The 62175-nt window shown below is 41.9% G+C and overlaps 4 protein-coding genes across 6 annotated transcripts in view; all 4 read left to right on the top strand.

Annotated features, from left to right (window-relative positions):
* The window catches only part of LOC147318105 (phospholipase A and acyltransferase 3-like), a 3685-nt gene extending 1709 nt beyond the window's left edge, over positions 1-1976 (top strand). Inside the window, exons 5-6 of one of the 2 annotated variants that reach the window (XM_086257782.1) lie at positions 83-336; positions 897-1976. In XM_086257782.1, coding sequence (XP_086113908.1) covers positions 83-336; positions 897-977 — 335 coding nt within the window. In that variant the 3' untranslated portion in view covers positions 978-1976. Of the gene's footprint in view, positions 1-82; positions 346-896 lie in introns of those variants that run through there. The other variant, XM_086257783.1, reaches the window with a different exon arrangement.
* An 8274-nt stretch (positions 1977-10250) lies between these two features.
* Positions 10251-24277, top strand: LOC147318104 (GTPase IMAP family member 8-like). The gene is made up of 4 exons (XM_086257777.1): positions 10251-10330; positions 14515-14550; positions 17055-17687; positions 23415-24277. Exons 2-4 carry the CDS (start codon positions 14532-14534, stop codon positions 24275-24277), a joined length of 1515 nt encoding a protein of 504 aa, XP_086113903.1. The 5' UTR covers positions 10251-10330; positions 14515-14531.
* Positions 24268-32911, top strand: LOC147318103 (uncharacterized). The gene is made up of 2 exons (XM_086257753.1): positions 24268-24605; positions 29450-32911. Exons 1-2 carry the CDS (start codon positions 24293-24295, stop codon positions 31063-31065), a joined length of 1929 nt encoding a protein of 642 aa, XP_086113879.1. The 5' UTR covers positions 24268-24292; the 3' UTR covers positions 31066-32911.
* A 27411-nt stretch (positions 32912-60322) lies between these two features.
* Positions 60323-62175, top strand: part of LOC147318102 (uncharacterized) — a 16853-nt gene continuing 15000 nt past the window's right edge. Inside the window, exon 1 of one of the 2 annotated variants that reach the window (XM_086257751.1) lies at positions 60323-60542. The gene's annotated coding sequence lies outside the window, so the exon portion shown is untranslated. Of the gene's footprint in view, positions 60543-60756; positions 60776-62175 lie in introns of those variants that run through there. The other variant, XM_086257752.1, reaches the window with a different exon arrangement.

The raw sequence follows: 62175 nt of genomic DNA, 5'->3' as shown, positions 1-62175 counted from the left end.
CTTACCAGAAATGAATAGGTTTGCATTCAGTGTAGAAACTCTTTATGAGCCGTTTTTATTTTCCTCTGTTTCGCCCTGAAAGCTGGAGCTCCCAGCGGCGCTTATGTCCAAGCTGCAAACGGCATTGTGCGGAAGGAGAAGATATGGAATGTGGTGAGAAAAGACAAGTGGAAAATCAACAACAGCATGGACAGGCAATACAAGCCACGCCCAGCTAATGCTATTGTGGAGGATGCTAAAGCGTTGGTGGGCAAAGAACTGCGATACGACCTTGTCTCATTTAACTGTGAGCACTTTGTCACAAAGCTGCGGTACGGTGTGGCCGAATCATGGCAGGTGGGTTAAACCGTGTTGCTGCTTTCAGGAAACAGTCTTTATGGAGCTGCTGTGAAAAAAATGACATAAAAAGGCACCGATGTTAGTCTGCTGCTCATGGAAGAAGCAGCTTTACATTATTATTTCATTATTAGGACAAGTAACAAAACCAATAACAATCATTGCGGTGTGTGATATTCTGTCAACTAAAACCCGATCATACATGACACTGACGGCAATTAGTTATAATATTTAGACACACGAGGGTGAAGCACACAGAGAAATGGATTTACTGCAGCTGATAACCAGCAGAGCTGTGAGGGGCTGCTGCTCAGATTTCAGCTGAGATTTTGAATTAAAACGTTTCTGACTGCTGACCAGAATTATTGATGCCATAATAATTTAAAGAAATAAAAATTCCCATAATCATAGTAATGACCAACAGCTGACAATGCTCGTGTACGTGTTCGTGTGTTTTTACTGATATCTCAGAGTTGTTGAAACTTTCAGTGGTGACTGACGACAATAATCTGCTCATAATGTTCCTGCAGAAAAACTAAACGACGTTTTTCCTCCTGCAGGTGGAAGAAGCAGCAGTCGGAGTCGTGGTTGGTGCAGGCGCCATCGCTCTGGCTGCATGTGCCGCTGTGGCACATAATTGACCTAGCTCATTTTGAATTCACCTGCTGATCCTGATTCCTGCTGTTCATTCATTTTAAACAAATCATTTTGAACAGTCTGGAGCTGCTGTTTTACACAAACACACACACATAGCTGTTAGCTGTTCCCAGGACCGCACTCTTCTGATCTCCGCTGTTGTTCCCGGGATCTTCTGGAGCCACTCGCCTAGCTTGGGAGTCACCACACCGAGTGCTCCGATCAACACGGGGACCACCGTTACCTCCACCCTCCACATCCTCTCGAGCTCTTCTCTGAGCCCTTGTTACTTCTCCAGCTTCTCGTGTTCCTTCTTCCTGATATTGCTGTCATTCAGAACCTCTACATCGATCACTACGGCCGTCTGCTTCTGCTTGTCTACCAAAAGAAGAAGATGACGAATTAAATAGTTGAAGCGTGTAGAGCATAGGTGTCAAACTCTGGCCTGCGGGCCAAATTTGGCCCACAGCCTAATTACATTTGGCCCACGAAGCCAAACCAAATGACTATCAGAGCTGGCCTGCTGGTATTATACAGCTAATATATATATTGTTTAGTATTAAGCTTTGCTTGTTCCATATTCAGTTTTTCAGCAAACTTGTTTGAGTCCATAAGAAAAGATTCATTCTTATATCTGGAGTAAGATTTTTTTTTTCTGTAAATATTAACGTTAGCCCGCGACTTTGTTCCAGTTTTGAATTTTGGCCCACTCTGTATTTGAGTTTGACACCCCTGGTGTAGAATAAAATGCTGTATCGATGTATGATTAAAACATGACTTGTTAGTGTTTTGAGGTCAGTGAGACTAAGTGTCAAAAATCAAGGCTGTAAAAATTTTTTTGAACTTAAATCAAAGAGAAATGAGGCTGAGTGCAGCTGCACCACAATAACTGATGATCAGGTACATGATTCCCCAAATGCTTTATCTTAAATTTAAAAGAACTTGTCATCAAAATGTAATATTGACATGTGTCAGAATAGGATACACCTGTGTATAAAAGCTTTCAGTGATTTATGAATAAATACTGTCTGATAATAATTCACTGTTTTTTGTGTGACTATTGAAATACAGAGAAACCTACAAATGATTAACACAGATTTGTTTTCTTCAGATTTTCTATTTGCATAGAAGACAAAGAAGAGAGAAAACACACAGCCAGAGCTGAAGGTCTGTGAGCATCAATATTTCTGCACAGAACTGAGCCATGAGTCCATTTTCCAACAAAGAAATCCAGCGAGAGAGCGATGGCCAGCTAGCAGATGATCTCTGAGACTGAAGAAAAGACAACAAAGTCCAACTGAGTGTGATATTCTGGATTAGGCTCTTTGAAAAGATCAGGACAGAAGGACGTGGATAGGTGCCTTTATTGAACAGCAGGACATCACACACTAACTTGTTGTTTTCTTAGTGTGCAGAAACTACCCTTTTTCGTTGTTATATATTGGTCAACCAAGAACTAGCCCTGTAACAGGCACTTCTGTATTTTACCACTGGGGGCCAACAATCCACTCTATTACATTCCTCCCCTTTTAGATTTGTAATTGAAATAAGCAACCCTTTAAAGAATGTATTTCACTGCCCCCACCAAAAGAAATATTCTGTGGCCCTTACGAACAAAGAACAAATGTAGCCATTACTTTTATTATTAAACTGTTCACTTCTAAAATAACTGGCAGTAAATAGCTAAAACATAACTCTACATTTTCAAAGATTCAGTCTCTTTGGGGGAACTCTGCGTCTCTCTGGGTATCTGCGTTCCACAGATGGGCTTTGGGTGGTTTCTGGGGTGGATACTGGTGGTTCATCGGTTGTCTGTTTAGGTGGTTCAGGAGGTAAGGGGTGTGATGTTAAAATCCCAGGTGGAGTTGGTGGTATCTCTGGAAAAACACCGTCCATAATCACTTCTGGCCGTCCCTCCGAAACCGGTGAAAATATAACTGGGGGTTTTTCCACAGTTTGTCTCCATGGTAACAGGTGGTCCACATGTATTGTGCGTGTTCTCTGTCCCTCTTGTATCAGGTAAGTAACACTTCCCATTTTCTTCAGAACCGTTCCCTGAGTCCATTTTGTTTCCCCCCCCTGAAGTTTCGGATACGCACAGCGTCTCCCTCCGAAAAAACACGAACAGGTTGGGTTTTGTAATCATGGTGTCGCTTCTGCTCAGACTGTTTCTGTTCAATGTGTCTGCTTAGTTCAGGTTTCAGCAGGCTGAAGCAAGTCCGGATCTGACGTTTCAGGAACAACTCTGCTGGTGTACGACCCGTCACAGTGTGCGGTGTACTGCGATACATGATAAGGAAGTTTGCCAAACGATGACTGAGTGGCAATGTGGCCTTACCATCTGCTTCCAGCACATTTTTCATCAGGGATCGTTTCAGGATTTGTACTGACCTCTCTGCTGCCCCGTTTGATGCAGGATGATAGGCAGGAACAGCTGTGTGTCTGATTCCATTTAACTCCAAAAACTGATTGAATTCCTTTGACACAAGTTGAGGTCCATTGTCTGAAACAAGCTCTTCTGGAAGTCCATATGAAGCAAATAACCCTCTCAAAACCTCAATGGTGTTGTGTGAGGTAATGGATGGCATAGGGAACACTTCCAACCATTTTGAATGACTGTCAATGACAACTAAAAAGTACTGCTTGCCTTTTTCAGCAAAATCAATGTGAATCCGTTTCCAAACTCTCTCAGGCCACTTCCACGGATGGAGTGGTGCAACGGGTGGTGACTTCTGTACAGCCTGACAGACTGAGCAGCTTTGAACCAGTTCTTGTATATCACCATCACAGCCTGGCCACCACAGGTAACTGCGAGCGAGTGCTTTCATACGACAGATACCTGGATGTTCATGATGCAGGTCTTCCAGCACTTTCTGTTGGTAAACCGGTGGAATGATGACCCGTTGTCCCCAAAGAACACATCCTTGTTCTGCTGACAGCTCGTGTCTGCGTGTAAAGTAAGGCTTAAGTGATTCGTCTTGCATATAACTCGGCCACCCATTCATGGTGTAGCTCCAGACCTTGCTGAGGATTGGATCCTTCATGGTTGCTCTCTCAATGTCTTTAGCTACTATTGGTAGCTCTTCCACATGTGAGAAATAGAAGATACTTCCCTCCTCTGCAATGTTGTCTGGCGTATTCCGAGGTAGACGTGACAATGCATCTGCATTAGCATGTTCAGCTGATCTTCTATATTCAATGTCATAGTTGTATGCCATTAGAATAAGAGCCCAGCGTTGCATTCTTAGTGCAGCGAGTGTTGGGACAGCTGACTTTGGCCCTAGTATAGCCAGCAGTGGCTTATGATCTGTTATGAGGGTGAATTTCCTTCCATACAGATATTTATGGAATTTCTTTACTCCAAAAATTATGGCAAGGGCCTCTTTTTCTATCTGGGCATACTTTCGCTCAGCTTCAGTTAATGTTCTTGATGCGAAAGCCACAGGCCTTTCCTCTCCATTTTCCATGACATGAGAGATGACTGCGCCCAATCCATAAGGTGATGCATCGCAGGCTAACTTCAATGGCAGATTTGTGCTGTAGTGGACCAACACTTTGTTCTGCAGCAGTAGACTCTTTGCATCCCTGAATGCTTTTGCACATTCCATGGTCCAAATCCATTTAGCATCTTTCCTCAACAGGTTATGCAAAGGCTGAAGAATGGTGGATGGATTTTCCAAAAATCGACTGTAGTAATTTAGAAGACCAAGAAAGGACTTCAGTTCAGTGACGTTTGTTGGTTCTGGTGCATTTGCTATGGCTGCTACCTTTTCCTCTAAAGGATGCAGACCATCCCTGTCAATACGATGTCCCAGGTACTCCACACTGCTCTGAAGAAAGTGGCACTTGGAAAGCTTCACTCTGACACCATGCTTCTCCAGACGTGTGAGTACTTCCTCCAACCTCTTCAAATGATCCCTTTCAGATGAAGCAGTGATGAGGATGTCATCCAAAAAGCAGGTCACATGCTCCATCCCCTGAAGGATTTGATCCATCACAGACTGGAAAAGAGCCGGAGCACTGGAAACACCATAGCTGAGGCGATTGTACTTATAGAGACCTTTGTGTGTGTTGATGACCAGATACTTCTCTGATTCTTCATCCAACTGTAGCTGCTGATAGGCATGAGAAAGGTCAAGTTTACTGAAGGATGTTCCTCCAGCTAAAGTGGCAAACAAATCTTCCGTATTAGCAAGTGGATATCTTTCCTCTTCAACACACTGGTTGACACTGACTTTGTAGTCACCACATATCCTAATTGTTTTGTCTGCTTTTGGCACAGTAACAATAGGGGATGCCCACTCACTTTTCTCAACCTTTGAAATAACCTTCACCTTTTCCAATCTGTCCAGCTCCTTTTCCACAGCTTCTTTTAGTGCATAAGGAACTGGGCGAGCTTTACAGAAAATTGGTGCAGTGTTTGGTTTAGTGTGGATTCTAGCTTTAAATCCCTTTATGCAGCCTTGGTCATCCGAAAACACTGCCTGATGGCGCTGAATCACTTCTAGTACTCCTGGCTTTGCTTCTTTCTGCACCAGTACCTTGTGTACTGTGAAAATCTGTTTCCAGTTCAGCTGTAGTTTCTTTAACCAGTTTCGTCCAATCAGAGCTGGTCTGTCTCCCTGAACAACGATCAGTGGTAGGGTGATGTTTTGAGTCCCATACTGTACTGGTAACATAATATATCCACGCACAGCAATGTGTTGGCCTGAGTAGGACTTGAGCTTTAGCCCACTGGCTGGTTTTATAGGGAAATGAGTGAGATGCATCTGATAATACTTGTCTGATACTACCGACACTGCTGATCCTGTATCCAGCAGCATGGTGGTGTTCTTGCTCCCAAGCGCAACATCCACTGTGTATCCCTTCTCACTGGAGGTGATGGAGTACATTGAATATACTCCAAAAAGTTCAGCTTCATCATTCCTACTTGAACATTCATCCTCAGTTTCCAAATACTGAGTTTGCTGACTGAATTTTTTATTCCTGCAAGCACGTGCAATGTGTCCTATTTTTGCACAAACATGACACTTTTCACTCTTAAATTTGCACTCGCGTGCTGAATGCTTTCCACCACAACAATAACATGGTTGCTTCATTCCTGTGTCTTTTTTAGGTCCCTTCCAGTTCTTTGGCTTGTTATTACCCTCTTGCCTGTTCTGTCCTTTCCATCCTTTGTTGAAAAAATTTGGAGCATTTGTCAAGGCATTTACGTGGTGAGGGTCCTGGCGTCCTGAGAACTCCATCGTATTTTTCGAAGCGAGTTCCATGGATACGGCAATCTCACATGCACGTGGAAATGTAAGATCTTTTTCCGATAGTAGCTTGCGCTGCACAGCATCAGAACGCAGCCCACTAACAAAACGATCCCTCAGGGCCTCATCCAAATATTGTCCAAAATCACATGTGGCTGACAACTGCCTCAGGGCGACAACATAGTCAGAAACTGCCTCCCCTTCTTTCTGGTTACGTTTCTGAAAACGAAAACGCTCAGCTATTACCACTGGAGTCGGCTTATAATGCGCACTTAACGCTCCAGTCAGCACTGCATATCCCATGGTACTCGGTACCCTCGGAGACACAAGATTCTTTAGCAGCCTGTATGTATCTGCTCCGATCACAGAGAGAAACGTGCACACTTTCTTCTCATCGGAAACATCATTTGCCAACATCCATTGCTCCAGCCGCTCCAAATATGACTCAAAATCTTCCTTCGATTCATTATACTCTTCAACACGACCCACATGCATCGCCATGTTAGCTCACCAAAAGCTGTTCCGCTGCAGCCGTGAAGAAAACGTCTTGGTTTGTCTTTTTTCTTTACATGTGAACACAGCCCTTCTACTGCCTCTGTCACGCTGTGGAAATCTTTAGAATCCTCGTCACCAGTTGTGATATTCTGGATTAGGCTCTTTGAAAAGATCAGGACAGAAGGACGTGGATAGGTGCCTTTAATGAACAGCAGGACATCACACACTAACTTGTTGTTTTCTTAGCATGCAGAAACTACCCTTTTTCGTTGTTATATATTGGTCAACCAAGAACTAGCCCTGTAACAGGCACTTCTGTATTTTACCACTGGGGGGCAACAATCCACTCTATTACATTGAGGGAAGAACATGAGAAACAGAGGCAACAATCAGGCAGCGAGTTGGAGCCAGAGTTTTATTGCTGCATTACTGATTGAAAATGTGGGAAACCACCATCTCCAAAATAAAAATAAACCAGGAGGAAACCAAAACTCACAAAAGTAGACAAACACACACAGACAGGAGGCAAAATATAGAGGTGTTGTTCAGCACTGGAGGGAGGGCGACCACGGCAGATGACATCACACGCTCTGCACTGCATTTTGTTCTTTTGGAGATGAAATAAATATTTTATAACACAGTGGGTTCATTCTGAGGCAGGAAAAAGCTTTTATTTGTGTACAAACCTTCAGTGACCCGTGAATGAAACTGTGAGAATAATAAAGTTTGTTTTATGGATGATTTTAGTTTCAAGTTTACGGAGAGTAAGAGAGCTCAAACCCAGACCACCAGCTGCCGAACGGCTGAGAGCGACCGGTCTGGGTTCGAGTCCAACCCATGGCCGCACGTCTTCCCCGTCTCTCCCCCTGCTCTTGTGTCCTTTCTTCACTTCATCTATCAAATAAAGCTAAAAAAAGGTCAAACAAACTACTATTTAAAAAAACACTACAAAACCGGAGCAACTCCAGGTCACAACCTGATAACTAGGCATGAAGGATGCATCACTTTTCCAGAGTCCAGTGTTTATGCTCCCGATCAAACTGAAACCTTTAATGCAGATTAATTTCACCAATCAGTGCTTTTCTTAGAGTTACACAGATGTTTAGTCCCCTGAGTTTCTTTCTACAGGGAGTGCAGAATTATTAGGCAAATGAGTATTTTGTCCACATCATCCTCTTCATGCATGTTGTCTTACTCCAAGCTGTATAGGCTCGAAAGCCTACTACCAATTAAGCATATTAGGTGATGTGCATCTCTGTAATGAGAAGGGGTGTGGTCTAATGACATCAACACCCTATATCAGGTGTGCATAATTATTAGGCAACGTCCTTTCCTTTGGCAAAATGGGTCAAAAGAAGGACTTGACAGGCTCAGAAAAGTCAAAAATAGTGAGATATCTTGCAGAGGGATGCAGCAGTCTCAAAATTGCAAAGCTTCTGAAGCGTGATCATCGAACAATCAAGCGTTTCATTCAAAATAGTCAACAGGGTCGCAAGAAGCGTGTGGAAAAACCAAGGCGCAAAATAACTGCCCATGAACTGAGAAAAGTCAAGCGTGCAGCTGCCAAGATGCCACTTGCCACCAGTTTGGCCATATTTCAGAGCTGCAACATCACTGGAGTGCCCAAAAGCACAAGGTGTGCAATACTCAGAGACATGGCCAAGGTAAGAAAGGCTGAAAGACGACCACCACTGAACAAGACACACAAGCTGAAACGTCAAGACTGGGCCAAGAAATATCTCAAGACTGGTTTTTCTAAGGTTTTATGGACTGATGACATGAGAGTGAGTCTTGATGGGCCAGATGGATGGGCCCGTGGCTGGATTGGTAAAGGGCAGAGAGCTCCAGTCCCACTCAGACGCCAGCAAGGTGGAGGTGGAGTACTGGTTTGGGCTGGTATCATCAAAGATGAGCTTGTGGGGCCTTTTCGGGTTGAGGATGGAGTCAAGCTCAACTCCCAGTCCTACTGCCAGTTTCTGGAAGACACCTTCTTCAAGCAGTGGTACAGGAAGAAGTCTGCATCCTTCAAGAAAAACATGATTTTCATGCAGGACAATGCTCCATCACACGCGTCCAAGTACTCCACAGCGTGGCTGGCAAGAAAGGGTATAAAAGAAGAAAAACTAATGACATGGCCTCCTTGTTCACCTGATCTGAACCCCATTGAGAACCTGTGGTCCATCATCAAATGTGAGATTTACAAGGAGGGAAAACAGTACACCTCTCTGAACAGTGTCTGGGAGGCTGTGGTTGCTGCTGCACGCAATGTTGATGGTGAACAGATCAAAACACTGACAGAATCCATGGATGGCAGGCTTTTGAGTGTCCTTGCAAAGAAAGGTGGCTATATTGGTCGCTGATTTGTTTTTGTTTTGAATGTCAGAAATGTATATTTGTGAATGTGGAGATGTTATATTGGTTTCACTGGTAAAAATAAATAATTGAAATGGGTATATATTTGTTTTTTGTTAAGTTGCCTAATAATTCTGCACAGTAATAGTCACCTGCACACACAGATATCCCCCTAAAATAGCTAAAACTAAAAACAAACTAAAAACTACTTCCAAAAACATTCAGCTTTGATATTAATGAGTTTTTTGGGTTCATTGAGAACATGGTTGTTGTTCAATAATAACATTATTCCTCAAAAATACAACTTGCCTAATAATTCTGCACTCCCTGTACTGTTTAATGTCAGTTCCGCTAAGCTTTCAGCTGAAACTTGTATTGACACAAATGACTGCTTGGAACAATGTTCAGTTGCCAGAATGTGAGCTCAGCCTGAGACACATCAGTTGTGGAGGGACTGCTGTTTCACTCTCGGCTGTTTCTGACATTAAAGGTCACGAATCAGAATCCTCAGTTAATCCCCGAGGACATTATGTAAATTCATGATGTTAAATAGGGTCAGTTCTATAGAGTCAGATGAACTCCTTCTTTACCTGGTAGGTCTGTTGACCTTTGTTTTGAAAGAAATTTGATGGCTGACTGGGTGACTTCTCTCCATTCACTTCCTCTCTCTTCTTCTTCTTTTTTAATACCATGATTTTTACTTCCTTGGAGAAACACGTGACTTTCAGTTCAGCTCAGCTGTTACCCAGATAGAATAAATGAGCTGTTCTGTAAAGGCTTCTAATGCAGATATAAAATAAACCATCTGGCACAACCGGTGAGCAGTGACAGGGTCAACAGAGAGCGTTTTTGGAATCGTTTTGGAAAGTTCAGTGACTTAACCGATTTAAACAAGCAATTTATTTATTATTAGTTAGAAATATATAAATGCAAGAAGTATCCAACGTCATCAGTTTTGATTGTAAGGAGTGGCGTGAGATTATTGTTTCAGTCTCGAGTGGAAACGAATCAGCTCTTACTTTGTGTACTAAGCCTTAAGGCTCGTCTGCCCATGGCAAAGTTAGGACACACCTTTAAATCTCTTTAAATACTTTCACTTTCACTCGGGTGGATATTTTTCAGGAAAACTGTTTAGTGTTAATGTGGTGGGTAATTCAACCGAAGTACTGCAGATACACTAAACAGCTGATCATTAAACCACGCCAAGCTTCAGTATTGACGTCACTGACTGATAATCGATCACTGATCGTCGTTAGGTGAGTCTGATCACATTTGTTGTTCTCTCGGTAATTTCTTTGACTGAACCATTGTCCTGATCCCTGAGACTGCTCACAGACTCAGCTCAGGTAAAAACTTCACTTCAAACACATCCAGAAAATTAATCAGAATATTTGAGGCGGAAATACAGAAAACAGCCCGAAACTAAAACGTAATTTCTAATGTGGAATTCGATTCTCTGATTATCAGTTTGTTTGGAAAAATGAGACGTTTCCGGTTTCGTTGTAGATTTTTTCATTTATTTTTGAGGCTGAAATCATCAGATCGTGTAATAAATGCATGATTTTAAATCTTTAATACTACCAGGAAGAAAAACGCACATAAGTAAAAGTTGCATATCATCCGTATTTGCCTTGTTATCAGTTAAGCATCAACAAACATGTCTTTGCAAGTTATACTGTTGATGCCTGATAGTTCATAAATTATTTAATCTCTGATTTCTGGGGCCTGTTCTTCGTACCTCGCTAAGTAAGTTAGCTGGATCTGATTGTTGACGATTTCACGTGATCTTGGATCGTTCGGTTCCCCGAAGCTCATCCGGGACTTGCTGTCATAGCAACAGAGCCGTAAGCGTAAACCTGCTCGGGAGCAGGTTTACTTTATGTAAACAGGATTAGATCGCGGCCACGCAGGTATGTCCGCTTCATTTATACGAAAGCAACAGCGATATTTTACCACTGTTTCACCATAAATAAATAACATCAATGTAACTGAAGATAATGCAGCACTTGATCCTTTTATTGATTTCACACAGATACATACAGGTCATTTCCTAAAAAAGGGAAATGTACTATTAACATTCTATTACATGTATGTGATTATTACAGATGTAATTCATATTTCAGAGTAGTAATTGTAAATTACTTCGTGTAATCAAGATGAGAGACCACGGCTATAAAAGCCAAGGTGGATTTGGGAAGCCTGTCGCAGCCATGTCCTGTCCGTATACGCGAGCCACCCATTGTGGAAGGTGCAAGATTGATAAGGAGAGTCCTCAGAATCCAGCGTATATTGCGGGACAGACAGGATCCTTTAGCTCAGCGCGACAGTGTGCTCATAGAGAGATATCGATTTTCCCGTGAGGATATTATTTACTTAACCAACTTGTTGACGAGGGGGTGCAGGACCACCACCTGTCTTTTTTTGCTCTGCCCTTTTCTTGGTTGCTGTTATAAACAAACAAACAGATTATTTCAGGGTCTCTTTTCAAGAGACTAAAGTGATAAATATTACCATTCTATAGAATATTCTTATATTTCACTTTTACTTGTTCCCATGTTCTAGTGGGTCCTGTCGTGGCTCTAATGTGAAAGAGGATATAATGTAATATAATATAATAAATTTACCCTACCACCTACTGGTGTTGGCCAGAGGGGCCGATGGCGCGATATGGCAGCCTCGCTTCTGTCAGTCTGCCCCAGGGCAGCTGTGGCTACAACCGTAGCTGCCTCCACCAGTGTGTGAATGTGAGAGTGAATGAATAGTGGCATTGTAAAGCGCTTTGGGTGCCTTGAAAAGCGCTATATAAATCCAATATATTATTATTATTATTATTATTATTAAATTACTTACGAGTTTAATTTGTCAGCAACTTTCTGCCAGCCCTCTCTCCTTGCTTTTGCAGCCTTTGCAGTGTTCCCTTGCGTTCTGATTAAACTCTGAAACTCCTGAAATCCCTCACTCAGGAGTTCTTGCTCTGCTGCCGAAAAATACCGAGCCGAGCGCACTCCCTCGACATTTTCGCCGACCAATCAGAGGGTTGCCGATCAATGTTTCTACTATCGATGCGTAGCCCCTTTTACGACACCCAGTGATCTCACATTACTTCATCCAGCTGTACTAATCGTCAACAGCAGGTGTGTTCGGAGAACCGGATTAGCGAGCTCACGGTTAGCGCGATGGTTTGATCTTGGATGTGTCATTTGATCTTGGATGTAGTGAGCGACGTACGAAGAACGGGCCCCAGGTCTATTTATCAGAGTTCCTGTGTGTAGTCAGTGGACACACCCGATTCTATAGGTTTCCTACTTACGGAAGTACAATATGTTTTTTTTAACATTGTAAGATGACGTAAAAAAAAAGCTCGCTCTGCTCAGCACAAACTGATAAGTTGAGGAAGCCCCCTCAGCTCATTTTTGTTATTTTTTATTTTTTATTGTGTTTGTTCGATAAAAATTACCAGTGGAATAAAAATATGTACATCGGTTGCATGCAGTGAAATTCTGTTTAGTCCGTCTTGTTCTTCTGTGGCGTTAAAGCCGCACTGAGTTTGTGTGTCTTTCTAAGCTCTGCCCGTCTTTATCCACTCAGGATCTCTGTGCAGGCATCACTGCAGCTCCCCATCTGTTTGAAAGTGTTTAAAATACGGTTAATATACTTTGTATGGTTTTGGGTATGTTCATCCACATACTGATGAGCATTTTTTTAAACACTAAAACTTTGATTTAAACAGTTACAGTCTGAATACACAGAGCCTCTGCAGTGAGACTCAGACCAACCAGATATCACACATGCAGAGGCTGTATTACCACCAGAGATTAGACATTTAAAGTCAAGAAGTCTGTATTAACCAAGAAATACATCCCAGAGTCCATCATCACCAGGAACGATTAAGCTAGGCGGCTAATATGTGTTTACATGTAAATGTGTTGATAATGTCTGTTTAACTTTCATGTTGGCTTGAAATAACAATATCTCCCCCTGCTGGTACTGCAGCTTACTGCAACTTCTGCAAGCGCGGTATGGACACCGTGGACCGGCGTGTCCAAATTTATACAGCAGCAAAGCACAACAACAGTTGTCTCAAGGCACTTTATTCTGTAAGGTAGACCCTGAAATAATACAGTAGTGAATGGTCTTGACCACTGTGGCCTCCTCCCCCCCCCCCCCCCCCCCCCCCGCCTCCCAAAAAAGGGACCAAAAGAGGCAACTGCCACCAACCCACCTAAACCCACCTAAACCCTCCTAAACCTAAATGTCAGTAAGAGATCATCTTTGTAACAGAATAAATCAACATTTTCTCTGTATTACAATTAATCAGTTGGAACTCATTTCCACATCTAATCCCCTATTTTAACCTCTGACCTTTGCAAAGACTTGATGTAGCTTGTTAATAGATAACAGTTGCTCCATTAGTCTTATATACTGCTATTATAGTCTTATATTATAATATAGTCTTAAATATTGAGAAAATATGTTTGTATAGAAATTTGCAGGTGTTTCCTAAACTGAAAAACATCATCAGTCACTGTTGAGCCTCTGAGCAAGCTTCTATAGAGGAGCATGTCTGTATCAGACTGTTGGGCACTGAAAGGTCTCAAAGCTTGTTTTGAAGCCGCCCTCTGCTTTCTAAGCCTCTGATCCTGAAATGATCTCTGACATTTTGTTCCATGCAAATCAGCTGCTCGTTCATGCTGCACAAAAACAGGTTTAAAAAACAATGCTACCCATCAACTACATTTTTCTTCCACTGTCACAACTGTTTGTTTAAAATATTTCAAACTCACTTGGTTTAAATCTGTATTATTGTAGGGACCTCTGATCACTCTGAGGTCAAACACAGTCATAAAAGAATCTGTTTTCTCTTTAAGCTCAACTTTCATTTCCAATTGTTTACATTTCAATACTTACTGTAACACACACACAGATTTTAGGTCTGACCAACTGTCTCAGCTGTGGGCAAAAGATGACAACCAGTAAAATTCTAAAGCATAGTTTATTAGTAGAATGATTTGAAAAAATGAAGGGATAAGCAGTTCAGTGTCCCACTTGCAACAGGGAAAAATATCTCATCTTAAATATGGCCATGTGACATACCTATACAGACAGGCATAATATCAGAGCAGTGTTTGTAGTGTGAGCTATAAGTAAACCAGAGTATCAGTGCAATCAAATACAGAATGCAACTCCATCACAGCCGCTGCAAAAACAGTCACAGCAAATGTGTTACACAAAACTACTCCCAAACCAGTGCTTATTTCCCACAGCAATATGGAGATGAATTAATATAGACAATATTACTCCACCACGTTACCAGCTCCAACATAATGTTTAAACTTGAGCTTATCATGTAATTGAATGGAATGGTTGTGTAGAGTGCATTACTTTATGAACTTCTATCTTGTTTTTTTCTAATCCTATCTTATTACTTTTGTTTCTCTAGTGACTCTTTCCTCCATCATGGCGACTGCAGCACCTGGTGAGTCCAATAAGAATTTATAACTAGACTGAGACTCTGCAACATAATAAAACACAATCTTATAGGAAGAAATCAACAACTAAATAAAATATATTCAGCATTAGTGACAAGATAGAGCAAATAGAGAAGGATAACCTACACACCAGCTTTACTCTTCTCTGCACAATCAAATCAACCACACAGAGAAACCACAGAGATAACATCAACAAACTGGCCGTAACCCTAACTGCTTTAAAGTTGTTCTTGAAAATATTTTAACAGGTAAACTCTCAGGATCCTGGGTCTCTCGACCCACCGTTTTGAGTTCCTTGTATCTTTGTGATTTTGTATTTTGATTGATGTTTAACCTCCTAAGATCCGGACTCTTCCACAGCAGCATTTTTAATTTCTCTTTGATATTTGGGCTGATTGGGGCCCGATGAATGTAAAAACAAAGAATTACCAGATTATATTTTTTACCTTATTTTTGTTTTTAAGAAAAATAAGAGGATATGAGGATATTTGTTTAAAACTTCAATAGAACAGTAGAATATAATGTCCTCGTAAGTGGATATCAGGCCCATGTAGAGCAAAATTGAGTATTTTGGTCTAAATAACCCAAAATGTGATGTCCACATACAGGGAGTGCAGAATTATTAGGCAAGTTGTATTTTTGAGGAATAATTTTATTATTGAACAACAACCATGTTCTCAATGAACCCAAAAAACTCATTAATATCAAAGCTGAATGTTTGTGGAAGTAGTTTTTAGTTTGTTTTTAGTTTGAGCTATTTTAGGGGGATATCTGTGTGTGCAGGTGACTATTACTGTGCATAATTATTAGGCAACTTAACAAAAAACAAATATATACCCATTTCAATGATTTATTTTTACCAGTGAAACCAATATAACATCTCCACATTCACAAATATACATTTCTGACATTCAAAACAAAAACAAATCAGCGACCAATATAGCCACCTTTCTTTGCAAGGACACTCAAAAGCCTGCCATCCATGGATTCTGTCAGTGTTTTGATCTGTTCACCATCAACATTGCGTGCAGCAGCAACCACAGCCTCCCAGACACTGTTCAGAGAGGTGTACTGTTTTCCCTCCTTGTAAATCTCACATTTGATGATGGACCACAGGTTCTCAATGGGGTTCAGATCAGGTGAACAAGGAGGCCATGTCATTAGTTTTCTTCTTTTATACCCTTTCTTGCAGCCACGCTGTGGAGTACTTGGACGCGTGTGATGGAGCATTGTCCTGCATGAAAATCATGTTTTTCTTGAAGGATGCAGACTTCTTCCTGTACCACTGCTTGAAGAAGGTGTCTTCCAGAAACTGGCAGTAGGACTGGGAGTTGAGCTTAACTCCATCCTCAACCCGAAAAGGCCCCACAAGCTCATCTTTGATGATACCAGCCCAAACCAGTACTCCACCTCCACCTTGCTGGCGTCTGAGTCGGACTGGAGCTCTCTGCCCTTTACCAATCCAGCCACGGGCCCATCCATCTGGCCCATCAAGACTCGCTCTCATTTCATCAGTCCATAAAACCTTAGAAAAACCAGTCTTGAGATATTTCTTGGCCCAGTCTTGACGTTTCAGCTTGTGTGTCTTGTTCAGTGGTGGTCGTCTTTCAGCCTTTCTTACCTTGGCCATGTCTCTGAGTATTGCACACCTTGTGCTTTTGGGCACTCCAGTGATGTTGCAGCTCTGAAATATGGCCAAACTGGTGGCAAGTGGCATCTTGGCAGCTGCACGCTTGACTTTTCTCAGTTCATGGGCAGTTATTTTGCGCCTTGGTTTTTCCACACGCTTCTTGCGACCCTGTTGACTATTTTGAATGAAACGCTTGATTGTTCGATGATCACGCTTCAGAAGCTTTGCAATTTTGAGACTGCTGCATCCCTCTGCAAGATATCTCACTATTTTTGACTTTTCTGAGCCTGTCAAGTCCTTCTTTTGACCCATTTTGCCAAAGGAAAGGACGTTGCCTAATAATTATGCACACCTGATATAGGGTGTTGATGTCATTAGACCACACCCCTTCTCATTACAGGGATGCACATCACCTAATATGCTTAATTGGTAGTAGGCTTTTGAGCCTATACAGCTTGGAGTAAGACAACATGCATGAAGAGGATGATGTGGACAAAATACTCATTTGCCTAATAATTCTGCACTCCCTGTATGTGGACGGCAGGTCCTAGGAGGTTAAGGTTCTCTTTGTTAATCTTAGTTTATTCCATAGTGCTCAGGGTTCTAGTTTAGGTTTCCTGTATTCTCTGTTTAGTTCCATCCATCCATGTTAGTTCTGGTGTTATGTTCTCCTTGTGTTCTGTGTTTCCTCATCCTGTCATGAGCTCCTACATGTTCTCTTTCTCCCTCCAGGCTGTCTCTGTGTATTTCCTATTTTACTTTGAAGGTCTGTGTCTCATGTTAGTGTATACTGCTTACACAAATGAAATATAATGAATCGATGCTTGTCTCTTTTTGCTTTTCTATTCTGTTTTTCCACAGTGTCTGAGCTGAGGGTTGCTCTACTGGGAAGCAGCTGGAGTGAGAAGAAGGAAGTGGGAAATCTGTTACTGAGAAATAATGTCTTTAATAATAATAATAAACCTAAAGGCTGTGTGAGAATTGGTGGGACACTGGATGACAAAAAATTAGTTGTCATCAACACCCCCTACCTGCCTCCTCTCAACACCTCCCAACAAGATCTGACAGAGTTTATAAAAGACTTTGCAAAACGCTCTGATCCTGGACCTCATGTGTTCCTGCTGCTTGTACAGCCTGAAAACTTTACAGAAGAACACAAACTGAGACTCTGCAGAGTCCTTCAAGGTTACAGTGATCGATCATTTGATCATTCACTGATACTGATCTCAGCACCCAGAGAGGAGAGCTCAGGTTCTTCAGAAGATTTCATGAAAAGTCCAGAATTAAATGAAATGATCAAAAAATGTAACCTCAGATACTTGAAGAGGAGCGACATTGAACATTCAAAGCTGTTAACACATTTGGGTGAAATTATGAAGGACAACAATGGAGAGCATGTCAGCTATGAAGCTTTTGAGGACACAACACAAACAATAGCAGGAGAGCAAAACCCAAAACAAAATGAGACAAAGACTCCTATCACCGATAATGTGGGTAAGTGGAGAAGGTTTGTATGTATAGGCTCTGACCAGCTTATACATGCAAAAATATTTATATTTTCACAATAATCAAATCAAATCCCTCCTTTAATCTCTCTCTGAATTTTTTTTCTGACAGCAAATAAAATTATCTGGGATTAATCATGTATTTGAAACTTGGTATTAAATTTCTCAGTGATTAACTCAAACATCCCACAATTCTTTACAGCTAAAACCTTCAGTAAAATAATTTTACTTTTAAACAACTAAAATGTTTTGTTTTGTGTAATGTCATTTTTTTTAACTAAACTTGGTAATAAAACTTGCATTATGAGTAAACAGTTTAAAAAGTTAACATATTTGGTAACAATTTATAATACAACCTGCAACTAATGGTGTAATTCACCTTTAATTAAACGTCATTTCAGTGGATTTTGTTTGAAATTCCATCCATCCATCCATCCATCCATTTTCTTCCACTTATCCGGGGAAAAGATGCAGAGGCAGCAGTCTAAGCAGAGAAGCCCAGACCTCCCTCTCTCCAGCCACCCCCTCCAGTTTGTCCAGGAGAACACCCAGGTGTTCCCAGGCCAGCCAAGAGATATAATCTCTCCAATGTGTCCTGGTTCTGCCCCGGGGCCTCTTCCCAGTGGGACATGCCTGGAACACATCACCCAGGATGAGGTGGTTGTCAGTTGCCTGAACCACCTCAGCTGGCTCCGTTCAATGTGAAGGATGGGGATCCACAGTCTTGTTCTTTCTGTCGTTATGTAATTCGGTCATTATGTAATGACCAAAGGTGAGGGGAGGAATGTAGATCAACTGGTAAATTGAGAGCGACGTTTTACGCTAATCTCTCTCTTCACCGTGACAATCGGTACAGTGTCCACATCACTGTAGCCACAGCACCAGTCCGTCTGTTGATCTCTTGGTCCTGTCTCCCCTCACTCATGAACCCTGAGATACTTAAATTACTCCACTTGGGGCAGGAACTTGTCCCTGGTCCGGAATGGGCACTCCACTCTTTCCCACTGAGGACCATGGCCTCAAATGTGGAGGTGCTGCTGCTTCACACTTGGCTGCGAACTGTTCCAGTGCAAGCTGGAAACCGTCAACTGATGAAACCAACAGAACTACATTATCTGTGAAAAGCAGAGATACCATTTTGAGACCGCCAGGTGGAAGCCTTCCGCCACTTGGCTATTCCTAGAAATTTTGTCCATAAAAAGATGAATAGAATCTGTGACAAAGGGGAGCCTTGGCGAAGTCCAACACCCACCGGAAATAAGTTCAACTTATTGCCGCCTATACCGACCAACATCTTGCAACAATCGTATAAGGATCAAATGGCAATGGTCCAGTAGCTGGTCCAGTGATCTGTGAATAAGACAAAAATCGCATTGTTCTTTCTGTATCCACAGTTCTACTAACAGACGAACTCTCCTTTCCAGCACCCTGGTACAGACTTTCCTGGGTAGGCTGAGTCTCATGGTCCTGGGTCTTGTGACCCAGTGTTTTGTGCTGTTATCATTTGCATTCTGCAATTTTGTGGATTTTCATGGTTTAGTTTTTGTATTTCTAGTTCTGTTAGTTATTCTTTAGTGTTTTGGTGATTTCTAGTCTTTAGGTTTTGTTACTGTGTCTACTTTTTGTTAACTAGTCATCCTTGTCTCTATATTTGTGTATTTCCTGTTTTACTTTGACAGTCTGTGTCCTGTATTAGTGTTTTCAGTTTTGCTCTCCTCCCCGCCTCATCACATCTGATTAGTCCGACCTGTGTTCCCCTCATGTTTCCTGTTTTCCTCATTACCCTCTGTGTGTATCTGTGTGTATGCATAGTGTGTCTTTCCCTCTGTTCCTGATCAGATCGTCTGCTTGTCATTCCTCTGTATTTCCTCTGCGTTACTTACCAGGTGTTCCCAAGTCTCTGGTTGCTTGTTCCCGGTTTGAGGTTTTTGTATTGTCTCCTATTTTAACATACATGTTGATGATGACTCCGACCTCTTTGCCAGAGGTTTTATCAACATTATGGATTCTTTTCATTTTACCCAGCATGTGTCCGGCCCCACACATAACAAAGGACACACGCTGGACATTGTTTTTACTTTGGGTTTGAATATTGATTTTATTTGTTCTGAGGACATTTTTTATCTCTGATCATCACTGTATTCTTTTTAACATGTCTTTTCATGAGCCTTTGTCTCCTGTTAACCGGACAATTATCTCGCGCATCATAAATTCCATAAAGAGAAGGGCAGCATGGTGGCACGGTGGTTAGCACTGTTGCCGCACAGCAAAAAGGTCCTGAGTTCAATTCCACCATCAGGCCGGGGTCTTTCTGTGTGGAGTTTGCATGTTCTCCCCGTGTTTGCGTGGGTTCTCTCCGGGTACTCCGGCTTCCTCCCACCGTCCAAAGACATGCAGCTTGTGGGGATAGGTTAATTGGATAATCCAAATTGTCACTAGGTGTGAATGTGCGAGTGAATGTGAGTGCGACTGGTTGTCTGTCCCTGTGTGTTAGCCCTGCGACAGACTGGCGACCTGTCCAGGCTGTACCCCGCCTCTCGCCCTATGACAGCTGGGATAGGCTCCAGCGACCCTGAAAAGGATAAGCGGAAGCAAATGGATGGATGGATGGATTATAAATTCCTCCACAGCGGAGAATTTCTTGGATGCTTTTAATTTAACACTATCCCCGCAAAACGGCTTTGATTTCTTAACAGATCTATTTATTAACCATTGTTTTTCGATTTTAGATGAAATCTGTCCGGTTAAAATGAGACCCATTTCTGTTTCCAAGTCCTTACCCTGGCTAAATGACAACATCTGCTCCATAAAACGTGATTGTCATAAAGCTGAGCGCTTATGGAGGAAAACTCATTTAAATGTTCATCTCCTTTACTTAAAGGATCTTTTAGCCTCTTTTAACAATGCAATTAGAGATGCGAGGGCTGCTTATTTTTCTCATCTGGTTGCAAAGAGCCGAGGTAATCCTAAGGTATTATTTGACACTACTACTGATATTATTACTCCTGCTCCACCTGCTGCCATTATTTCTTCTAATGAAGACTGTGAAACATTTCTTTCTTTCTTTCTAGAAAAAATTAGTAATGTAAGGAAAAAATTGTCCCCATCAGCATCTGCATTGTCGGTTCCTATGTCAGTTGTCGTTTTAGAAAGCTTTTTACCCGTCTTACTATCAGAGCTGGAAAAAATAGTTAATGCAACAAAAGCATCCTCCTGTTCACTCGACATTTTACCCGCATCGTTATTCAAAAATGTCTTCCACTCTATTGGTCCCTGTGTGCTCACCATAGTTAACACCTCACTGGGATCTGGTAAAGTCCCTGCTTATTTTAAAACTGCTGTTATACACCCCCTGTTAAAAAAGCCTACGCTGGACCCATCTCTCACTAGCAATTACAGACCAATCTCAAAAATACCGTTAATTGCTAAGATACTAGAGAAGGTTGTGGCTAAGCAGCTTACAGCAGTCTTAGACAAACATAATATCTTTGACAAATTTCAGTCTGGCTGTCGTAGAGCTCATTCTACTGAGACAGCCCTTCTTAGAGTTTCCAATGACATTCTGATGCAAAACGATGCAGCAAAGTGTTCTGTACTCCTAATCTTGGACCTCACGTCAGCCTTTGACACTGTTGACTATTATATTTTTCTTGAAAGGCTAAAATACTGGGTTGGTGTATCTGGGTCTGCCTTAGAGTGGTTCTCCTCGTATCTCTATGAACGATACTTTTCTGAGGCGGTCTCTAAGTACATATATTTATTAGTTTCAGGTTGGCCATTCTTGTATTTGCTGGTTTGTGTTGTTGTGTTTGCACATCTCTGTTGCTTGTGGGGCTCGCACACAAGAATTTCACTCGCATGTGCTGTGCCAGTGTGCCTGCACATGTGATGTGACAATAAAAGTGATTTGATTTGATTTGATTTGAAGTACAGGTCATCTTCCACGTCCCTGTCCTATGGTGTGCCACAAGTTTCTGTGCTGGGGCCCTTATTGTTTTTAATATATCTACTTCCCCTCCAGCATATTTTGAGCCCCTTTGAGGACATTTGCTACCACTGCTACGCAGATGACATCCAGCTATCCAGTCTTTTAAACCTGAAGATGTTTCTAAGTTGCAGATTCTAAATGTGTGCTTAGAAACCATCAAAGATTGGATGGCTGACAGCTTCCTCCAACTTAATGAAGAAAAGACTGAAGTCCTTGTATGTGCTCCAGACAGACATGTACCTAACATAATGAATGCTCTTGGTCCTCTTTCAACATTTGTGAAATCATCTATCAGGAACCTCGGGGTAACCTTTGAATCTGCTCTTACCCTGGATGTTCACGTCAAATCTCTGGTTCGGTCCTGCTTCTATCATTTAAGAAACATTTCTAAACTGAGCCCCATAGTATCTCATACTGAACTGGAGATTGTTATTCATGCATTCATTTCATCACGACTACTGTAATTCACTGTTTACATGTCTAAACAAAAGCTCCCTGGAGCGTCTGCAGATTGTCCAAAATGCTGCAGCAAGGCTTCTGACAAAAACATCGAAATACTCTCATGTAACACCGTTGCTTATACAGCTGCACTGGCTCCCCGTTGAATTCAGAGTCCATTTTAAGATTCTGGTTCTGACATTTAAGGCTCTTCAAGAACAAGCACCAGCGTACACCATTGAACTCTTACAGCCCTATGCCCCTAGTAGACGTAAGACGTAAGGTCCCTGAGGTCTTGTGATCAGGGCCTACTTGTTATTCAGTATACAAGACTGAAAACCAAGGGTGACAGAGCTTTTGCTACTGTGGCTGCCAGACTGTGGAATTCTCTTCCTCAGAACTTAAGATCTGCAGACTCAGTGATTACTTTTAAAAAACAGCTAAAAACACATCTTTTTAAAATTGCATTTTGTTAACTTTTGACTGTTTTTGTTTTATACCTTGTAAAGCACTTTGTGATCTTTTATCTAGAAATGTGCTGTATAAATAAAATTTTACTTACTTACTTACTATGTCCCACATGTCCTTTGGTTCAGCTTCTCCCAGGTTTTCCTAGTTTTTCTCTATTCCTCCTGTCTCCTTTTGTTCATGGTGTTATTGCAGCCAACAGGCCAAAGGCTCATCTTTTGTTAATCTCCACCCTCATCTCCGTGTGCCTGCTTTTGGGTCTGCATCCACCTCACTCCATTATGTCTGCTCCGGCAGACGTGACAGGGGGTGTGATCCCGCTACAGTTGGACACACTCTCTAGTCCCTATTAAATTCTGTTCTTTGCATTCTTTTGGCGGCGAAGAAAGACTCAAGCTCAAAGTGGTCTAACTCAAAAAATGATCTTTAATTTTACATTTTCCGGAAAATGGAGACTGGGCACAGAGACACCTGCTCAAGTCTGGCGCAGCAGGACCCAGCCCGGTTATATTTCTGCAGCACGTCACATACTTACATTGTACTTGAATGTAATTAATCTTCACACTCACTGCTTTGAACTTAGAAAACTGTATTCTCGCATACAGTTGTATATTGGCACAATTTGCTGATTGGGTTAATATTCAATCTTTAACTGTGAATATGACCGTGAATAGGACAGATGACCGATGGACAAATGCTGAAAAACACTAGAAACTATCCGTGCACCCAGAGGACTGAAGAAATCTCCTAACATGAGGCAAGGGTTGGGATTTCAGGTTAACTTGTGTTTGTGATATTGTTCTTCTCTCTGTTCTTTCACAGCATCATCATACAGGATTGCACTGTTGGGGAAATGTGAGGAAAAGAAGATCAAACTTGGTAACCTGATCAATGGGTACCAAGGTTTTCACTGCCAAAAACAGTCACCAATAATGCACTGTGTGGCCTGCTGTAGAGAGTGGAGAGGAAAGCCATTAACAGTGGTGAAAACTCCAGACTTGTTCAGTCTGCCTGTGGAGGACATGAGAAAAACAGTGAAGAGCTGTGTGAGTCTCTGTCCTCCTGGACCTAATGTTCTACTGCTGTTGGTGAAACCTTCTGAGTTCACTAACGAAGACACAAACACTCTGAAGTCCATACTGAGTTTGTTTGGTGAAGACTTCTATAAACACTTGATGGTCATCATCACAGATGAGGATGAAATGAGTTCCTCTTTAAATGACCTTGTTAGAAAATGTGGAGGACAACATTACAACATGTTTGAAGATAATTGTGAATCATTAATGGAGAAGATTCAGAAAATTGTAAATGAATCCAATGAACCACTCCTGTTAAAGAAAGAACTCATCAAACCATCTTTAAACCTGGTTCTGTGTGGGAGGAGAGGAGCAGGGAAGACGTCAGCAGCCAAGGCCATTTTAGGTCAGACTGAGCTTCATTCAGCCTCCAACTCATCAGAGTGTGTTAAACATCAGGGAGAGGTGTGTGGACGTTGGGTTTCCCTGGTGGAGCTGCCTGCCTTGTATGGAAAACCTCAGGAGGCAGTGATGGAGGAATCACTCAGGTGTATCTCCCTCTGTGATCCTGAGGGTGTCCATGCCTTCATCCTGGTCCTACCTGTGGCTCCCCTCACTGATGAAGACAAGGGAGAGTTAGAGACCATCCAGGACACATTCAGCTCTTGAGTCAATGACTTCACCATGATTCTGTTCACTGTGGACTCAGATCCTACAGATCCAGCTGTTGGTAACTTTGTAAGACAAGACAAAGACATTCAGAAGCTCTGTGAGAGCTGTGGAGGAAGATCTGTTGTTCTCAACATTAAGGACAAACAGCAGATCCCACAGCTGTTAGATAACATGGAAAAAATGATAATGGGAAAGGACAAACAATGCAGTTATACAACTGTAGCCTTTGCACATGCTCAAATACAAAAGATTCTACAACAAGAGAGAAACATCACTTTGCAGAAAGCTGAACTTGAAAAATTTAAAAACAAGATGCACAGCACCTGTAAGTCTGTTAATTATTTATATTCTGTGTTGTATGTCATGAATAACAATCTTTGTTAAATTACACATCGATGCACCTCTGTAATAGATCTGAGAGGAAGTAATCAAGGTGCTGCTGAAGTGCTTAATTTGGGTTGATAATCCACAGTATTGTATGAGCTAAATCTCCATCCATTGTGTAGATACATGCAGAGTAGACTATTTCTTATTTCTCCATCAGTTAAAAAGTTGAACGTTAAGAAATCCTTGACTGTGGAATTTGGAAGCTGTTATTTTTACCCCAGAAAATCTGGAAAAATGGAACGGGCAGTATTTTTATTGCAAAAACAAAATCATCCCAAACTGAAGAATTGAAATCATGTCACCTTGTGATATTTATCTTAAAAAATTCTCTCTAAAACATAGTGGAGGGCAATGTGATGCAAGGACATGTGTGGCTTCCAGTGGCACTGGGTCACAGGAGCTGATGTGAGAGATTCTAGAATCAGCTGAAATGTACATGGACATATTGTATGTTCAAATGCAGCAGAGTTTCAGGGACAGTGCTTTACAATACAGATGGACAATTACACAAAACACACTGCAACTGCAACCCAGACATTTTAAAGTTAAGACATATTTGCTGTATATGGTCATGGTGGATCTCACCTTGCATTTTAATGCTGAACACTGTACTAAATCATAGACTTGTAAAATACACCCTGAAGTGCATCAACCTTAAGTTGCTTTGTAAGTGACTACAACTTTCGACCAGGAGGAGATGTACGTCAGTTCATGTCCAAGTATCATTGGGTGTTTTGACCCTGAATCACAACACCCTCAGCTTGGTGGTTCCGCAGTGATAGCCAGTTACTGCCCATCTTCTCTTAGTCCCCAGCTACCCTGCCCTCTCCTGCTTCAGAGCCAACAAGAGGCTCTCTCAGTGGCCTACCTAAGGACGGCTGCCATCTTATCTGGAAAGTGGACTGGTGGCACACACTCACAGACCTTGGAGCAACAGGAAGCTGTTACTCCAAGGGCTGTGAGTGTGTGCTGGAAACCCCTGCATCTTACTTCAACTGGGAATAGCCAGGCCTGCCACCTTCTGTCTTTGCTGTCTTGGACCATTTCATGGTGTTTATTGGTTTTCATCACTGCATCTTCAGCACATTCATCCTCCAATGGACAGTCTGTTCTAGCAGGATGATCTTCTTAGCCTCCTATAACCAGTTAACCATGTCAGGTCTCAGGGAGGTTTTCACAACCTAAGAAAAATGAAGTTTCCTTCCCACATCCACCCTCATCTCCCATGATAACCACAGCAGACGCTTCCTGGTCTTCTTGGAGAATGGAGGTTTCATCCCTTCCTATAGGAAAAGCATTGGTCTTGTTTGAACTTGATGTCTTCTCTGTCTCTGCTATCAAAAATGTTGGGCAGTACTCTAAGGATCTCATCATGGCTTCATCTGTATCTTCCCTGGCTGAGAGCAGTCTTGCCAGAATATGCATCATTGTTCCTGTCTCCCCACATATAACCTGCACTGTGGGTCCTCCCTCATTCCCCACCTGTACAGGTTTGTTAGTGATGGAAAGGTGTCATAAATTGAGCAGAGTGAGACAGAGATGTGGAAAGACTCCTCTCTCCTCTACAAAAAACCAATCCCCTGATTTTGTAGGGTATATGGTAATGTTCCAAAGCAACAATGCACTGGTCAAGTCAAGCCAGATGAATATTCTTCTTGGTCTTTTGGATCAACTGGCTGAGGATGCTTGTGTGAAGACAACCAGAGAAGACTTGCATGGCACCCTAAATTAATTAAATTAAAATAAAAAAAAGTAGGCAAAGAAAAAACATTTTTTCCCCATGTTCCACCCTTAGTTGCTTTGACACAGTAATATGTCAGTTTTGAGCAGGATGCTCAGAAAGACCCTTGGGGCTTTGAGCACTTTCCGAGTTAGTGTGGTTTGAAGACATGCAGCGGAAGAGAGACAGAGAATTATAACAAGTCCGATCCAATGCAGAGATCACTGGACCCCACCGACCACACATACTAGCACAGACATCACATGGGAAGACAGGTCGGAGACAGTTTGTAATCAGAAAAACAATGAAGTGTACAATACAAAGGGCAAGTAGAGGAGGGTGGACAAAAGGAGACCTCCACTCACACTGGGCTCCTTGTGGAAGGTCAGTGTGAGAACAGAAAACCAAAAAATAACTCCTCAGTATAGAAAGCACATAAGTTTCTACATCACAACACCATAAAAGCACATGACAAGCAACGACCTTGGAGATAAGTGTTCGAAAGTGTTTGGAATTCAATTCAATTCAATTCAATTTTATTTATATAGCGCCAAATCACAACAAAAGTCGCCTCAAGGCGCTTCATAGATACAGAGAAAAACCCAACAATCATATGACCCCCTATGAGCAAGCACTTTGGCGACAGTGGGAAGGAAAAACTCCCTTTTAACAGGAAGAAACCTCCGGCAGAAGCAGGCTCAGGGAGGGGCGGGGCCATCTGCTGCTACCGGTTGGGGTGAGAGAAGGAAGACAGGATAAAGACATGCTGTGGAAGAGAGACAGAGGTTAATAACAGATATGATTCAATGCAGAGAGGTCTGTTAATACATAGTGAGTGAGAAAGGTGACTGGAAAGGAAAAACTCAATGCATCATGGGAATCCCCCGGCAGCCTACGTCTATTGCAGCATAACTAAGGGAGGATTCAGGGTCACCTGGTCCAGCCCTAACTATATGCTTTAGCAAAAAGGAAAGTTTGAAGCCTAATCTTAAAAGTAGAGATAGTGTCTGTCTCCTGAATCCAAACTGGAAGCTGGTTCCACAGAAGAGGGGCCTGAAAACTGAAGGCTCTGCCTCCCATTCTACTTTTAAATACTCTAGGAACAACAAGTAGGCCTGCAGAGCGAGAGCGAAGTGCTCTAATAGGGTGATATGGTACTACAAGGTCATTAAGATAAGATGGGGCCTGATTATTTAAGACCTTGTATGTGAGGAGCAGGATTTTGAATTCAATTCTGGATTTAACAGGAAGCCAATGAAGGGAAGCCAAAACAGGAGAAATCTGCTCTCTCTTTCTAGTCCCTGTCAGGACTCTTGCTGCAGCATTTTGGATTAGCTGAAGGCTTTTCAGTGAGTTTTTTGGACATCCTGATAATAATGAATTACAGTCGTCCAGCCTGGAAGTAATAAATGCATGAACTAGTTTTTCAGCGTCACTCTGAGACAGGATATTTCTAATTTTAGAGATGTTGCGCAAATGGAAGAATGCAGTCTTACATATTTGTTTAATATGAGCGTTGAAGGACATGTCCTGGTCAAAAATGACTCCAAGGTTCCTCACAGTGTTACTGGAGGCCAAGGTAATGCCATCCAGAGTAAGAATCTGCTTAGATACCATATTTCTAAGATTTTCAGGGCCGAGTACAATAACCTCAGTTTGATCTGAATTAAGAAGCAGAAAGTTAGCGGCCATCCAGGTCTTTATGTCTTTAAGACATTCCTGCAGTTTAACTCATTGGTGTGTGTTATCTGGCTTCATGGACAGATAGAGCTGGGTGTCATCTGCATAGCAGTGTAAATGTATGCTATGTCTTCTAATGATGCTGCCTAAGGGAAGCATGTATAATGTAAACAGAATTGGTCCTAGCACTGAACCCTGTGGAACTCCATAATTAACCTCAGTGTGTGAAGAGGACTCTCCATTTACATGCACAAACTGGAGTCTATTAGATAGATATGATACAAACCACTGGAATACAGGATGGGGGTGTGTGGGATGGGGACGAAGAGTCTAAACACAGTCTGTTATCAAGGACAAAGTTTTATGTTGTTCAGCTCTGATCAGCAAGAACCCCATTATCATGGTTCAGAAAAGGTACGTCTTCAATGTCCTCGATCAACAGTCCCGCCAGGCACCCTCCAGTTCCTCCACCCGTCCATCATGTATCCGGCAGGGAACATCCCTCCAGGACACTTGGGCTCACCCGAACCCAGGCTTCTCGTTGAGAAGAGGGTGTCAATTGCATTCAAGAACCAGTTGATCAAATCCATAATTTCTAATTTCTCTTTTAGGTTTCAGAGAACAGACCGTGAGAGTCTTCCAGGGTAAAAGTAGAAAAGTAGACCAGACTAGACAAGTACATGAGAATCCAAGCAGAAAAGATAAGGGAGAGGGAGAGAGAGAAAAGTGTGGCCGCCTTCGCCAAGAGCCCAATGATAATAAATAATAAAATACACCCGAAAGTGCTTCCACCTTAAGTTGTGTTGTAAGCAACTGCAGCTTTTATTATTATTATTATTATTATTATTATTATTATTATTATTATTATTATCATTATTATTATTATTTCAGACATATACAACAAACCAATATATACACGTACACATACTTGCATTTACATGTACGAGATTTTTATTAGTCCTTTATTTATCCAGGTAAAAAATTTCATTGAGATTAAAAACCTAATTTCCAAGAGAGACCTGGCAGAAGACAATGTCATCAGGTGGTGTCCAGCTATCATCGGGTGTTTCGACATGCTAAGATTGGGTTCTTACCACTGAGTAGTTGAAAGGTCACTGAGCCACAGGCCACCATCAACTGTTGGTGGGTTTCAGAAATTAGGTAGTCATTGCTTACAAAGGATTCCAGAAAACAATCAAATATGAGATTCCAATTACTCAAGAGTAAAAGCTTTAATATGGGTTCAATGCATAGGGATGTTTTAATTTCAGATCTTTTATGATGGCATATTTGTCACTGTTCAGTTATTTTCACATGCAGATCTCTTCTTACTTTTGCATTTCTTAAAAGAAAATAAATCAAGCCTTTATGAAATGTTACAGGTGATGAGGAGAAGCAGAACACCAAAAGTCTCAGGATTGTGCTGATAGGAAAGACCGGCAATGGAAAGAGCTCTACAGGAAACACCATCCTAGGAAGAAAGGAGTTCAAAGCAGAATCGAGCCAAACATCCGTCACCAAACAGTGTCAGAAAGCACAGGGTGAAGTGGACGGTCGTCCTGTTGCTGTGGTCGACAGTCCTGGTCTGTTTGACTCAACTCTATCACATGAAGAAGTTCATGAGGAGGTGATGAAATGTGTCAGTCTTCTGGCCCCAGGACCACATGTCTTCCTGTTGGTGTTAAAAATTGGCAGATTCACACCAGAGGATAAACAAACACTTGATTTAATCAAGGAAGGTTTTGGGAAAAGTTCTGGAAAGTTCACCATCATTCTTTTAACTGGAGGAGATTCACTGGAGGATGATGAGGTGTCCATAGAAGAGTACATAAAAACAAAATGTAATGACTCTTTTAAGAAGCTGATTGCTGACTGTGCAGGAAGATACCATGTGTTCAATAACCGTGAGAAAAAAAGCCGCACACAAGTCAGTGAGCTGATAACAAAGATTGACACCATGGTGAAGGACAATGGAGGAAACTGTTTCACCAACGAGATGTTGCAAGAGGCTGAAGCAGCGATAAAGAAGGAAATGCAGAGGATCCTAAAGGAGAAGGAAGAAGCGATGAAGAAACAGATAAGAGAACTTGAAAGAAAATATGAGGAAGAAAAAGAAACAATGAAAAGAAGAATGGTTGAACAGGAAGAGAAAATTGAACAAGAGAGAAAACTGAGAGAACAACAACTTAAAGAAAAGGAAGAACACATCAACAAAGAGCGCGAGCAGAGAAAGAAAGAACAGGAGGAGAGAGAAGAGGAAGACAGCATAAAGACAAAAGAGGATGAACTTAAAAGAAAAGAGTGGAAACAAAAACTTGAAGCTTTAGAAAAACAAATAAAATCAGAATCTGAAGAAAAAGAAACCATGGATAAAAAGTTGATAGAGAACAGAATGGAAATGAGAAAACAAAAAGAGGACTGGGAGAAAGAAAGAGAGGACTGGGAGGAGGAAAGAAAAGACTGGTGGGAGAAACGATATCGTGAAGCTCGACAGTCTCGCATTAAGGAGCTAGAAAGAATGGAAAAGATCCAAAAAGATTTTGACCTGGAAAGAGAAACATATGAAAAAAGCAAAGAAGCTGACCGAATCAGAAGACTACGTGAAGAAAAAGAGAGAAAAGACTTAGAGGAAAGCTGCAAAAGAAAGATAGATGACATGAAAAAGAAATCTGAAGAGGATGCCAGAAAACAAGCTGAAAAGTTCAATGACTTCAGAAGAAAACACACCAAAGATCTCGAAGCTTTGGTGAAAAAACATGCTGAAGAACTAAAGAAGATGATGCAAGAGCATGAAACAGAAATGCAACAGGAAAACCAAGAACACAGCGCACAGTTTGATCAGCTACAACAACGCTCAAGAGACACAGAAAAGAAACTCAAAGAAGAACTGAAGAAGAAGGAAGACAATCAACAAAAACTGGAGGAACTGAACAAAAAACAAGAACAAGAGATAAATGATCTGAATGAGAAGTACAAAAATAAGTGCACTATGTCCTGATGTTCTTTTCCAACGCTACAACTCATAATATTTCTCTGTCCACAGTTTCTGCCTCCTATTTATTTTAATATGGAATAAAAATGAATAAACATGCAACAGATAGGATAGGGATAGATGGAGGTTAGTTTACAGTAGCTTAATGGTGCATTCCTGAAATGAGATGGAAGTCGGAATTTCCAAGTTCCTGGTCAGAATTTGAATCTGTAACACCCCCACAACTCAGATTTCCCACTTGGACAGTGAAAGTAGAACTGGATCTTTTTTTTTAACTCAGCAACCCTATGTTAAGAATCCAATGTGACAGCATTAAACGCAAACTGTATTAAAACTGTAGATTTGTAATCTGTACTACCGCTGTTGTGTATTTGTTACTCGATGAATAAATCATATGCAGAGTACTGATAAGGCTCAATCCATGATCGTGTTTTTTTAAGAGCAACAAACCAAGTATCATGCTGCTAGTGATGCCTGAATAGCTCTACCTTGCTAAGAACCAAAACATCTTGTTTTTGCTCACTTTTTTGGAATCTGAGTTCCAAAGTGTCTGGAATATAACACCTCCTAAAGGTTATATTGTTTCACAGTGTCTTACTTCCCTACACTCGAACATAACAGCTCGCATGGTTTGGTTAAGCAACAAAAATCATGTTCACATTTGACTATTTTAATGTCAAATGTGATTAGGTTAATTAATACACTTTAGTTATGAGCAGAGCTGAATGTAGTATTGAAACGTTATGAAGAAAAAAATTCAGATGAAATCTCTGAAGAACTGAAAGTTACAGTGGGAGAAACAATAGTTTTAGCTATCTGTGCAGCTGATTTATGAGGGCTTATTAAACTTATATTTGTTTTTTATGTAAAGAGATGCAAATGCAATCATATATAAAAATCAGAATGAAACATTAGTGTATGATGACGTTTTCAACACGTGTCTCAGAGCTGTCAGGTTAAAATATATGCATGATCCTGGGTTTTTGGACCATGTGTTTTGAGGTTTGTTATTTCAGTTTCTTAGTTCTTCATTAAGTTGTGTTAGTTCCCTTTCATTTCCACTCGCTCCATGTTTTGTCTCTGTGTGTAGTCAGCTTGTTTACCTTTGGTCTGTCGAGTTTAAAGGTTCATGTCAAGTTTATTGTCTGTGGTCCCTCTTAATGTATTTATGTTTTATGTTGTTAATCCCTTGTCCTGTGTGCATTGTGCTTTGCTTCCCTCCGTTTCATCAGTTAGATTCTGCTCACCTGGGTCTTGTTTCATTCCCAGGTGTTTCCTCTCTTTCCTCTGTGTATTTAAAGTGTCTTCCTTTGTCTCTTTGTCAGAGCGCACCTTTATTGTGCCCTAGTGTCTCTGTTCACCAGTGAGTTGAATTACTTTGCACTGCTTAGTTTTATGTTTAGCTTCATCAGCTCAATAAAGAGCTTGTCTTTTGTTACCCTCCATCTTGGGTCCTCATGCACTGTATCCTGACCAAAAGAGAGACCAAACCTTTCTTTGGTTCATTGTAGATGGCCAAAAAGATGAATGGAAAACAGGGAATCATTTTTTTATTTGAAATTTTAAACATATGCCTATTGTTGGGTTACAATTCAATTTTACATTTGGTGTTTGATGATTCACTTGACTGAGTCATCATCGAATTTCTTTTCCCCCATTTGTTCGTTTGATTTTGAACTTTAAGAATTTAATCAAAAGCTGTTAAAACATGTTTTTTGTTTTTCATGTTACCTACATTTGTTCAATCATTGATCTTTTTAATATCTTAGACACTTATTTACTTATGTGAATATTCTTTTCTTTGCATTTAAACATTGTTTTTGTCTTTGGTTTTTGGTTCAATGTATAATATTGTCCCAAATATTTATACATTATGTATAATATGAAAGATAATAAAGGGTAGAAAAAAGACCAAATGACTGTTTGTTTTTTTTAATTAATATGTTCAAATATAGAAAATAACAGCTTTTTGTATCAGCTAGATGTTGATACACTGTCACAAAGGGCATGAACAACCTCAGTAACATGACAACTGAAGCACCACAGAGTGAATCTCATGGCCATGAATGTTCACAGTCACCATTATAACAATATCTGTTCTTTGGCCACAGTAAACCAGTATTTCATCCACCTATACAAACATTTACATCACCAAACACAATAAACTAAAGACTCACAGCAAGTGACTAGCAAATAACCATTGATATAAATCCCATTACTGAAACATGAGAAGATTTCTTTAAGTATGAAAATCACCCAAAATATCACATCTGGTGAATGAACATGAGTGTTCCCTGGATCCAAGCAAAAACCAGTCCAGCAGTTAAAAATAACGAATGTTGGATTAATGTGAGTAGAAATTCACATTAGAAATAAAAAAATAGTGATTGATAAAAGATGTTTTTGTATGTTTTACCAAAGTTAACAACGATGCATAACAAAAATAAAGGTTCACTGTGTGGATGATGTGCTGCATGAGTTGCTCATCAGGAAAACATGAGAAACACATTAAGTACACAGGTATGTCTTTCAGTTCGTTCTGCTGCACACTTTTATTTTCACTTTTACACCGACTGTGAGGATGGGCTGGGCCACGGGTATATATAGCGCTTCACTCTGAGGACTCACAGCACTTCTCTCTGCAGCAGGCACGTGCAGAGGGGGGGACTAGAGGGGCTTGAGCACCCGCCCCTTTCCTGATGGGTGCCCAAAGTGCCCTTTTGTTGAGGCAACTTTTTAAAAAAATTTTTTTTTTTTTTTTTTTAATGTGTGTGTGCGGAGTCCTGTCTGTGCCCCTCAACAATAATATTTAACTATTAATCACAGTTTTGCTAAATAAAAGGATCTGGCTTGCATCAGTCACATGATCACATTTAACCAATGATCGCCCTTGACGGCAGAACGCGCTGGTTACGAGCCGGGAACGAGCTCACAAAGAGCACGCGCATTTTTAGTGGTCCGGAGCTGCAGGAGAAACACAAGTTAACTCAGAGACACAGACTGATGCGACACAACCAGTAAGTAGGTGCACAGCGTACACTGTAGTGTGTAGCACCCAGGAGTATCAGCTTATTACGTACACGTTGGTAAGTTGTCTTGTTGCAACTGACGAACTGAAACAAATGATCGTGCTGTGTGTGCAACAGCGCGACAAACATTACCTGTCCTTTTATTAACTGCACAAGTAGTGCTGGTCACAGCTGCTGGCTACCTGTGTAAGGCTGTCATGGGTCTGTAGCTCTATCACCGTTTTAGGGAACATATTTAGTTTTAAAGTAAGTTTCCGGGCTTTTCCTGCCTTTCTGGAGGGATTATATTTCACTAAAAAACGATCTAATATGCATGTCCACATAATTATGCATTATTATAATTATAATATATTAAAAACACACGCTGTATTTTAAAGAACATACATTAAGAAGCAGATTATATTAGATTTATATTTTAAATAAGACAAAAGTTGGATGTTACAGCAGTAAAATTATTGTATTTCTACAGTTTAAACATGTAAGAAGCTTTGCCCTGCACAGAGTGGATAGTGAAACAAATGGAATCATCATAAATACATTATTTCATATTTATTACTTCCCCCTCATTGCTTTATTATTGTAGCTCTAGTAATAAATAAATATGTAAGGATTCTGGATCAGCACAGTGATGCCCATAGTATATACAGTATTCTGAAGAAGGTCTAAAATGTCACTGTGTGTGCGTGTGTTTGTTTTATTTAGATGGATTTACTCATGATATAACATTGTGCAGACATGGCTGGTAAGGACATGAGGAGGAAACAGCAGGAGCTGTGTGAGGCTACTAAAGGCAGGGCTATAACATTTTTCTGTCATCATTTTATTATAGATTAAGTGCTGGAGTTGTTAGGTGTGGATAATTAGATTATAGTTTATTGCAATAGCAAGTTGTGCCTTGTTCTCACATAGACAGCAAGTGGAGAGTGATATATGAAATGATGGAAGGAAGAAGAGAAGCAAAGAGTGATTCACAGGCAGAGCCTAATTTATTTCTCACAGTTTTTGTTGCCTTATGGTTCCAAGCGCTGTCACCAATCTTTGCATTTTGTTATTATCTCATGACACTTGTTTAATCAGCTACCATCTCTCCTGTGGACTTTTTAATGTCTACAGTCTCAGACCAACACAGCCCTGCCCTTCCCATATTAGATTCTTGATGAATGTGTGTTGTTGTTATTCAGCCTGGTTCAATGTGCCCCTTTTTAACTTTGAGCACCCGCCCCTTTAAACCTCTCTGCACGGCCCTGCTCTGCAGCACTGACTTCAGCAGGTGAGTGGAAAGAAACTCAGACGTCTCTCTGCACATCACACAAACACAACTTCAGTGAATATTTGGTTTTACTTCAGATCAGCAACTTTCAAGTTTCAAGTCAAAGTTATAAGATTTCACTGCTTAAATATAAAACACAGTAAAAGTGTGTTTGTTTTCAGGAGTTTCACAGTGATGATAAATGCTTTAGAAAGATTTACATTAAGTCTTAATAAGCTTTTTTGATAGTGGACATTAGAGGAGTTCAGGAACAGCCACCAATGTTTCATTCTCATATAAAATCTGCCGTCAGCTCATCTCCATCTCTGCATGTCGCTCCAGCTTCATCAGCTACTCTTCTTATTTTGCTCTCAGTGGTTCTTGAGTGAGAAAACTTTGTTCTGTGGGAGGGGAAACTTTCTTTCCCTGCTTTTAAACTTTAGAATGATTAACTTCCTGTTTCATTCTTGAATGCATCAGTTTTGACTTCAGGATTTCAGCTGGTGAATAAATGAAGCCCACACGTGGTAGACGTTTAAAGCGTATGTGAGAGGCTGTCCTTTCAGTCGTCTGAGAAAAAAATGTAATAATGCATGAACATATACAGTTGGAGGTTCAAATACCAAAGTTGGACTCTGCCAAACAACCATCAGTACAGCTACACAGTAAAATATTGACTCTGAAGTACAAACTCAATAAATTGCTCTCAGATAAAATTTCCAGGGCCTGTTAAGCAAACCTTGAATTTGGTGATAAGCTGCATAAATTACTGGCCAGGCATCTAAGAAAGAGAGAAAGTGGTCAGGGTCAGACTCAGGTCAGACTCAGGGTTGTTGATTAACTCTCATAAGGATATTAATAGTGCTTTTAGACAGTTTTATGAACAGTTATATACATCTCAGTGTAACGCACCTTCTGAAACTATGCAGGGTTTTCTACACACATGTGACTTGCCTACATTGGGACAAAAGGACAGGATGTCTCTAGATGCAGACTTAACATGTCCAGAGCTGAATAATACCATACGCTCCCTGAAAAACAGGAAGAGCCCAGGACCTGATGGTCTATGTAATGAGTTTTATCAAACGTTTAAGTTTACTTACCCCATATTTGCTGAAAATGTTTAATATGGCCTTGGAAGAGGGTGCACTTCCACAGACCCTGAATGAAGTGACTGTGACTCTCAGTTAGGGCTGGGCGATTTGACCCAAAATTCATATCTCGATATTTTTTTTAAGCCATAAAGTAAGAACAAAAAGAGAGCTCTTAGTCAAAACTGTGTCTCAGATGTCACACAGGTACTTTTATTAACATACAATGTAGATGTACATGAAAAAACTACTCAAAAATAAATTATGAGCATTTTTTAAATAACAATGCTCCATAAATAAAAGAAAAGTATGTTGTTTTTGTGCATAACAAAAAGCTCACAATTGTGCAGTCAAAATGTAAACAAAGATGCTGAGCATAATAACAAAGACAGATTTCACAGCTGCTCTGTTCCCAACTTCTACTGTGTGACTGACAGCCTGGAGTTTGAAATCCTCTTCGTAACCACGTCGCTGAACAGGTGCCATTTATGGTCCTTATACACACACAATACGGTAATATTACGTTGAAGCACAGTACGTATCACTCCGCGAGGCTCCTCAGTCGCCGTATAATCCTTCGACAGTCCATCAAGCGCTGCAGCTCCGTAGCTTAGCAAAGTCGTACTAAAACATTTTTTGTCAGATTGCTGAGGCACACGGGTGTTCACTGCTCGTAGACTTAAATTACACCTTTCTTGGCTGCTACTTCGAAGCACATCTGTCCTGCGTGCTGCACAACAACATTGAATATTTAGTATTTACTGCTGTTTACACTTAGCTAGATTAATGCGATGGTGTTGTGTTTAATATGTTGCTTTGTTTTGTTTTTCTTTTGCTTGTTTTCTATTCTTCTCTCAACAGGTGATCCAGGAAATTTTTTTTCTCCCCCCCTTTCTCACTGTCCCTCTCTCCTTCTGTTTTTCTTTTCCTTCCTCTTTCTTTCTCCCTTTCCTATCTCTCACTCATGTCTGTCCCGTCTGTAACATCTGAAAATAAAATAAAATACAATAAATAATAAAAACAAAGATCGATCAAATGGACCAATACGGCAATGCCACGATGATCCATTTGGCAAAGTAAATCCATTGGGTATCCTTGTTGGTCTTCAGACAACAATTCTGACGGCTAATGAACCAAATGGGACAGGCAAAAAAAAAAAAAAAGACAGATTGCTGAAAAGACCCAGGAAAACCGAGTTAACGATAAAAACGATAACAAAATAACACTGAAAACCGATAAAAACCCTGAAAACCATACATTTCACAGCTGAGCCTCAACTCTCGCGGCCCGGTACCAAACGACTCACGGACCGGTGCCGGTTCGAGGCCCGGGGGTTGGGGACCGCTGACCTTATTTATTTCTCTAGGGATCCAGATAAAGATAAGATAAAGATAAAGACCTAGTGATATTGAGCCTACTGTGCTTCTTGTGATGTCCTTATGATAATCTTTCATGGTATCTGTTTCTATCCACGTGTATTCTGGTATGGTGTTCTCTGTAATGTTGAACCTGAGAGAGATGTTTATGTTATTTCTTATTTGTATTAATTTCAGAACCACATCCTTACTGGTCAGCGAGAGTGTGTTTGATGTGGGTTCGTTGTAAATAAAATTCTTTCTTCAGCACTGTGACATCATTCCAAGTCTCTGACCCAACCTTATCACCAGGGAACAGCACAGAATCACGTTTCAGAGATAATGGACTAGTGTGTCCGCTATATCCGCTATAACAGCTGGGCTTGGTGGGACGGCTCCCCTTTGGTTCCTGGCAGCAGCAGTCCGCGAAGGCTGCACGTGCTAGCACCATCTTGCTGGTACAATCAGGGGAAATGGAGATGGTCATATTGTTCAGTTAATCCACTGAAACCCCCTTAAACTCCCTGAAGTCCTTGCGGAGAGCCAAAAGCAGCTCTATTTTGAGAGCGCCGACATCGTTACTAGTGATGGCCTGGCCCGCAGTCCCCGACTCAGGCGGGATTGAGTTTCCTCCTTTAGTCAGCTTTGATGGCATTTTAGTGACCAAAACCAAAAAGTATACTGTGACACAGGACCTCGGAACACACATACGCACAAACTGGCCTTATGTTTGGGCAGCAGCTCTTTTATTTATGGCAACACAAACTGCGGTTTTGTTAGCCTTTCAGCTCAGGACGCAGACACTCCTGGTTCATTGTCACCTTACTTCTGCCCAGCCGCCAATGGGACAGAAAACACAGACTCATCGTCAATCGACTTGCCCAAGCACACCTGTTCCCACCACGCCTCCATGCCTCCCCTATGAGCTCACAGCGTCACCCCTCCTCTGCAGCAGACCTGAGACCACACCTCCGCCACATATACTATTCTAAAAGGACTTAGATATCGCTTGGAATCGAATCAGAGAAAAAGTGCCCAATAATAATTGAAAAAAAAAACCCAGCCAATTCTGCAGGAGCTCACCAAAACACTACTCACACCAAATGACACTTTTAGCCAAACTGAAGATATAATAATGAAATATGTAAGCAGTAACTACAACTGTCAGCTAAATTAAGTGGAAAACAAGTGCACAGTAGGACAAAAAAGGCACCTTGGCATTTTACCTCAGTACAGTAAAGGATTAAATTAATAATAAACTCTGTGCTTCAAATGTAATCTTATTTGAATTAACTCACTCTTCAGTGTTGAGATTTATATACTTTTATATGCTAAAAAGTGCAAAACTTCAGTTCATACATATGATCTCCAGAATCTCTGCAGTGACCAAACATTTACATTGAATACAAGGGGACTCGTCTAATGTCTCTCTGACAGTCAGTTCAAAGAAAAACTAATCAGGCACTGAAATTAAAAGTATCCCATTTGATTGTGTGAAGTTTATTCATCATTTTTTATGTTGTCCATAAAGCATTACAGACAGTAACTCCAACTCTTTCAGAGGTGTCGCTTCCAGTCAAACAGCAGGTCAAAGGTCAGATTTATTGGAGAGCTGCTGAGTGTTGCTGCCAAGTTTGGGTAAATCATCTTCAAAATAGTCGAACACAGACAACCATTTGCGCTCACTTTCACACTTACAGGTAATTTAGAATCACCAATTAACCTAACCCCAGTAACTACATGGTGTCCTGGTGGGAGAAAACTACAGACAGAACCCACTGCAAACTATCCTGATTGCTCCACTGAGCTGTCGATCCAAACTTAACAAGGCCTTGATGATCCACTTGATAAAGTAAATCCGTTGGGCATCTTTCTTGGCCTTAAGACAACAATTCTGATGGCTAAAGAACCAAACGGGACAGGCAGCAAAAAAAAGAAAAAGAAAAAAAGACTCAAAATATGTAACATTTGACATCTGAGGTTTGATTCAAGATCAATACATTGATCTGAAATTCAATATGTATTTTAAAACTATGTCTCTTACAGCTTTTTTTGTGGTGACAACATATGAACAGAAGCTTTGCAGCCATGTGACCGTTTACCACGTCGTTTTAACTTGTTGGCTATTTTAGACATGTAATAATCCTGAAACAAAGTGAAACACCTACAAAATATTATGTAGATGAGATAAACTATGGCAACTTTGAGTAAAAAACAAGGATATATTCTCTCTCAGAGGAAATAAAAAAAATTCATGGCAAGTGATAGGTTTGTAGCTTGAACCCATCTGCTGGAACGTTGAAGACAATATAATTACACTGCTAAGCAAGACACAAATAGGCAAAGTTCTTCATGGTACTCGTGCACGGGAGAGACCGGACAGAGCGCCGTCCCTTTGCTTGACCCCAGTCGCTCTCGTCCGTCCTCCCGTACCATTGTCCTTTTATTGAGGTTACATGAATATGCATAGGTTCATTAACATATGACGTCTACATACACACAAAGAGTACCTTGCCTGTGTGTGTGTGTGTGTGTGTGTGTGTGTGTGTGTGTGTGTTGCTGATCAAAGGGTCAAACATCCTTGGTCAGGAAGAGGGTAGACTAGACCCCCCCCGGTGAGGAAGTCCAGCAGTTCATCTAAACAGAAAAGCACTTAGACTAGAACAGACGTAGCTACGTTAATCCTACCATAAAACAATTAAGACAAGATGCGACCTCTTCCCGTGCTCCCAGGATGTAGGTGTGCATTCTAGTGTGGAATGCACACCAAACCTCTGTAGCCTGTTAAAGATCACACAACTTATCACTACACAATTGATTATACACCTCTAAGCATCTATGGTTAAATATTTCTAAGCATAAATGACAATCAACAATACAAACTCTAACAGCAAGCATTTTGCTCATTATGTGGAGAAACTGGGAAAGGGAGAGTTGACAATGGATGTTATCTTGTGCCCTCCAACAGTGTTTACTGATGTTGTGAAGTGTAACCCTGGATTTCTCACTGACTTCAAACAACATGATTTATATCGTTATGTTAACAACAACTCCTGAATTTATACTGGAAAAGATCTGAAGACCTACAAAAGTTTGGATGCCTATAAATTTTTGTGTCAACATGGGTAACAAACCACAGTCACTGCTCAGGTACTTACCTGATTTTTGTTACATTTTGATATTGACACATCTCTGTGCATCATCCCTTACACTATCAACAAGTTAACGTAGCTCATTTGTGATTAATGACAGTGATACCTAGGTGAGTTGTTGAGGATATCTGTAATTTTCCATCAGCAAGCGCTGCTTTTTTTGCCTCTGTTAGCTGCTGTTAGCTCCTGGTCTTGCTATTCGCAGCTGTTACTGAAACTTTTTTTGCAGTGGATCTAAGGTTGGCAGACTTGAACTTAGCAAATAAACTGTTGATATGTTAGAATGTAATCAAGCTGTTGATCAGAGGAAAAGAAGTTTAAAAGTTTGGGATGCCAGCATCTAATCTTACTTGGCAAAATGTTTTCTTTTTTTGTTGTTGTTTAAAATTTTAAGTAACTTATAATTGTTATACTATTTATCTGATCCCCGTTAATCTGTTACTTGGGTTCTTTCCGTATTCTTTTGAAACAACAGGAAAGTGATTAAAAAAGATTCTTTCCATCATGGATGATTGCTGCACCCAACCACACAGCAGAATGTAAGCATTGTGAGGAAAAAAAAAGTAGTGATGATTTCTATGTAAAGTATGTATGTCTAAAGAGCTTGGAAACAAGGCGACTGGACTTCTTTAGGTTTCTTGAAGATGTTTCACTTTGAGAGTTTTCGTCAGTTCTAAAACCAAATGGTGAAGAATTCCATGCATTTAAATCCCACTGGGAATTGTCCCTTAAGAAGGTCATAGACCCACTATTGTGCCTCATCACATGAGCCAAGGTGTGAAGAAAGGTGTGGGTCATTATCAGCAGAGGTTTTGGGTGAAACCATTGTGAGACCTTCCCTCACCCCATCATATGACCTATTGAGGTCACTTGACGCAAGATGTGAGTGGGGGTTTAGGGGTCTGGTAAGGATCTCAAAACTGGATTGTAGGTGGCAGATAGTTGGTATTGTAAGCCACCCCCTCTGTTCAAGGATGGTCGTTCACAGTGCACATAGGTGGAGCATTTTTGACCAAGAAGATGGGTGGTGTTAAAGAGGAGGCCTTCTAGTATTTCCACTGTGCCATGTCCACTCTGAATGACCATTGAGTGATTCTTTGAACTAGAGATTTAAACAATTAATTAATTAGCAAAGGACTACACTTCTCAGAAGTTGGACAATATTCTTTTTTTTTTCTATTTTAGGCAAAATTTTATTGAGAAGGTGTGTACATGCAGACAACTTGAAGTATATGATTTTGTATCTCATATGTGATGATCTTGTGATGATTTAAGGGCCACAGGCTAAACTGTTCATGTTGTCATGATAAAAGAAAGGTCATCTAAGTTTTACACCTTCCACATACCTGAGGGAAGTGACTGTGTCCATGCTGTGGGGTTATTTTGTCCAATCAGGTTCTTTACTTTCTCCTGACACACCTTCTTTCTTTTACATGCATGAACTCTGTTCTCAGTGAGTCAGTGATCCCTGTGAAGTCTGAACTTTCCTTCTGAGTGTGGAGGTAAATAATAAACTGGCAAGGTAATAACAGTGGATTGCATTTATATAGCGCTTTTCAAGGAACCCAAAGCGCTTTACAATTCCACTATTCATTCTCACACTGGTGGAGGCAGCTACAGTTGTAGCGACAGCCAGGCTGCCATATCGCGCCATCGGCCCCTCTGGCCAACACCAGTAGGCGGTAGGTGAAGTGTCTTGCCCAAGGACACAACGACCAGGACAGAGAGCCCGGGGATCAAACCGGCGACCTTCCGGTTACAGATGCGCTTCCCAACCCCCTGAGGCACGGTCGCCCAATGTCAGGTAGGCAGACTCAACCGAAAATGCATTGAAAGAAAAATGACTTTGTCAGAATGACACGACAGTCATGATCCCTTCTTTAATGTTAAGTTTTTGATGATTTTGTTTGCTTACATAATTCTGTGTTTGTGCTATCAGCGGTGTTTCAAATATTTTCATAATATATAACAGAAATGATTGCTCAGTTGTAAGGACAAAATCACAGTCTAACACAAAAGAAACGGATTTGTAGGTTTATAAGGGAACGTTTTATTGTGATTATTGTGCTACATATTTAAACTATGATTATTTTATATTATTCTGAAAGCTTCAACCCTTCAATCCTCTAGTGCAGGGGTGTCAAACTCAAATACACAGTGGGCCAAAATTCAAAACTGGAACAAAGTCGCGGGCTAACATTAATATTTATTGAAAAAAAATCTTCCTCCAGATTTAAGAATGAATCTCTTCTTATGGACTCAAACAAGTTTTGCTGAAAAACTGAATATGGAACAAGCAAAGCTTAATACTAAACAATATATATATTAGCTGTATAATACCAGTTGGCCAGCTCTAATAATAATTTGGTATGGCTTTGCGGGCCAAATTAAATTAGGCTGCAGGCCAAATTTGGCCCGCGGGCCAGAGTTTGACACCTATGCTCTAGTGCATGGGGTCAAACTCCAGTCCTCGATGGGCGGTGTCCTAAACTTTTCCATGTGTCCCTGCTGCAGCACACCTGAATAACATCAGTAGGTCATTAGCAAGACTATAGAACTTGACTGCATGCTGAGGTGGCAGTTCAACCATTTGATTCATGTTACAGCAGCTCGTGAGTGAATAAACATGGTGCAATAAATGTACTTTTGGAAGTACTTTTTTCCAAACACTCACATTTATTTAAATTTACTTGAGTAGGGTTAGGGGTTCCCACCTCAGCATGCAGACAAGTTCTACAGAGTCTTGCTAATGACCTACTAATGAATCAGTTTGATATGATCAATAATTTCACTGTTCCAAAGTCTAAAGTATTTATAAAGATGTATTGTGATCAGGACCAAGTGGTACAAATTACATGTAACCACAGTTTCTCTACTTGAAGCTGCTGACTTTGATGGGCCCACAGAATATGTTGAAATCTTTGTGGTAAAATGGAAAAAAAAAACTTCCCCTTCTTCTAGGGGCCTCTACCACAGCACCTTGGATTTACAGTTTTGTCTGATTGCTTAAGCCCTTTTTTTGTAACTATTGGCTAATTTTGCAAAACTCTTCACACAAATAAGAAAACCTGTCACCCAATCATCAAAACATTGTAGTTCTCTTGCAAAAGCAAACACAGCTAGATTAACTCTACACACCTTCGTAAAAATGGTGTTTCCGTATCAAACAGTACACACAAGCCATCATCTACTAAGCACACAATGCGCCAACTGCACACTGATGGTATGAATACAAAACACATCTGGCGTTTGCTTTCCCTGTGCACAAGGTAGGCTATGTCAGTTTGAGCTCATACTCCTGTCATAGATCCATAAGCATGGAGGGATCCAAACTTCAAGTACTGGGCCCTATTTCAGGAAGCCGGTTTAGAAAACTCAGAGTGAAAAACGATACGCAGGGTTGAGTAACCCCGAACTGTCCAACTTGGAATATTCGGTTTCAGAAAGGCTGATAACAATTAGTTCAGTCAACGCGGAGTTGCTTTAACCCCAAGTGAAGCGCGCGGACGAGGATACATAAAGCCCTGATAAGCGGAGCACAGATTAAGCGAGTCACCATGGAGACGGAGGGAAAGAAGGCGCGGTCAATGTATTTCACAGCGCTTGAGGCCGAAATTCTGATGGCAGCATATGCCGATAACATGCAAATTTCTCAGAAAAAAAGTAACACAGCCTCAGCTGCAAAACAAAGGGAGCATGCATGGCAAAACATAGCCGACAGAGTCAATGCGTGAGTGTTAATTTAAACATTGATCGAGGGATTTCCACCCATTTAACACGTTATTTTATCATATGTTATTTTATTTGTTATTTTATACATTTTATTTTGTGATGTGATGTGAGCGCAGGTGCAACCCAACAGGCCCCAAACGTTCCTGGCAGCAAGTAAAAATGAAATCTAAAAATATAGTCCAAACAGGTGAGGTGTAATTGTATTATGAGCCATAGTGCTTGGTCTGTTTGTCCGATGTAAATCAATTGCAGTTAGAGGCTACATTAATTTTCTTTCTGTAAGCACTTATTGAAATTATCTGAGCACATTACAAGTACATATTTGCTTACTCTGTATGCTCAAATGTGGCCCGTTATAGCCAACAGAAAAAAAAGCGGAGGCCCGAAAAACAGGTGGGGGTCCTCCACCACCACCACTCACAGAGGCTGAGCAGTTGGCCCTCAGCCAAAACAGTGGGCGCCCTGTGGCCGAAGGCATCTCTGCGGGGACATCCTCTGAGTCAATAACCCCGCAAGACACAAGTGCCTACATAGGGGGTAAATTCAAAATAATACATGATGTGCATACATCCTTTCTTCACAGTCACCTTCGCAGTGCTACTCATTCATTTGATAAACTCTTTACCATAATGGATTATTTTGTAGTGAAGTTATTTTCCTACTGATTTTGCCTTCCCTCAGCCTTGGTTGTCTTTGAGAGCATAATGACAATGAAGTGTAAGGTGCTTGGTATGTTTGTTAATTGCCATTTGGTCCCTTGTAAGTTATAAGTGACCTGTATAAACCTCATATTCTATCAGTTGATGGTGGTGGTGTACTGCATCTGGTGCAGCCTCCTGTTGAGCCAGACCAACATGCAGTTGTGAGTAATACTCCACAGATTAGATGAGTTTACAGTAGAACAGCAATGTTGTCTATTTCTTTACTACAGGAAAATAATGAAGAAACATTGACAGCTGTTACAGAGGAGGAAGCAACAGAGACACTTTATGAGGTTTACATCTTTTAATACTTTGTGTACAGGAAACACAGGCGACCAATAAAGCCAGTTGAACAAAAAATCTGTTTATTCTTCTTTCAACATGTTGAGGTGATGGGTCAAAAGAAATGATTGTGACATATGGTGTCTCTGACTGCGCTTCCATCTTGTATGTCCGTGGGAGGGTCAGGATGTTCATGGTTTGGATCACTGCTGATGTTTGGTTCAGAAGGACAGTGTTCTCCTCTAATTGTGGCAATGTTGTGAAGAATCACACATGCCACAATAATGTCACATGCCCTTTCTGGGGTGACCCTGAGTCTTTGCAGGCACTGGAACCGGGCCTTAAGCATTCCGATAGTCATTTCAATTCTGGCTCTTGTCCTGCAATTAGCCAGATTATATCGCTGCTGTGGGCCCGGTTCAGGGTCAGGGTAAGGGGTAAGCAAATAGGGTAAACATGGATACCCCCTATCACCAAGCAAGTAGCCAGTGAACTCTCCTAAGACAGAAGGGTACACTTCAGTTCAAATGTCCCTGAAGCAATTGGTCTTTATATATTTTAAAGTATTTTCAACTCACCATGTCCAAATTTTGTGCTCAGTGTACATTCACGGAATATTTGTGAGTCATGGACAGAGCCTGGCCACTTGGCTTCCACATTTGTGATAATGTTGGCAGCATCACATATGATCTTCACAGTGCAGAGAACACAAATTAGCATCCATTACTATAATGAAATAATTTGTTAGTTTGAAATGCTACAGGGAACTATGTACCTGTACATTAATGCTGTGGAAAGACTTCCTGTCCACATAGTCTCCTTCATTTACTAAAGGAGCAATGATTGGAATGTGAGTGCCATCTATACAGCCAATCACGCCTGGGAACCCTGAAAATAAATGTAAAATTTAAGTAGTAGTTCAAATATCACCACATCATAAATTAAGTTTTGTTCATCCTGATACCTGCAATTTTGTGGCATCCCTCTTTGATAAATCTTGTGGGTCTGTGACCGGGGAACACCACAAACGAGTACAGGAGACGTTTCAGTGCAACTGTAACATTCCTGACTGCCCGACAGACGGTAGCCTTGGAAACGTGCTCAGCATCACCAATATTATACAGAAAGCTCCCGTTTGCAAAAAACCGAAGTGCAATACAAATAATATGTAATGAACTGAGAGCATGTCCGCGATGTGTCACATGCGTAATATATGGCCTGAGGATGTTATTCAAATAAATTATAGATTGTGCTGAGAAACGGTAACATTCACACAGAAAATCATCAGGAAATGATAAAATGTCCAAACGCGCTCTGATCACTCTCTCCCGGCGGAGAGCTCTGCGGAGAATTTGGGCTTCACGATCTACTGGCTCTTCAAGGAAGTGGCACGCCATGTCCGACACTTCCTACTGTCAGGTTTCCGACAAAGGGGCGGAGACAGTCAGGGTTAGTTGTAGTAAACCTGCTAGGGGGCAGGTTAGCTTCACGGAGTGTGTCGTCATAGTGACTCACTCAGGCTGCAGCTGAACTCGCTTTGTGAAACCGAAAACCCAGAGTTTTCGTTAACTCAGGGTATACTTACTCAGTTTTTCCACTAAACCGGCTTCCTGAAACAGGGCCCTGGTGTTTATTCAAACACATCAAAACAAACACAAGTGTTTATTTCCAAGTATAGGATTATTTGCAATCGCCATAATGACTATATGGGTTACGTGGTCTGCAGTGAACATGCTTCCTCTGCCCCCTCCTCGTCTTCCTCTTGCTCCTCCTTGTCCTTGTCGTCCTCTTCATCCTACTTCTTCACCTCCACGTCCTCTTCCTTGGCCTCCTCTACTTCTCACTCTTTCTGCTCCCTCCATTGTACTCCGCACACACAGCTTACCTGTATTATAGTGCTTAGGCTGACTGCAAAGTGAACTAATTATCTAAAACAGTTTTCACATGTGAAAGTGTGCCAGACAGTTGGCAAATTAGTGTTAATGATAGCCATACATGTGTATACTTTTGCTAGGAGTGTGTTGGAAATTTGGAAATTGAGTGTTGTGCAGTGAATTGTGCCTACAGTTTTGCAGAGTGTGTGTTACGAAATTGCAAACTGAGTGCAAAGCAGTTTTTGTGCTTTTAGTTTTGCAAACTCAGTGAGTGGTTTTGCTATAAGTCTGAATAGTTTTAGAGATTGTGCTACAGGAATCACAGTTAGGGTTTAAGCATTCAGAAAAAACTGTAATAGCGGACTGCGAGGCCTACAAGCGAAGACAGCCAGCTTCAACACCACGTAAGCCAAAAGGGATAGGGCTGATTAAAATCGCTTCCCCTATTAACAGACCCCTTAGCACTGAGACTCCTGGTGAATGTTTTAAACCCTTCATTTTCAAAGGAGCGGTGTCACTCTCAAGTGAGCCTGAAGATGGGCGTACTGTGACCATTTTACGTGGCACAGGTGGCTCAGAGTCCCCCATACTGGCCAGTGCACTTGCCTTTGATGAAAAGACTGCCAGCGGCACTGATGTTATTGTTAGAGGCGTTGGAATGACTTATGTGCCCGCCCCCCTCCATCGAGTCTGGATGCAGAGTGACCTAGTAAGTGGTATTTTTCCTGTAGCTGTGTGTCCTTGCTTCCCAATTGAAGGCGTGGATTTCATAATGGGCAATGACATTGCAGGCGGGAAGGTTTATCCTACCCCAGAGGTCACAAAGACTCCTGACCCAAGTCCTTTATCAGATGTTTTAAGCCGGCAGCACCCGGATGTATTTCCTGTAGGTGTTCTTACCTGGTCACACGCCCATCGGCAGGGAGAAGTGGTTGACATGTCAGAGTCAGTGGTCGGCTCTATTTTGGAAAAGGATGTGATGCCCTCTGAGGAGGAGGTGGGTCCTGATGCCAAGGAAGTGGCTCAAGAAGTAGCCTGCTCCTGAACCCGCAGCCCCCCCTCTCCTCACACGGGAGGCCCTTATTATAGCTCAGAAAGAGGACCCGTCGTTAGCCAAATGTTTTGCCGCCGTAGATGAGAGTGATGGTCCGACAGGAGACAGGAAGCAGACATTTTCAAATTCAAATTCAAATTTTATTTGTCACACACACACAACCATACACAGTATGACATGGGGGTGAAATGCTTGTAGCTGTACAATGCCCGACCATTAAATGACAGAAGAAAAGTTTTACAATATTTACAATTTACAGTTTACTACAGAATTTACAAATTAACCTAGGAATTTACAGTAAAGAATGTGCAAATAGCAGAAGAGATTATAAAGATTATAAATTATAGGATTATAGGAAATGTGTGGTGGTGCGTGTGGTGACGTGTGTGAGAGTCCAGTCCTACACCTGGTTCAGGGCCCGAATAGCCTGTGGGAAGAAGCTCCTCCTCATTCTCTCTGTTTTGGCCTTAAGGGAGCGGAAGCGCTTCTCAGACCTCAACAGTGAGAAGAGTCCATTGTTGGGATGGGAGAGGTCCATCATAATCTTCCTAGCTTTGGACTTACACCGCTTGGTGTAGATGGACAGCAGGTCAGGGAGCTGTGATTGAATGATGCGTTCGGCTGAGTGCACCACTCTTTGCAGATCTTTGCAGATTTTCTGTTTGTGATGGATTGTTAATGCGCAGGTGGACCTCAAAGCCAGGGGAGGACTGGAGTGTAGTCCAACAGATAGTAGTCCCGGCTAGTTTGTGTCAGCACGTGCTACAATTAGCCCATGACCATTCATGGTCAGGACATTTCAAATCAAATCAAATCAAATCAAATCACTTTTATTGTCACATCACATGTGCAGGCACACTGGCACAGCACATGCGAGTGAAATTCTTGTGTGCGAGCCCCACAAGCAACAGAGGTGTGCAAAACACAACAGCAAAATACAAGAATGGCCAACCTGAAACTAATAAATATATGTACAATATATAATAGTGTATGCATTTCTGGATGTGTATACTAAATGTTTTTCTACGTGTGTGTGTGTGTGTGTGTGTGTGTGTGTGTGTGTGTGTGTGTGTGTGTGTGTGTGTATACACATTTTTACAAATTAAATAGTAAAAAATAATAAAATAAAATATATAAAACAACATATATATAACATTTGGGGATAACTAAAACATATGACCGTGTTCTGCAGCACTTCTTCTGGCCGGCAATGAAGGCAGATGTTGCAAGGTATTGTAATACTTGTCACACATGTCAACTGGTGGGCAAACCAAACCAAACTGTGCCCCCCGCCCCACTATGTCCAATACCTGCTGTTGGTGAGCCATTTGAGCATGTTTTGGTCGATTGTGTTGGTCCGTTGCCAAGAACACGGGCAGGTAATCAGTTTTTATTGACCATAATGTGCTTGTCCACGCAGTTCCCCGAAGCAATTCCTCTGCGGAGGATCACCACTGCAAACATTACTAAGGCGCTAATCTAATTTTTTACCACCTTTGGTCTCCCAAAAACAGTGCAACCAGACCAGGGAACTAACTTCTTATCCCGAGCATTTAAACAGACTTTAATCTCCCTTGGCATTTCTCATTCTGTGTCCAGTGCTTATCACCCAGAGTCGCAGGGTGCACTTGAGCGTTGGCACCACACACTTAAGGCTATGCTGAAAAAGTACTGCCATGACACAGGCAGAAGTTGGGATGGTGGTGTCCCCTTTGTACTGTTGGCGATACGCAATGTTAAGCAGGAGTCCTTAGGGTTCAGCCCAGCTACCCTTGTGTTTGGCCGCGAGGTGCGGGGCCCACTAAAGATGTTGAAAGAGAGGTTCCTTAGTGAGGGTGTTCCAAAAACTAACGTGGCAGATTTTGTGAAGACGTGTAGGGATCGCTGGCAACGTGCTACCTCATTAGCAAAAGAGGCCCTGTGTACTTCCCAGGCAAGCATGAAGAAGTGGAACAACAGAAAGACTGTGAAAAGACATTTTCAGGATGGAGATAAAGTTTTAGTGTTGCTACTGGTGCCTGGTTCTGCTCTTTCGGCCCGTTTTGCGGGACCGTATGTTATAGTGAGGAAGGTGTCTGAGACAGATTATGTCCTCAGTACTCCAGAACGCAGGAGGAAAACACGCCTGTGCCACATGTTAAAACCCTACCATGATAGGGAAACCCATGAGACTGTTGCCAGCGCAGCAACCTCCAGCTCTGTCTCTGCCACCGTGCTGAGCGTAGAGGCCAGTGCTGACGACGATCTGCATATGCTTTCTGAGGGACAACAGTGTGGGCGGTTGGCGAATTCAGCTTACTTAGCCGAGCTAACGGCCCACTTTTCTCATCTGTCCCCTTCACAATGCAAAGATGTGCTTAGCCTACTGCACTCTTACCCTTCTCTCTTTGGTGATGTGCCCTCACATACTAGTGTTTGTGAACATGATATCAATGTTGGTGACGCAACCCCAATCAAACAGCACGCGTACCGCTGCCCCATGGGAAAGCGCGAGGTGATGAAGAAGGAAGTCAGTTATTTAGTAGAGAATGGTTTGGCACAACCGAGCCACAGCCCTTGGAGCTCCCCATGTTTGCTTACGCCCAAGTCTGATGGCACCCCACGTTTCTGCACGACTACCGGAAGGTAAATGCAGTGACTGTCTCCGATTCTTTTCCACTTCCTCGTATGGAGGATTGCATTAATAATATAGGTCCTTCCACATTCATTTCCAAACTGGACCTTCTTAAAGGGTATTGGCAGGTGCCTTTGACCCCCAGAGTCTCCGACATTTCTGCATTTGTCACACCCGACCATTTCATGCAATACACCGTGATGGCGTTTGGCATGAAAAACGCTCCGGCCACATTTCAGCGTTTAATGCAGCTGGTGTTGGGGGATGTGCCTCAGTGTAATGTGTACTTGGATGATGTAGCGATATACACAGACACGTGGGAAGAGCGTTCCAGCGGTTGGCCAAAGCCTCGTTAACTCTAAATCTCGCTAAGTGCGAGTTTGCCAAAGCGGCAGTCACCTACCTGGGAAAGCAGGTGGGTTTCGGGCAGGTTCGCCCGGTAGAGGCAAAAGTCGAGGCTGTCCTCAGCTACCCGGCCCCAGCCACTAGGCGGGAGTTAAAGTGGTTCCTGGGCATGACTGGATACTATCGCTGTTTTTGCAAGAACTTTGCGGTAGTTGTGGCCCCTTTGACAAAGCTATGTAGCCCCAAAATCCCTTTTGAGTGGTCAGGGGAATGCCAGCATGCATTTGAGTCTGCAAAATCCCTCCTTTGCAGCGCCCCAGTGCTGGCTGCCCCCAACTTCTCTCAGCTTTTCAAACTGGAAGTCGACGCCAGTGCCACCGGAACTGCTGTTGCAGGACGACGCAGAGGGTATGTGTCACCCAGTCTTGCAGCACTTCACTGTGTATGTGGGCTCTAGCTCCTTTCCAGTAACGGTGTATACAGATATATATGTATACAATCCCCTTACTTTCCTCCAACGCATGTACAACCACAACCAGCGACTAATGCGCTTGGCATTGCTGGTGCAGGATTATGATCTGGTTATCCAACACAAGAAAGGGACTGAAAATCTGGTGGCTGATGCCCTCTCGCGCAGCACATAATGATGCGTTTGTTCTGTCTTTTGTATAGTGTGAATGTAAGGGGGGGGGAATGTTACATCCTGTGAGGCTGTGGGCGTGGTGTTGTCCTCTCCCTCTCCTCCTCCTTCTTTATTGCCCCTCCCCTGTCTCTCTCTGCCCCTGCCTTCTCCTTTTAGGACACACCTGCTGCTCATCTGCCCTCGTTTACCACCAATTACCCTCAGAGGTGATATAAGCTTGAGAAGAGCAGTGTGGATGTGGGAGAGGCTTCTGGTGGATTTCCTCTGTGATGGTCAGTGTGTGAGTCTGGTCTAGGTGTGGAAAAGGCCTGCTGTGTGTGACTAGCCCCACCGTGCGTGGCTCTTTGTGAGTAGTTCTTAACTGAGCGGTAGTGATGGGTAGTGATGGGCAGATGAAGCCCCATGAAGCACTGAAGCTTTTCATCCAATTGGTTCACCCCAACGCGAAGCTTCATGAAGCTTCATTTGCTCTAGTAGGACACCTACTGGACGTAAAAATATTAGTTGGCATGAATTTGAAGAGTGTGGCCTTTTGCACACAGCCTGTAAATGTCAACAACAAAAGGAGTGTGTAAAACATGTATATTGTAGTGATGGCAGTATACTGTGTATATTTATAGTGGCAGTATGGGAAATGATTATTTGGAAATGCTTGAAATGGAAATGATCATTTACTGTGAGGTGAGGTGTGGTTGGGGTGTGGACAGTAGTTGTGCTTTTGTAACGTTGAGGTATGGACAGCTACACACTGAGGCTTTGAGCCTCAGTCCTGCCTGTTCACATTTTATTCTGTAAAAACTAAATTTTCACTGCTTTTATAACCTTTAGTGGGGAGAACATAGCTAGGATTTAATGATTTAACAAATCTTTTGAATCCTTTGTCCTCCACAATGCTAAATGGCTGGGAGTCCTCAATCACCATGCTGACCAGGTCTTCATCTATTTGAGATTGTTCTCCTGAGGAAAGACAATAAAGATAAAGCACAAATATAAATATCACACACGTAACTTATAACAGTTGTATAATATTGTTATATCATTTAGTAACATTACTGCATCCTATATTATCATTGCATTTGATGGCTCACCTGGTCTTGCTCCACGATCGGTGTTCCTCTTATTCTCATGCAAAGCTCTGTAGTGCCTAAGCATGGATGAGGTGTTGTTGTTATATCCCAGCTCCCTGGCACATAGCAAACACTTCACCTTGTACAAAAGTCAAGACAGCTCAACATAAATTGTATTGCACCATCAGTATCATGAAAATACATCTTCTGTAGAAATTTACATACCTTGTTGGGAGGAATAAGATCAAAATGTTCCCACACAGGGGAGGACATCCTCCTCTTCTTAGCTGGCTCCATTCTCTCCTGACTTTCTCTCCTCACTCTCATAAACCTCCAAACGGTCTCCAAACTCTCACTAACCGCAACTCTCCATCAAACACCCACATTTTTGAATGAAGTCTGAGGGGTTTATATCGCTGTCATATCTCGCAGCAAAGTTCGAACCACTTCATGAACCAGTCACGTGGTACAGCCGGGCAGCGAGGCTTCGGACGTCATCATTTTCAGCTCCTCCCATAAATGAAGCAAGCCTCGATACGCGCTTCGCGGAAACGCCCCCTCCATTACTCGACACACGCTCCGAAGCCTCGATACAGAACGTCACATCACTAGTGATGGGCAGATGAAGCTTCATGAAGCACTGAAGCTTTTCATCCAATTGGTTCACCCCAGCGCAAAGCTTCTTGAAGCTTCATTTGCTCTAGTAGGACACCTACTGGACGTAAAAATATTAGCTGGCATGAATTTGAAGAGTGTGGCCTTTTGCACACAGCCTGTAAATGTCAACAACAAAAGGAGTGTGTAAAACATCTATATTGTAGTGATGCAGTATACTTTATATATTTATACTGGCAGTATGGAAAATGATCATTTGGAAATGCTTAAAATGGAAATGATCATTTACTGTGAGGTGAGGTGTGGTTGGGGTGTGGACAGTGGTTGTGCTTTTGTAACGTTGAGGTATGGACAGCTACACACTCAGTCCTGCCTGTTCACATTTTATTCTGTAAAAACTAAATTTTCACTGCTTTTATGACCTTTTTAGTGGGGAGAACATAGCTAGGATTTAATGATTTAACAAATCTTTTGAATCCTTTGTCCTCCACAATGCTAAATGGCTGGGAGTCCTCAATCACCATGCTGACCAGGTCTTCATCTATTTGAGATTGTTCTCCTGAGGAAAGACAATAAAGACAAAGCACAAATATAAATATCACACACGTAACTTATTACAGCTGTATAATATTGTTATATCATTTAGTAACATTACTGCATGCTGTATTATCATGGCATTTGATGGCTCACCTGGTCTTGCTGCACAATCGGTGTTCCCCTTATTCTCATGCAAAGCTCTGTAGTGCCTAAGAATGGATGAGGTGTTGTTGTTACAGTGGAGCAAAAAAGTATTTAGTCAGCCACCGATTGTGCAAGTTCCCCCACCTAAAATGATGACAGAGGTCAGTAATTTGCACCAGAGGTACACTTCAACTGTGAGAGACAGAATGTGAAAAAAAAAATCCATGAATTCACATGGTAGGATTTGTAAAGAATTTATTCATAAATCAGGGTGGAAAATAAGTATTTGGTCACCTCAAACAAGGAAAATCTCTGGCTCTCACAGACCTGTAACGTCTTCTGTAAGAAGCTTTTCTGTCCCCCACTCGTTACCTGTATGAATGGCACCTGTTTGAACTCATCATCTGTATAAAAGACACCTGTCCACAGCCTCAAACAGTCAGACTCCAAACTCCGCCATGGCCAAGACCAAAGAGCTTTCGAAGGACACCAGGAAAAGTATTGTAGACCTGCACCAGACTGGGAAGAGTGAATCTACAATAGGCAAGCAGCTTGGTGTGAAAAAATCAACTGTGGGAGCAATCATCAGAAAATGGAAGACATACAAGACCACTGATAATCTCCCTCCATCTGGGGCTCCACGCAAGATCTCATCCCGTGGGGTCAAAATGATCATGAGAACGGTGAGCAAAGATCCCAGAACCACACGGGGGGACCTGGTGAATGACCTGCAGAGAGCTGGGACCAAAGTAACAAAGGTCACCATCAGTAACACACTACAACGGCAGGGAATCAAATCCCGCAGTGCCAGACGTGTTCCGCTGCTGAAGCCAGTGCATGTCCAGGCCCGTCTGAAGTTTGCCAGAGAGCACATGGATGATACAGCAGAGGATTGGGAGAATGTCATGTGGTCAGATGAAACCAAAGTAGAACTTTTTGCTATAAACTCAACTCGTCGTGTTTGGAGGAAGAAGAATACTGAGTTGCATCCCAAGAACACCATACCTACTGTGAAGCATGGGGGTGGAAACATCATGCTATGGGGCTGTTTTTCTGCCAAGGGGACAGGACGACTGATCCGTGTTAAGGACAGAATGAATGGGGCCATGTATCGTGAGATTTTGAGCCAAAACCTCCTTCCATCAGTGAGAACTTTGAAGATGAAACGAGGCTGGGTCTTCCAACATGACAATGATCCAAAACACACCGCCCGGGCAACAAAGGAGTGGCTCCGTAAGAAGCATTTGAAAGTCCTGGAGTGGCCTAGCCAGTCTCCAGACCTCAACCCCATAGAAAATCTGTGGCGGGAGTTGAAAGTCCGTGTTGCTCGGCGACAGCCCCAAAACATCACTGCTCTCGAGAAGATCTGCATGGAGGAATGGGCCAAAATACCAGCTACTGTGTGTGCAAACCTGGTAAAGACCTATAGTAAACGTTTGACCTCTGTTATTGCCAACAAAGGTTATGTTACAAAGTATTGAGTTGTATTTTTGTTATTGACCAAATACTTATTTTCCACCCTGATTTACGAATAAATTCTTTACAAATCCTACCATGTGGATTCATGGATTTTTTTTCCACATTCTGTCTCTCACAGTTGAAGTGTACCTCTGGTGCAAATTACTGACCTCTGTCATCATTTTAGGTGGGGGAACTTGCACAATCGGTGGCTGACTAAATACTTTTTTGCCCCACTGTATATCCCAGCTCCCTGGCACATAGCAAACACTTCACTTTGTACAAAAGTCAAGACAGCTTAACATAAATTGTATTGCACCATCAGTATTATGAAAATACATCTTCTGTAGAAATTTACATACCTTGTTGGGAGGAATAAGATCAAAATGTTCCCACACAGGGGAGGACATCCTCCTCTTCTTAGCTGGCCCAGGTGGACGATAGATGATAACAAGACTGGTTTCTGAGTTTTACAGCTGGGGTGGACAATGTTAAGCATCAGGCTTTCAAATGAATTAAAAGTCTGTCTTGGTCTTTCATTAATTAATAGGCTGGTGTGAAAAATTGCTGCCACACCGCCCCCTCGGCCTGTGCTTCGAGATTTCTGGTAGTTAGAATGACTCGGGGGTGTTGATTCATTTAAACTAACATAATCATCCTGCTGCAACCAGGTTTCTGTAAGGCAGAGTAAATCAATTTGTTGATCAATTATTAAGTCATGTACTAACAGAGACTTGGAGGAGAGAGACCTAATATTTAATAATCCACATTTCACTGTTTTACTCTTTGGTTCAGATGTGGATACTGTATTGTTCTTTCTTTGTGATTGTTTATGTTTAAGTTGTTTGTTGCTGGTTTTTAGTTTGTTTTTGTCTTTTTGGAAGCTGACACAGTCTCAAAGGAGATGGGTTTTTGGGGGGGTAGCAGGAGGAGAGAAGCTCCTTTGATCAGCGCCATCACCTAGTGGGGGTGGGGGGTCATAGTTTGGTCCCACCTTCGCTGTTGTGATTGGTGTGGGGGTAGGGACAGGCTTGGGGCATCGGGGGATTCCCCAGGAGCGTCTTCCTTGGGGGGCTCAACCCGGGGTTGCGGTCATGACCTGTTAAGGGCTTTGTTGGCTCTTAGGTGATGGTTTTCTCGTGGCTGCGTGCAGCAGGGCTAGGGGAGGGTCTGTGCTGATGTCACACAGTGGAAAATTGTGTTTTTATATTTTGTTTTGGATCAGGCTATGTGTTGGTACATAGTGTCGATTTTATTTGCATGATTTTATTGTAATAGTGATATTGCATGTTTGTTTACTGATATTCCTATTGCATGATTTTATCCCCATATTTATAGTGTGTGTTTAGTGTTGATTGTACAATACTCTTTTTTTTATTCCACTGTGGACTAAACAGACAATTGTAGGCAGGTGTGGGCGTGAGGTGGGGGCCAGGTTGACCTGTTAAAGGGGATAGTGAGCGCAGAGACAAGAAAAGCGACACACGAAAGGTGAGCAGGAGAAAAAGGAACGCGTGCAAGCCCGCACGTGTGTGTGGAAGGAACTGCTGCCTGACTGTGGGGTGCCGCGAGTCGTTCGGCGATCCAGTCCCAACGCAACAGTGGGTGGCGATGGCCGCAATTCACAACAGGGCAGGGATGCCCCTCTGCCTGCGTCTGACGGTGAGACAAGGGAGGCCGTGTTCAGGTGTGGAGTGGGGCGGGACTGTGCGGCGATGCGCTGTCAGGAGGAGACAGGTCTGCGATAGGAGCCTCCTCCCTGGTCTGCTGCTGGCGAGTTTTACCATACCGGAAGAGACGTTCCTCTCCTGTCTCTTTCAGATAAGGACCATTCGCCCATGTGTGGCTAGACTGTGGGATTATGGGACTGTGGGGGGGTAATTTTAGTATATGGAAAACATGTTTTAGCCTTGTTTTAATAGTGTATAGTTATTTCTGCCGGCAGGGTTTTTAGCGGGTTGCAAACACTGTTTTTATTGTATACGGGGAATTTTAACTGGTATTTGTGACTCTGGCTGTGTTTTTTTTTTTTATGGAAATAAATGGTGTGTTCGAAGCCAGCTTAGTTTCTGTGCCCTGAGCGCTGACCTGCTCACTCCCCTTCCTCTTGTATGTGAACGGACTTGGAGGTGAAGATTTAGGTCCACCAGACTTAGCGGCTACACTGACAGACGTGGGTTACTGACCTGGAAGCCTGGCTGCCCCTGGGTGGGTCGGGGGCAGGCGGGAGGTTCTGGGGGTGCTCCGTCTCCGGGCTGGGGCCCTGGCTGGGCCTTGGGTCCTGGTTGGTGTGTCGCCGGGGTTGTGGGCGGGTGGGTGTATGGGGGCTCAGCCCTGGCGCAGGGTGCCGCCGGTGCATCGAGCCACCTGGGGGGCTCTTCAACTGGTGGGGCAGGCTGTTACATCTTGCAGGAGGTCTCCTCTCTCCAGGAATTGACTCTGCAGGTGGGGAGAGATATAGTAGAGGTGGAGGAAGAATTCCCCCCACCATTCCACCTGCCAGTGGCAGACGCCCTCAGACATCGGTGTGTTGGTGGTTCTTTGTGTCCGGGGATGGGCGTCCAGGTACACACTGGCTCACTCCTGGTGGCTGCTTGTCGGGGCCTGGAGCCTGGGGCTCGCTTGGGCTCCTTCGGGGGTGGGGTGCCCTCGGCCTCTCGGCCTGGGGTTTGGTCACTCTGGCACAGCTGGCTGCTGGCGAAGCTCACGGGCACGTCACTGCAACCCCCCCCGGCTGCTGGGTGAACCCTCATCTGGGACTCTCCTCAGCTTTTTCTGGGACAGTGGCGCGGCTGCCCCTCTGTTAGTCTTCCTTGGTCTCTTGTGTTCTGGGGGCCTCTGGATGTCTGGAGACTGGATCTCCTCCATACCTGCTTCATGCCCTGGAGGACGGGGCTGTGGCCCCCCCACACCCTCTAGCAGATCATTACATGAAGGAACCTTTTAAAACAAGCGCGTCCATGCTCACAGGTGTACACACGGGTGATCACACCCACAAACTACACCCTTTTTGGCTCCTACCTCAAAGCACACTGTGTTCTGTTGATCTTATGTGCTGCACAATAATGTTTAATATTTAGTATTTACTGTCATATTCCCATATATCATTGTGATGTTGTTTATTATATTGCTGTCTTTTTCTTTGCTTGTTTTCTCTTTTTTCTTTCTCAATAGGTGATCCAGGTGATTGATAGATGTATTTTTTGTCTGTTTGTTTTGTTGGTTTTTGCCCTTTATCACCGTCCCTCTTCCCCGCTGTTTTTCTTTTCCTCTTTCTTTCTCTCTTTTCATTTCCCCCAGTCAAGTCTGTCCCTTGTTCAGTAAATGAAAATAAAATAAACAATAAAAGGTGAATCAAATAGACCAATACGGCAAGGCTGGGATGGTCAATTTGGTAAAGAAAATCCGTTGGGTGGCTTCGTAAGAAGCATTTTAAGGTCGTGGAGTGGCCTAGCCAGTCTCCAGACCTCAACCCCATAGAAAATCTGTGGCGGGAGTTGAAAGTCCGTGTTGCCCAGTGACAGCCCCGAAACATCACTGCTCTAGAGGAGATCTGCATGGAGGAATGGGCCAAAATACCAGCTACTGTGTGTGAAAACCTCGTGAAGATTTTCAGAAAATGTTTGACTTCTGTTATTGCCACCAAAGGGTTTTTAACAAAGTATTGAGATGAACATTTGTTATTGACCAAAATTTCTAACATAATTTGCAAAGAAATTGTTTAAAAATCAAACAATGTGATTTTCTGGATTTTGTTTTTAGGTATACCTATGGGTAAAATTACAGGCCTCCTTCATCTTGTTAGTGGGAGAACTTGCACAATTGGTGGCTGAATAAATACTTTTTGGCCCACTGTAAGCATGTGAGCGTTTTTGAGTTTTTGGGGGCAAAAAAGTGTGAAACTTAAATTACACTTGTTTGTAAATTAACCACTCCATGTTGTGTAGCTTTCTGGATTTTATGTTTATTGGACTACATGTTTATTTATTATACACGTCATGCAGTATATAACATCAAAATTCACATCTTTAATGTAACTGAAATGTTTAATTATGTGGGCTACGGAAAATGAAGTTACAGAATATATAAAACGTGTATACTTATTGCATTTGAATCATTTTAACCATATGTAACACCTGCATATGTGTTTTTCTTTATTTTTTAGAAAAGGCTTTCATTTTGACAGCCCACTTGATTTCCATCCCACCCTAAGAAAATTTCTCTAGATCCGCACCTGGATCCAGGATAGTTCTCCTTGCATACGGAGCACCAGCTGGGCTCCCCTCATTCTTGGAGATGAATGAGGAATAATCTGGCTATGGCATTTAGCCACAGGGGGCGCTAGTTGACTCGACTGAATTTCAATGCACACAAAGTAAATTGCATACTCTAGTTGTGGGGCGAAAAAGCTGAAATCGGAGTAATAAAAAGCGAGGAACGATAACGAAGACGAGATTCTCCAGATCGCTGACTTGTCCTGTAAACAGCATCGGTGTGGTGACGTAAATTTGTTTTGCCATTTTCGCGGTCGTCTCGTGCAGGTAAACTTTTAGACAGTTTTTAAGATTTTATTGGTCAAGAATAACAAGACTGACGGGTTTAAATCAACCTCACAAATGTCACAGTTGAAATGTTCAGTGTTTATTTGCTGCTTTACCAGTTACGGTAAAAAACAGAAAAGCATGATTGCAGCGCAAGCTCGTACTTGTCAAACGTTAAGCTTGTTGAATACTTTCACTTTTCTTGCGGAGAAGCTTAGTGGCGAACACTCAAGGTGAGTAACTCAACATAACATTAAAATATAAAAACAAAGGGAGAAACATGCTGATAGCGGATAAACCGATCATTGAACCACACAAGCTTCTTTATTGACCTCACTAACTGAAAATCCATCACTGATTGTACAGCTCGAGTCTGCTCAGATTAAATCGAAAGTTTCTTATTTGTCACAGTAACGACTCTGACTGAGCTGAAACTCACTTCGACTCTACACAAACTGTCATATCAGGTAACAACTGACGCGACTTCAGATACATGGGTGAAATTAAAAAGTATTTTTACTTCAAAAAGTGTTTAAAAGGAAACAAGGACATCACTTCTCAAACAGACGCGATGTCTGCGGTTTAATGTGCGATCTAATGTTCATTTCGTGTTTAAATTGAGTAAATTTAAGGTGACACTGTGACACTGACAGCATTTTGAAGGATCAGATCTGAAATTGTAAAGTTTGAGTAAAAAGATTGATTTCCGCCATTTCAGATTCGGGTTTGGCAAAACAGGAAGAAGAGCTTACATAACACAAAGCTGCTGGTAAATTTACCCTTTCAACAAGAGATACTCAGTAAAGATCTACCTAGCTGCGTATAGCTATAGAATTCAGAAATTATTTATTAGGTCTTTTGTTTCAGAGATTTATTTAGGCCTATTCATTTGTATGCAAAAACGTCTGTTCCTGTTTGTAGTCGGTGACCACACCCGATTTGGCGTTAGCAGAGTGCAGAGAAGACATTTCAAAAGTAAGGGGGTGGAGCAGCAGGCAGTTGTAATACTCAGTTACTGAAAGCAAACAGAAGGTAGATGGCTATACTTACTCTGTCCATGTTAATTAAGACGCTCTTTCTGAAAAAGTAGAGAGTGACTTCATTTGTACAGAAATTCCGACGAAAACTGACAAAACTTTATTTGAGAGAATGTTTATGGAACTACAGTCCTTTCCTTCTGCTGCGCCAATTTGAGAAAAACGTCATTTAAAGCATACTCAGTTTTATTTGTAAGATATTTGTTAAAAATTAATATAAATAAATTAACTATGGTTACAGCTAGAAGACAAGATTGTAGCATACTTGAGATGTTTTACAGCAAGGAGACCAGTTATAACAGAATTGTTTGTTTAAGGTAATGACATGGTAGAAAATTGGGATATTTTACCAGAATTAAATGTAAAATCTAATGTAAATACATCTTATATAAAATAGTGCTTTATATGTTTTAAAGTAATATTATCCAATATTGATTAAAGGAATGTCAGTTTGCATGGATTTATAATGAATTATATTATACAGATAACTTCTAGCACTGTTAAAAATGTATATAAATATGGTCTTGGCATAATTTTACTGCATTATTCTGTACAGATCTGTTATATCTGTATATCTGTTAGCTGTATATATGTTA

The sequence above is a fragment of the Aulonocara sp. 'chitande type north' Nkhata Bay genome, linkage group LG12 (genome assembly GCF_057382095.1).
Source record: "Aulonocara sp. 'chitande type north' Nkhata Bay isolate Kocher_YH1m ecotype deep benthic linkage group LG12, A_spYH_male_GT1.1, whole genome shotgun sequence".
Classification (NCBI taxonomy): domain Eukaryota; kingdom Metazoa; phylum Chordata; class Actinopteri; order Cichliformes; family Cichlidae; genus Aulonocara; species Aulonocara sp. 'chitande type north' Nkhata Bay.
This window is presented reverse-complemented; position numbering and strand designations above follow the sequence as displayed.

Coding starts and splice junctions, on each gene's coding strand:
- LOC147318104 (XM_086257777.1), top strand. Junction 17,688..23,414: donor TCCTATCACCGATAATGTGG/GTAAGTGGAGAA, acceptor GTTCTTTCACAG/CATCATCATACAGGATTGCA.
- LOC147318103 (XM_086257753.1), top strand. CDS start 24,293: ATGATTCTGTTCACTGTGGACTCAGATCCTACAGATCCAGCTGTTGGT. Junction 24,606..29,449: donor AAACAAGATGCACAGCACCT/GTAAGTCTGTTA, acceptor GAAATGTTACAG/GTGATGAGGAGAAGCAGAAC.